This window comes from Ylistrum balloti, unplaced genomic scaffold (genome assembly GCF_031769215.1).
Source record: "Ylistrum balloti isolate Yb309-2 unplaced genomic scaffold, AGI_CSIRO_Ybal_v1 Utg371478, whole genome shotgun sequence".
In the NCBI taxonomy this organism is placed as follows: domain Eukaryota; kingdom Metazoa; phylum Mollusca; class Bivalvia; order Pectinida; family Pectinidae; genus Ylistrum; species Ylistrum balloti.
The window spans coordinates 319,076-391,164 of record NW_026782768.1 but is presented as its reverse complement, the minus strand read 5'-3'; the positions used below and the strand labels follow the sequence as shown (position 1 = coordinate 391,164).

At 36.2% G+C, this 72,089-nt stretch overlaps 4 protein-coding genes across 4 annotated transcripts in view; 3 read left to right on the top strand and 1 right to left on the bottom strand.

Annotated features, from left to right (window-relative positions):
* The window catches only part of LOC132562666 (mucin-2-like), a 2,334-nt gene extending 217 nt beyond the window's left edge, over positions 1-2,117 (top strand). Inside the window, exon 1 of the mRNA XM_060227420.1 lies at positions 1-2,117. This exon is cut by the window's left edge and continues 217 nt beyond it. Coding sequence (XP_060083403.1) covers positions 1-2,117 — 2,117 coding nt within the window.
* Positions 2,118-29,163: 27,046 nt separating this feature from the next.
* LOC132562673 (FMRFamide-activated amiloride-sensitive sodium channel-like) lies at positions 29,164-50,355 on the top strand. The gene is made up of 2 exons (XM_060227429.1): positions 29,164-29,240; positions 45,809-50,355. Exon 2 carries the CDS (start codon positions 45,828-45,830, stop codon positions 47,727-47,729), a length of 1,902 nt encoding a protein of 633 aa, XP_060083412.1. The 5' UTR covers positions 29,164-29,240; positions 45,809-45,827; the 3' UTR covers positions 47,730-50,355.
* Positions 50,356-60,364: 10,009 nt separating this feature from the next.
* Positions 60,365-66,001, bottom strand: LOC132562664 (integrator complex subunit 13-like). Its single transcript, XM_060227419.1, has 4 exons — positions 65,545-66,001; positions 63,454-63,519; positions 61,621-61,802; positions 60,365-60,449 (listed from the first exon to the last, which is right to left on the bottom strand). The coding sequence occupies exons 1-4, from the start codon at positions 65,764-65,766 to the stop codon at positions 60,365-60,367; spliced, it is 555 nt and encodes a 184-aa protein (XP_060083402.1). The 5' UTR covers positions 65,767-66,001.
* A 244-nt stretch (positions 66,002-66,245) lies between these two features.
* LOC132562676 (EF-hand calcium-binding domain-containing protein 10-like) lies at positions 66,246-68,697 on the top strand. Its single transcript, XM_060227431.1, has 4 exons — positions 66,246-66,363; positions 67,444-67,608; positions 67,962-68,052; positions 68,592-68,697. The coding sequence occupies exons 1-4, from the start codon at positions 66,246-66,248 to the stop codon at positions 68,635-68,637; spliced, it is 420 nt and encodes a 139-aa protein (XP_060083414.1). The 3' UTR covers positions 68,638-68,697.
* Positions 68,698-72,089: the final 3,392 nt, after the last annotated feature.

Sequence of the window (72,089 nt, the reverse complement as noted above, 5' to 3'; positions counted from 1 at the left end):
TTCAGTCAGGACTCCTTACAGTCCTCCAGTCAGGACACCTTACAGTCCTCCAGTCAGGACACCTTACAGTCCTTCAGTCAGGATTACATAGTCCTTCAGTCAGGACTCCTTACAGTCCTCCAGTCAGGACTCCTTACAGTCCTTCAGTCAGGACACCTTACAGTCCTCCAGTCAGGACACCTTACAGTCCTCCAGTCAGGACACCTTACAGTCCTCCAGTCAGGACTCCTTACAGTCCTCCAGTCAGGACTCCTTACAGTCCTTCAGTTAGGACTCCTTACAGTCCTCCAGTCAGGACACCTCACAGTCCTCCAGTCAGGACACCTTACAGTCCTCCAGTCAGGACTCCTTACAGACCTTCAGTCAGGACACCTCACAGTCTTTCAGTCAGGACTCCTTACAGTCCTCCAGTCAGGACACCTTACAGTCCTCCAGTCAGGACTCCTTACAGTCCTTCAGTCAGGACACCTTACCCTTCAGTCAGGACTCCTTACACAGGACACCTTACAGTCTCCTTCAGTCCTCCTTACAGTCCTTACAGTCCTCCAGTCAGGACTCCTTACAGTCCTCCAGTCAGGACTCCTCACAGTCCTCCAGTCAGGACTCCTCACAGTCCTTCAGTCAGGACTCCTTACAGTCCTTCAGTCAGGACACCTTACAGTTCTTCAGTCAGGACTCCTCACAGTCCTCCAGTCAGGACTCCTCACAGTCCTTCAGTCAGGACTCCTTACAGTCTTCCAGTCAGGACTCCTTACAGTCTTCCAGTCAGGACTCCTTACAGTCCTTCAGTCAGGACACCTTACAGTCCTCCAGTACAGTCCTTCAGTCAGGACTCCTCCAGTCAGGACTCCTTACAGTCCTCCAGTCAGGACTCCTTACAGTCCTCCAGTCAGGACTCCTTACAGTCCTTCAGTCAGGACTCCTTACAGTCCTTCAGTCAGGACTCCTTACAGTCCTCCAGTCAGGACTCCTTACAGTCCTTCAGTCAGGACACCTTACAGTCCTCCTTACAGTCCTCCAGTCAGGACTCCCCACAGTCCTCCAGTCAGGACTCCTTACAGTCCTTCAGTCAGGACTCCTTACAGTCCTCCAGTCAGGACTCCTTACAGTCCTTCAGTCAGGACACCTTACAGTCCTCCTTAGAGTCCTTCAGTCAGGACTCCTTACAGTCCTCCAGTCAGGACTCCTTACAGTCCTCCAGTCAGGACTCCTCACAGTCCTTCAGTCAGGACTCCTTACAGTCCTCCAGTCAGGACTCCTTACAGTCCTCCAGTCAGGACTCCTTACAGTCCTCCAGTCAGGACTCCTTACAGTCCTTCAGTCAGGACTCCTTACAGTCTTCCAGTCAGGACTCCTTACAGTCTTCCAGTCAGGACTCCTTACAGTCCTCCAGTCAGGACTCCTTACAGTCTTCCAGTCAGGACTCCTTACAGTCCTTCAGTCAGGACACCTTACAGTCCTCCAGTCAGGACTCCTTACAGTCCTCCAGTCAGGACTCCTTACAGTCTTTCAGTCAGGACTCCTTACAGTCTTCCAGTCAGGACTCCTTACAGTCCTTCAGTCAGGACTCCTTACAGTCCTCCAGTCAGGACTCCTTACAGTCCTCCAGTCAGGACTCCTCACAGTCCTCCAGTCAGGACTCCTTACAGTCCTCCAGTCAGGACTCCTCACAGTCTTCCAGTCAGGACTCCTCACAGTCCTCCAGTCAGGACACCTCACAGTCCTCCAGTCAGGACTCCTTACAGTCCTCCAGTCAGGACTCCTTACAGTCCTCCAGTCAGGACTCCTCACAGTCCTTCAGTCAGGACTCCTTACAGTCCTCCAGTCAGGACTCCTTACAGTCCTTCAGTCAGGACACCTTACAGTCCTCCAGTCAGGACACCTTACAGTCCTCCAGTCAGGACTCCTTACAGTCCTTCAGTCAGGACACCTTACAGTCCTCCAGTCAGGACTCCTTACAGTCCTCCAGTCAGGACACCTTACAGTCCTCCAGTCAGGACTCCTTACAGTCCTCCAGTCAGGACTCCTTACAGTCCTCCAGTCAGGACACCTTACAGTCCTTCAGTCAGGACATTTGTTTGTGTTATCTGCTTTCTCATCTTTTAAATCCAAAATGAAATGCTAACAAATGGTATTTCAGAATCCCACAACAAGGTCAACACAGTTTATTGTCGAGTATCTCTCCACCAAACAGTTCTGGTTTATACTAACTTGTACTAAACACTGCTGAGTATTCCCACGTAATTCAATGTAGCAGATGACATTACTGATGAATTGTGATGTCAGTGAACCTATCAGGATAATGACCAATCAGTGATGACGTAACATCATGTGTAGGCAGAGCAGTTCCAAGCTGGTAACTTCATTGACTTAATGCCTGCAGGCTATACAGGAAGCCAGAGTTAAGTTACAATTCAAATTAAATGAAAATTGACTCAGTACAATATTTTTCAAATTTAGTGCATAACAAATATGTTATATTCAAAATTAGCATGAAATGAAATTCAAGACTTCTCTCTTTATTGTTAACGTATTTCAACCTAATAGTACTTTCATTGAAAAGATAGAGGATCGGCTTTCCAGATCAATAACAGAAATGACCGTCTCACTATGTGGTCTGTCTCGAGCCTATTGTAATGGTCAGAGGTATTATGTGACCATCATTAGCTTAACAACTCAGTAATGCAGAAGCTGTAAATGAAATCTTCTCCTATAATCAGATTAATTCATTGCTAAAAGCTAAGATTCTGCTAAGTAAGAATAAAACACGATAAGTTAGGCATCAGCTGGAACCGAACATAGGATTTTACACCACAGAGAGTAAATTACTGCATGTATATAATGTATTTCTTATCTATAGAAATTAATTGTCTTCTATTTAATAAACTATCAGTTAAGCCTATATCAGTCAGTTTTTAAAAAGTTTAATTTTTTTTTTTTTTTTTAATGTGTTGTGAAAAAATTGTACACACATCCATTTGATCACAGACATTTGGGTGGTCTGGTGGCGCAATGGTATTACACACTCGCCTTTCACCTCGCTGTCGGGGGTTTGTTGCCCAGAATTGACGTGGAAAGGCACAGGGTCACCTGCCCGACCAGGTGGGTTTTCCCCGCGTACTCCAGTTTCCTCCCACAGTAAGACCCCTCACACACTTCCATCTGGGACAACAAGAGTGATTGATAAAAGTTGGAAAAAAACTTGTTCCACAATTGTTGTAAAATGAATGAAGTATATGATTATGATCACAGATTGTGTGGAAGAACAGGAGAATCCCTGACTAAATATGCTGAATTCATCTTTATACTTCCTTCATCCTTAAAGACCAAAGCAAACTCAACGGCTTTATGATGACCTGAGTCTTCACTGACCAGGGATGTAACAACTTTAAGGTCATACTGTATAGTTTCTAATAACAATACCTGACAATGTGATGTTACTAAAACTACCTACATTGTAGATCTAACACAACCAAAATTTAAGAACATAAGTCTTATTTCGTCATGAATATAATAACACTTACCACCTTGGAGGCCACATTAAAAAGGAAACTTTCTATGATTTTCATGACAGTATTAGTTTTAAAATTCTATTCCGACGTTTTAATCATTAATGAAATCTACGTTATAGAAAAATACCCTTTCTAAATTCTTTCTTTTAATTTTTTCCATGTGAATCACATAACATTATATGGAATCTGTAAATATCATACACATATTTCCAGTCACCATCATCATGGAGCCTCCACAACAACAGACAATGCACTTTCAAAGCAAACCAAACGTATTTGAATCATAAGACACAGCCAACAGCACAATGCTCTATAGTCTTTCAGAATTCCATTGAAGACTATTACACTGATATAAAATGGACATGAGCAAGTCTACCTTGAGTCGATTTGGCTATGGTTACAGCTGTGTATGTTTTAGTACCATGCAAAGGCTATCTGTCAGGAGCCACGCGATACGAAAAGCTACCGGATGTCTGTCTGAACAGGCCTATACAAAAGTGCACATCTGACAATATTGTGTGACAATAAAGGCATTATCAATCGGAACTCTCCTCTCTATTGTGGAGGTGAGAAATGAAGCAAGATTTGTGTGTTTTGTTTATAGTAAGGTATAAATGAAACAGCTAAGTCTTGGAATTCTCACAGTACTTGTGAACAATAACAATGAATATGTGCAGCATCCTTTACTTCTTGTCAAAGTTTACATCACTGTGTATTATGTACTACAACTGGAGTCAGGCAGTGCCAAAGAAGAGCAAAACATACATGCACAACATTCTTGGTTGAAAGAAAATAAAACACCAATATCTTTTTATTAACTGGTTAGTGCTTCAAGAAATAAAGAAAGACCCTCCCATTATTCTGACATTTTGTGTGATTGTGTATGTAGAAATTGTGATATCATGATATTGGTTGACATTATACCCCAGGTACTTTTGAATTATGCCGATTTCATTTGTGTAAAATCTTCTCTGTGGGTAGTAAAAATTGAAAGTAAGACTGACGAATTCAGGAAAGTGAAATTGTTGTTGTTGTAGTTTTGGCTCATATTAGCTACAGGTAAAGTGCAAAGCATCTATACTCCATGCCTTTCATTTCCAGATACTCCATGCCTTTCATTTCCAGATTCTCCATGCCTTTCATTTCCAGATTCTCCATGCCTTTCATTTCCAGATGCTACATGCCTTTCATTTCCAGATACCCCATGTCTTTCATTTCCAGATACATCATGCCTTTCATTTCTGGATACTCCATGCCTTTCATTTCCAGATTCTCCATGCCTTTCATTTCCAGATACCCCATGCCTTTCATTTCCAGATACATCATGCCTTTCATTTCTGGATACTCCATGCCTTTCATTTCCAGATTCTCCATGCCTTTCATTTCCAGATACTCCATGCCTTTCATTTCTGGATACTCCATGCCTTTCATTTCCGGATACTCCATGCCTTTCATTTCCGGATACTCCATGCCTTTCATTTCCGGATACTCCATGCCTTTCATTTCCAGATACTCCATGCCTTTCATTTCCGGATACTCCATGCCTTTCATTTCCAGATACTCCATGCCTTTCATTTCTGGATACTCCATGCCTTTCATTTCTGGATACTCCATGCCTTTCATTTCCAGATACTCCATGCCTTTCATTTCTGGATACTCCATGCCTTTCATTTCTGGATACTCCATGCCTTTCATTTCCAGATACTCCATGCCTTTCATTTCCAGATACCCCATGCCTTTCATTTCTGGATACTCCATGCCTTTCATTTCTGGATACTCCATGCCTTTCATTTCCAGATACCCCATGCCTTTCATTTCTGGATACTCCATGCCTTTCATTTCTTATCCCTTTCATTTCTGGATACTCCATGCCTTTCATTTCCAGATACTCCATGCCTTTCATTTCCAGATACTCCATGCCTTTCATTTCCGGATACTCCATGCCTTTCATTTCCGGATACTCCATGCCTTTCATTTCCAGATACTCCATGCCTTTCATTTCTGGATACTCCATGCCTTTCATTTCCAGATACTCCATGCCTTTCATTTCCAGATACTCCATGCCTTTCATTTCTGGATACTCCATGCCTTTCATTTCCAGATACTCCATGCCTTTCATTTCCAGATACTCCATGCCTTTCATTTCCAGATACTCCATGCCTTTCATTTCTGGATACTCCATGCCTTTCATTTCCAGATACTCCATGCCTTTCATTTCCAGATACTCCATGCCTTTCATTTCCAGATACTCCATGCCTTTCATTTCTGGATACTCCATGCCTTTCATTTCCAGATACTCCATGCCTTTCATTTCCAGATACTCCATGCCTTTCATTTCTGGATACTCCATGCCTTTCATTTCCAGATACTCCATGCCTTTCATTTCTGGATACTCCATGCCTTTCATTTCTGGATACTCCATGCCTTTCATTTCCAGATACTCCATGCCTTTCATTTCCAGATACTCCATGCCTTTCATTTCTGGATACTCCATGCCTTTCATTTCCAGATACTCCATGCCTTTCATTTCCAGATACTCCATGCCTTTCATTTCCAGATACTCCATGCCTTTCATTTCTGGATACTCCATGCCTTTCATTTCCAGATACTCCATGCCTTTCATTTCCAGATACTCCATGCCTTTCATTTCTGGATACTCCATGCCTTTCATTTCCAGATACTCCATGCCTTTCATTTCTGGATACTCCATGCCTTTCATTTCTGGATACTCCATGCCTTTCATTTCTGGATACTCCATGCCTTTCATTTCCAGATACTCCATGCCTTTCATTTCCAGATACTCCATGCCTTTCATTTCCAGATACTCCATGCCTTTCATTTCCAGATACTCCATGCCTTTCATTTCCAGATACTCCATGCCTTTCATTTCTGGATACTCCATGCCTTTCATTTCCAGATACTCCATGCCTTTCATTTCCAGATACTCCATGCCTTTCATTTCTGGATACTCCATGCCTTTCATTTCCAGATACTCCATGCCTTTCATTTCTGGATACTCCATGCCTTTCATTTCTGGATACTCCATGCCTTTCATTTCTGGATACTCCATGCCTTTCATTTCCAGATACTCCATGCCTTTCATTTCTGGATACTCCATGCCTTTCATTTCCAGATACTCCATGCCTTTCATTTCTGGATACTCCATGCCTTTCATTTCTGGATACTCCATGCCTTTCATTTCCAGATACTCCATGCCTTTCATTTCCAGATACTCCATGCCTTTCATTTCTGGATACTCCATGCCTTTCATTTCTGGATACTCCATGCCTTTCATTTCTGGATACTCCATGCCTTTCATTTCCAGATACTCCATGCCTTTCATTTCTGGATACTCCATGCCTTTCATTTCCAGATACTCCATGCCTTTCATTTCCAGATACTCCATGCCTTTCATTTCTGGATACTCCATGCCTTTCATTTCCAGATACTCCATGCCTTTCATTTCCAGATACTCCATGCCTTTCATTTCTGGATACTCCATGCCTTTCATTTCCAGATACTCCATGCCTTTCATTTCTGGATACTCCATGCCTTTCATTTCCAGATACTCCATGCCTTTCATTTCTGGATACTCCATGCCTTTCATTTCTGGATACTCCATGCCTTTCATTTCTGGATACTCCATGCCTTTCATTTCTGGATACTCCATGCCTTTCATTTCCAGATACTCCATGCCTTTCATTTCCAGATACCAGAGAGAATTTTTCTCAGATGGATTAAGTCCTAGGATCTTATCTTGTTTACAGCTTTGCTTGAGACCTTATTAAATGTACATCAGGTCTACAATGGCTTTTAGCCTGTTAAATTCTAAACTCTGGCCAATTTGATGAGTCATCCTTAAAAATAATTTTTATATCCTTAAATTTTTTTGTTTTGTTTTCCCAACCATCAACAGAATAAGAATCTTCTCAATATTCATTCTGCCGCTGGTTTTTTCCATTTCTAGATAATTAATGTGTGCTTTCTATATTAACACACACCTTTGTGCTCTAATGTACAAACAAGTTTAAAACTTTATCATTTTGCTATCATGAACCAGTTTTCGTTTGATGTTTCTGCCCAAGTATCATTTTATCAACAAGAAACAAAAGAGTGTTATTAAGGGCCCTATTAATGAATGCTGTAAATTGAAATAATGTGTTTTACTAACAACAGAGCAAACAGCATAATATCACCTAATACAAGGAGTTAATACCAGAGAAAATACCTCAATTTTCCTCAATATTAACCTTAGACAGGAACAATCTCTGACTGTGTGTTAATGGGCTGTACACTTTCTGACAGAATCAAATCTGAGATCCTACAGGGATCCTTACAAAATTTCAAGGATAAAACAAAACTGACAATAAAATTTGTTTATTTATTTTTTTTTTTATCCAACCAAAGAAACATTGGAAAAGAAAAGAAAAAAAATATAACTGTAACTATAAGGCACAGGATAGCCATTACTTTCTACTCCCAACACACATTACACATCAGGGTCATAGACACAGCTTCAGTATTATACTCCCAACACACATTACACATCAGGGTCATAGACACAGCTTCAGTATTATACTCCCAACACACATTACACATCAGGGTCATAGACACAGCTTCAGTATTATACTCCCAACACCCATTACACATCAGGGTCATAGACACAGCAGCTTTAGTATTATACTCCCAACACCCATTACACATCAGGGTCATAGACACAGCAGCTTTAGTATTATACTCCCAGTACAGTATAAAATACTCACCATCTATCCTGGATACTGACATAGCATTTATAATCTTTAGATCAATATGTTGGAATACCAAAGCTGTAAGAATTTACAAACCAATCTAAGACCAATGTGTTGGAATACCAAAGCTGTTAGAATTTACAAACCAATCTAAGACCAATGTGTTGGAATACCAAAGCTGTTAGAATTTACAAACCAATCTAAGACCAATGTGTTGGAATACCAAAGCTGTTAGAATTTACAAACCAATCTAAGACCAATGTGTTGGAATACCAAAGCTGTTAGAATTTACAAACCAATCTAAGACCAATGTGTTGGAATACCAAAGCTGTTAGAATTTACAAACCAATCTAAGACCAATGTGTTGGAATACCAAAGCTGTTAGAATTTACAAACCAATCTAAGACCAGTGTGTTGGAATACCAAAACTGTTAGAATTTACAAACCAATCTAAGACCAGTGTGTTGGAATACCAAAGTTGTTAGAATTTACAAACCAATCTAAGACCAATGTGTTGGAATACCAAAGCTGTTAGAATTTACAAACCAATCTAAGACCAATGTGTTGGAATACCAAAGCTGTTAGAATTTACAAACCAATCTAAGACCAATGTGTTGGAATACCAAAGCTGTTAGAATTTACAAACCAATCTAAGACCAATGTGTTGGAATACCAAAGCTGTTAGAATTTACAAACCAATCTAAGACCAATGTGTTGGAATACCAAAGCTGTTAGAATTTACAAACCAATCTAAGACCAATGTGTTGGAATACCAAAGCTGTTAGAATTTACAAACCAATCTAAGACCAATATGTTGGAATACCAAAGCTGTTAGAATTTACAAACCAATCTAAGACCAGTGTGTTGGAATACCAAAACTGTTAGAATTTACAAACCAATCTAAGACCAGTGTGTTGGAATACCAAAGCTGTTAGAATTTACAAACCAATCTAAGACCAATATGTTGGAATACCAAAGCTGTTAGAATTTACAAACCAATCTAAGACCAATATGTTGGAATACCAAAGCTGTTAGAATTTACAAACCAATCTAAGACCAATATGTTGGAATACCAAAGCTGGATGCCGAGGTTCATACATTACACTTAAATTCTCCATTACAATGAAATAAGAATTCCACAAAAAATATTCCTGATCCTGTTTTTAGGTATGTAGCGTTTAGTTGAACATATGGTTTAAGAGTATGCAAGCCAGAACTTTTATGCCATAGAGACAAATTTCTCAAATACAAGTAAACACACAAAAAATTATACAAGATAACTCTGTGCAATCACTTAACAACTTAATGGAAGATATTCAATAAATTTCAAAAACATGTTCCATTTCTCAAGCAGGCAATAAAATTTCCAATGTAAAACTACTTTTTTGGTGACTGAACATTACATCTAGAAGAACTACTTACAACAATACATAACAATCTCTAAGGTAACCGTCTGGAGAACATGGTAAACCAATCCAATTTTATTTTCTACCTATTCATTATTTTAATTGTTAATTATGTTTCACTTGAGGTGTACAAGCTTCTATACAAACAAACTCATCTACACTTAAACTGTAAATTACAAGAACAACTTTGCTATAGAATCTTATTGCTTTTACATGTATTTATAGATACTCAGAATGAACAATGTAAACTTAAAGAGGCAAGTGGCCTGTAATACTGTGATATCTACAGTAGTCCAGGCTTGTTGCTCTTTTCCTCCACTATAGCACATCTTCTCCAAAAAGTTCCACAATTATTAAGATTAATATGAATTATAAACAAAAGAAACAGTACAACTAATGGATGCTCCCCAAATAAACGACACTTTCAAAAGTGCTAATTTAGACAATATTTAACTATAAAAAATAACTAAGGCCAATAACTCCTAAATTGTGAAAAAGAGAGTTATGGTTCTTGTATACTGCACTTCTCCTTATAGAAATCTTTCTACTTTCGAAATTTCATGTTGATGCCTCTTATAATTTTTTGTGATATGCTCCGGACAAAATTATGATGGACGGGCAGACAAAGCGGCAACTATATTCTCTCCCTTCTGCAAATGTTTCAAGGGAGATAACACTTTCACATATATCAATCGCATTCAGATGCATTTCATTTCAAGATAAATGATATATATTGTATCTTACATATATACTGTAATTCTATAAGACCTGTCCATTCCATATCATTAAGCCATCATTTAAAGGGATCACCTTTTTACATATAATCACCAAACTCCAGAGTTCTACTTTTCCCCTTGTCAATTTTAATATGCCAACTTTATGCGATTCCAAGCAACAGGAAAAGCATTGATTTTTCTCATTTCTACAAAGTGATATTAGAATCCGATGATTTTTGAGATTATGAATAAATTGAGATTTGATGTACTGATGATTTATGACAATAACGAGGATTCTTTCTCTGAAATTGGAGCGTATGGCAATTTACGTGATAATCGTTCAATGATAGTACATGGTACAAACATTCGTAAATTCTTCATAAAAAACATTTGTTGTGTTTTAAACTGGCAATTTAATGACCCCCAAAGTGTTCTTAATGTTTGTTATTGTTTTCAAATGTTTTCAAAATCAGAACAGCTGTGGTTCTGTAAAAGTTCATATAGGGGTATATATATATATATATATAAGCTATTGAGGACATTTCAGTAAAGTTGATGGTAACAATTAATGTTAAACTTTCTTTTCCTTTCTTTCTTTTTTTTTTTTGTAAGATTTATAAACATGGACAGAAGGTACCTCAGACACATATGTTGGGAGTTGAATGTTTTCAGACAAAATTGCCTTAATTAGACCAGAGGAGCTAAAACAGAATCAACACCTAATGTTTTGAAGAAATAATAAATGAACACAGTAAAAAGTTTCATTAATTACAAACTCTAATTTGTCATGCAGCTCGTTAATCTTTGGTATTAGCGTCATCCGTGTTACATGGACAGATAACCACATTTCACAGCAGACAAACATGTCAAACATTTCATTTTTCCAAAAAGAAATGTTCTACAATTATGTCCTGAATTTCAAGCTCTACAGAGTATTTGTAGAAATAATGTTTTAGAATCATTTCCGCTGTAAATATTCTAGACCTTCACATTCAGAGAACTTTAGATGTCCTAGTTATGTTCTGTCTGGTTCAGATGTCTAGAATGATGTTATGCAGGGGTTGAGTCACTCTCCACCAACAGCTAGAACATAAAACCTTATACAGACGGCCAAAATCAACAACCACAATTTAAAAAGTAGTAATGGCGGAAGCAAGGACAGCCATGATTTAATAGAAACTATTAACTTCAGTTATTATGAATAACTTTTGGTTTAGCCGGGCAAAAGGCCTTGGACAACTCTAATCCGCCATAACGTTAAGACCTGTAGCTTTGAGCTTCAGTCAGATTTTCCAGCGTAATGGCCTTTTCAACCAAGTTGTAAACTCTTAAAAAATATATACATTATGAATAGTCCAATGGTTTAGGATACATCATGGTAATTTGTCTTAGAATATCATAACGTTTCATTTCTGTTGTGAATTTTAAGTTCCCTCAAGAGAGATACAAAATACTGTTCGTTGTAAATTGAGTTATTGATGATAAATAGCGATATACACAACAGATTACTTCTAATTATAAAACTGGTGTTAAACTCGCTTCGTTCATTTTCCCTTAAGGAAATATGTTACCTTCAAACTTATTGCTTTATTAAATTATCTCCCTTGCTGTTGTAAACAAAATGCCATTCAATCCATTCAACCTTTGATTTTTAAGAGTTATCACCCTTGGCTATTAAAATCTCATATGTCAATGTTGTACAAACTTCAAAGTGTGATGGTTTTGACTATCTCAAATTAAAGCAGAATATCCATTTTTCTTCAGTCTTTGGAAAATCTGTAACGATCTGGACTTTTATGATGTGCACACTAACAAATGAACGCAATGTACAGAACAGAAAAAACAAAATATGAAAAAGATATTATTTAAATATAAATACATTTTTTTTTTTTTTTATTGAGGCAGTAAATGCCCCTACCGTGAATGACTGGATCAATTCTAAGTCAAAATAATGAGTATTTATCAGCCACATAAGTATACAATAATGTGTTGTATGCAAATGTTGTGATAGATCTGTGACAATATTGTAACACTTTTACTGTGGCATGCAGACAGACCATAACCAGTGGATTCTTGATAATATATACTATACTTTATCAATCAGACTTACCAAAGACCACTATATAAACAAAACATACAGCTTTGAGACTGAAATATTTACAACTCCAAGCCTTCCTTATCATAGATAGATATATTTTTTCTTCATTGAAGTATGTATTTAGCAGTCAAAAACCCTTAGCTCTGTCTCAAGCTGATGTGATTTAAACATATTTTTTTTTCAAAAGTTAGTTGGCAGCAATTCAAAATTGAATAAAAGCATCACACTATACCCCTTAACGTCATTCTTTGATGTGTTGATATCAATATCTGCAACAATATCACATCAATATCTGGTCATTCCACTATCTACGCAACTAGAAACTCCTATTATACAACCAGGACAAATGGCCATAGCACACTACCAACACCACGCATATCTCAATCTGGATTGCGTGTGCTAAGATATAAAGCGATTTTCAGGAGATCGTGATTGTATAAAACATTAATTTTTTTCCAAAGCCAAAACTGCATCTCACTTTAAATGCATCTGCAAAGAAAAGCATTTGTCTGTTATCAGTAATTTATCTATTACTTCTGTCCAACTGCCCTGTAATCGCCCCACAATCATCTCAACTATCATCTCTACAATCATCTCCACAATTGCTCCACAAGGTAGTCAGATATTTATTCTGCAATGTAAGTCCTGGGTACAAACACATACTATAACTTCAGAAACAACAAGACATGTTTATGAAATACTATGCCTCCAGTTACAACAACATTAAAATCACAATGTCAAAACTTTGTACCACCAGAAATGTCTTGTCACAGGACTACACATACCAAATATGGAAGCTCTTATAGTTCAATAGTTATGGTTAAGGTTGAAGTTGACAACAGACAGACAGACAGACAGACAGAGACAGACAGAGACAGACAGAGACAGACAGACGGCACAAAAACAATAGGCCCTCCATTTTTTATCTGGGTACATAAAAATTTGACTTAGTATAACAAGAAAACGATACACAACATTTTGTACAGAATGATTCTTTGGTTCTATATTCCCGAGGCAAACCTCCCGACCCCTGTCCTTAACTCGTTACAGCTGGTGAGTTGTGGGCACCGGTCATGCATGTTATAATGTGATTAAATTGTGATTTCTTTTGTAATTTCATTTTTCTCAATTTGAGATATTTATTTCTGCTCTTTTTTCAAATAAGTCTTTCTGCTGAAGTACAATAATATGGGTAAGAGCTGATGTCAGCATGAATACTGTGGAATATGAGGTGTGCTTTTCTGACCTTTATAACACACAAAGAGCAGTCTACCAGTTAATTCCCAAAACAAATACTTACCGTTATTTAATTTTATTTTATGCCTGACTATCCAGACATTCTCAACTTACTCTAGTGTTTAGAAATGTTTCACATCTTGGGGACACTAACACAAACTGACTGTCTCATGAATCTCCTAACTCTTCTTCTGACCTTTTCTAATGTACAAATCATCACCTTCCCCAGACAAATACAGACTTATTAAGTTTCATTTAAAGTTTCCCGCCCCCAACCTCCCTATCCATCCTACATTCTTCACTATTTTAGGATCCTGCCCCCGACCTCCCAATCCATCCTACATTCTTCACTATTTTAGGGTTCCCGCCCCCGACCTCCCAATCCATCCTTCATTAGTCACTATTTTAGGGTTCCCGCCCCCAACCTCCCTATCCATCCTACATTCTTCACTATTTTAGGGTTCCCGCCCCCGACCTCCCAATCCATCCTACATTAGTCACTATTTTAGGGTTCCCGCCCCCGACCTCCCAATCCATCCTACATTAGTCACTATTTTAGGGTTTCCGCCCCCGACCTCCCAATCCATCCTACATTAGTCACTATTTTAGGGTTCCCGCCCCCGACCTCCCTATCCATCCTACATTCTTCACTATTTTAAGTGTATGTCTATTCTATTAACAATATATTTTAATCTCTTTTTTCTCTTCAAACTTTGATGAAATATACTTCCCTCATCATTCTTCTATCATTATTGGGGTTGCAGAGAATGTCTTTAATATGTTTTATTTATAAAACCAAATTATCAAGCTTCCTGATCTATCTTGATGAACAAATTAGGCAATTATCACTTGTATGAATAAAATCTTATCAATGAAAAATAGATAATAAAATTTCTAAGATAACAAAACCTTGTAAAATTATTTGTGCTCTTTGATGATATGAATGAAAAGAATCACCTCATCTCTGGTGCAATCATTTATGCTAAACATTTTGATGATGCGGTCAATCTGTTTTGAAATGCAGAGTTATCAGAATTGACAGATTAAAGACAAAATCTATAAATAGCATCACTTTTAACATAATTATAAAATGCTCTTCTCACCAGAAACATTTTATTTTGAAATTTCAGCAGTTTGATGTATCCTGTTCATATATCAATGTTACTATATCAGATTTCCTATTGATTTTAGGGAATATTTCCGACCTGTCTATCTGTATCATTCTGGAACACTCAGACTTTTAATTTTCTAATGCTCAGCATCATCTCTACAAGCTTTAAAACACTACATATATTTTAGAAATTTTTTTTTATAGTACAACCTTGCCATATTTGAACTACAAATCGGAACGTGAGTTAATGATACACCGGTAGAATGGAGTTGACTGCACACTTTTCTGAAATAGATAAACTGTATCATAGATACAGAGATAACCAACTGTACACATCCCATTGAGACATCGTTTACTAGTAGCTATAAGGGCCACACAACTTCTGCATTCAAATATTCAAGATCTCTAGGAAAATTTCTAAAATCTTTGAGATACTGTGTTAAGTTTCTTAACCTCTAGGGATATCATGTTGTATTTTCTAAAAAAATCTTTGGGATATCCATTTTATATTTCTGAACCTCTGGACGTATCATGTTATATATTTCAAATCTCTATGGATAGCGAATAAAATATCTGAAATCTTAGGGGATATCCTGTAATATATTTCAGTATCATTGTAAATATTTCAGATATATTTTTAAATCTTTGAGGATATCCATATAATCACAGTTTAGAAATTTTGAGGAATGTTAAGTTATATTTTTATGATATGTTTGTGGATTTTGACCTATTTTTATTATATGTTTGTGGATATCTATAGATTTCTAAAATCCTCTAGGGATTTCAAGTTGTACTTCAAAAATCCCTTGAGATATCAATTTACATTTTATAAATTTTTCAGGTTCACAGATGTAATAATATGCTACAGATTAAACTTTGTACACTAGCAATATTTTTTGCACTTAAGATGTACATAAATTTACATCAAAATAAAACATATAAATTTACACTTTTCCAATACTTATCAATGAAGATTTGTACCTTTTGAATGAGCACCAAGATTCATCCTCCTACCTCTGACATACTCTACCCCTAACAAGTAGGGCAAGATTCATCCTCGCACCTCTGACATACACTACCCCTAACAAGTAGGGCAAGATTCATCCTCGCACCTCTGACATACACTACCCCTAACAAGTAGGGCAAGATTCATCCTCACACCTCTGACATACACTACCCCTAACAAGTAGGGCAAGATTCATCCTCGCACCTCTGACATACTCTAACCCTAACAAGTAGGGCAAGATTCATCCTCGCACCTCTGACATACTCTACCCCTAACAAGTAGGGCAAGATTCATCCTCACACCTCTGACATACTCTACCCCTAACAAGTAGGGCAAGATTCATCCTCGCACCTCTGACATACACTAACATCCTCACACCTCTGACATACCGTAACCCTAACAAGTAGGGCAAGATTCATCCTCGCACCTCTGACATACACTACATACCTACCCCTAACAAGTAGGGCAAGATTCATCCTCGCACCTCTGACATACTCTACCCCTAACAAGTAGGGCAAGATTCATCCTCGCACCTCTGACATACTCTACCCCTAACAAGTAGGGCAAGATTCATCCTCGCACCTCTGACATACTCTAACCCTAACAAGTAGGGCAAGATTCATCCTCGCACCTCTGACATACACTACCCCTAACAAGTAGGGCAAGATTCATCCTCGCACCTCTGACATACACTACCCCTAACAAGTAGGGCAAGATTCATCCTCACACCTCTGACATACCGTAACCAAGATTCATCCTCACACCTCTGACATACCGTAACCCTAACAAGTAGGGCAAGATTCATCCTCGCACCTCTGACATACACTAACCCTAACAAGTAGGGCAAGATTCATCCTCGCAAGATTCATCCTCGCACCTCTGACATACCGTACCCCTAACAAGTAGGGCAAGATTCATCCTCGCACCTCTGACATACTCTAACCCTAACAAGTAGGGCAAGATTCATCCTCGCACCTCTGACATACTCTAACCCTAACAAGTAGGGCAAGATTCATCCTCGCACCTCTGACATACCGTAACCCTAACAAGTAGGGCAAGATTCATCCTCGCACCTCTGACATACCGTAACCCTAACAAGTAGGGCAAGATTCATCCTCGCACCTCTGACATACCGTAACCCTAACAAGTAGGGCAAGATTCATCCTCGCACCTCTGACATACACTACCCCTAACAAGTAGGGCAAGATTCATCCTCGCACCTCTGACATACTCTAACCCTAACAAGTAGGGCAAGATTCATCCTCACACCTCTGACATACTCTAACCCTAACAAGTAGGGCAAGATTCATCCTCGCACCTCTGACATACCGTACCCCTAACAAGTAGGGCAAGATTCATCCTCGTACCTCTGACATACACTACCCCTAACAAGTAGGGCAAGATTCATCCTCGCACCCCTGACATACCATAACCCTAACAAGTAGGGCAAGATTCATCCTCGCACCTCTGACATACTCTAACCCTAACAAGTAGGGCAAGATTCATCCTCGCACCTCTGACATACCGTAACCCTAACAAGTAGGGCAAGATTCATCCTCGCACCTCTGACATACCGTACCCCTAACAAGTAGGGCAAGATTCATCCTCACACCTCTGACATACCGTAACCCTAACAAGTAGAAGAATTATATGGGTAATTATTATTTGGATTCTGAAGATATATTTTGTGTACATGTCGTAAAGATAAAGATCAAATTTTTCAATCTTTCTATCCAGGTGTGGCATGAATATGAATGTAGCCATTAACTAAAAGCCAAGACCCATAACTCTTAAGTGAACAGAGATAAACACTCAAGTAGGCAAGTTAAATACATAATTAATATAGGGCTTAGCTTGTTTTTCCAATCCCCAGTAAGTTTAGGTTTTTCATTGTTTACTAAACAACACTTCTTAAAACATTCTTTAAATAATATCAACTTAAGGACAAAAGCATTTCTCATGTGATAAAGGATATAAAATAAGCGACATCTATATGTTATATACTTCTCTGATAAAACGATACGGGGACGGATTTATTCTTGTAATTGATTTTATTCCGTATAAAATCAACACATAACAAGATAATGCTATTCTCAAGTGTGATACACGATACATGCTTGTATCATCAGCGGTCCAGAAAAATTTATCTCTCAATAACTCAACCAATTTTACAAATATGATGAAGAGAAGTGTGATCACAGAACAATATATCTTTTATAGTGTCACTAACTTCCTGGAGTATTTCAGGCAACAGTTTCTGTCAAAGGCTCTTCATGAAATCCATCACTATTTATGTAAAACGTGCACACATGTGCCAAGTTGTCAATTTCAGTTGAGTAACTTTGTCATAACTTGGGTATTTTTACATATATGAAACTGTATCTTTGTATATTAATGTACAATAATCACATAAATAACAAATCGTTTAATGTCACAAACTTTATTTGGAATTTTAAGAAAAGGTTTGACGATGCGGCCCTTGAGTATGATACACAATGTGTTACAGCCACTGGCCATCAAGGAAAAAACAATTATCAACAACTTAACCAATTTTACAAATGTCAGCTAATTGGTACACAGGTGTATTGTGATCATATCTATAAGGTTGTTAGCTATATCAATTACTTCAGAAGATATTTTCTGAAGAGGCTGTAGGACTCTGTCCCTGATTATCACTTGTTGACAAACTTTAGATAGACTACTAAGAATAGATGTCAGCAATTCCAAAGTATTGTGCGCTATGCCAAATTGTCTCTACTTAGAGAATATACTTCAACATACAACAATGCTAGATCGTGATTAGTGCAAGCCCAATCAAGTGTCAGTGACAACTTGCCTGTCAGTTTTGGTATGTTTATAGAATTATACTAGCTTGTCTCATAGCTGTCCTACGCCTGCCACATTATGTATAGCTGTTAGATAACATGGTAAACTCACTTGAATATCTCCACCAATCAGAAGGTTGGAATTGGAAGTACCAGTTAGTTCAAATGGTGTGACAAACGACTGAAACTGTAACAGTGTTAAGTTTAACCTTAAAAAATTTCTGATTTATCATTTGATATAGTAAGATTAATTAAGATATTCACCACATCAACCTACGAATCGACAGGAAAATTGCTCATTATACTCTCAACTCTTCAATACATGAGAGGATTTATAGATTTTTTTTCCCCTTTTTAGGCTAAACGTACTCAGTACGCATAGCCTATTGCTTTCAAACAAAATTTACCGATCCGGCCTTCTCATTGGCTGAAATATCGAAAAGAGTTAGAGCCCTCTAGCGGCAATTTTCTGCGTAAATAATGCTGCGATTTTTCAAATCGCTATTTTAAAAGCATCCAAAATTAGTTTTTTTTTTTTTTTAATAACAATACAATAACCATATATTTAAAGAAAGAAGCACAGTGTGGATGAACTATTGATAAATTTTGAACAATATAAACGGAATTCTCGACATGACGTAAGCGTACAGAACACTGTACGTGCGAGTTGGCGCCATGATAAGAAGCTAGTCTGGGGGCTTGGTTTGAATTATTAACTAACAGCACTTATAAACAAACAAAACTTACAAACAGAACATCAATTTTGCTTTAATCCTAGTCATTGTGGCAAGATCGTCTTAATATATAACATCACTTTACCTCATTAGACGTCACAAAATTGGCTGCCATGACACTTTTTCAAGTTTTTGAAGATAAAAGGCAAGGTACAATTTTTGCTCATGATTTATGAATAATATATTTTTAATACTGTACTGATCATGATGTTGACTTTGTTATAACTTATATTTTTTGTCTTTTAGTTTTATTTGATGAAGGTTGATTGTGCTGATTTCTCAAGGTTAGTTAATGTGTATCAAAGTACCTTGAAATGAAAATATTCCTTCAAACAGAGCGCGTATAAAAAACCCCAAAATATTCATGTTTATAATTATCAATTAACTAAAACGAAATTTTTCCATAACATATTTATTCATTTAGCGTGTCATGGTGACATTATCTAATGCATTGAGGATCAGAAATAGTAGTAGCTATAGTGAAAATATTGTAAATTTTGTATATATATGGAAGTCTGGTTTAATCTCAAAGAACTATATCTTTATAGACATAATTACTGGAAGGAAAGTCTAACCATGATACTTCAAGGAAGATAGGCATGTAAATACATTTAATGTAATTACTTACACTTTTATCTATCTGAAATGCTGTGTATACCTTATCTACTTTCCTCAACTACAAATGTAATTATAATAAGTAAGGACTATTACTTTGCAATGCATTCAAAATAAAGAAGTGGGTATAAACTCCTTTCGATTTGTTTAAATCCTCATATTGATAGGATAGTAATTGCAACATCTTGGGTATTTCAAAGGTTTTATTTAGTCAACTTTATCATAGAGCTATTTGTCATTTGGCTTGTTGGCAATAAATATATGGTTGTGTGTATTTTGTTATTTTTTTTTTTTTTTTTACCTATTTTGATTTATTCACATTATTGTCGTCAAATTTGAAATAAGAATTAAAGAAGATATAAAATCGCTTAATGTTATGAAAAATAGCCCCTGGTTCTCTTATTTTAGTAATTTTTGCATTCCAAAGTGTAGGAGAATTGGGAAAGTTATATAGCTTTGCGGTTATTTGTGAACATTTTTCAATACATTTAGCCTCTCAGTACTTTCAGTACTTTGATTTTCTCTAAAATCCTACATGTCATAAGCCAGACATATTCTGTCAGGAAGGTACATACTTTAAATTTTTTAAAGTGGTGAAAATGCAAAGTTAACCTGCCCACACGAATCCATCACTGAATCAAAATCTATTGCATCACGTAAGCTTGATTTTTTTATTGTTACATTCACGATATCTACTCTAATGTCAAATGTAAGCTGAAAAGTGAAATATCATTCACTAAGTCGCCCTATACAGATCACACTACTGAGGATTATTTGTGGTTTCCACAGCAGACTTATGGATTTTATAAAACAACCACTTAATGCCATGCTTCAATTTTTACTTTGGATTTTTTTTTTTTTTTTTTTTCAAATTTTTCTTTTTATTATTTTTTCCCAATTTTGGGGTTTCCTTTTTATTTTGAAAGAGCATAGAGGTTTCTGACTGTACAAAGTAGACCAACATTGCTTAGTATTTTGGTCTATATTAGGCTTTCAAGATTTTGGTCATCCAGTTATACATCCAGTGAGAGAAAAGCAGAAATAGCAAAGCTAGTTTCAACATCTCTCATGGGTAAATTTTAATTTCATAAATATCAAGTTTTACATTTACATGAAATTCTGCACTCTCCCTAGTGAAAAATGTTCACAGATCAAAATTATAGTCTGACGTACATTCAGTCATACTATCTGCAATGCAGTGGGCAGGAATTTTTTTCCAGAATATTTTAACACGATTTTGGCTGTAATATCATAAAAAATTCAAAAGACTTCACACTCCACAATACTGCATTAGAGTTCAGATGTTGTTGTTCAAATAGGTGAAATTTCAAATAATCAAAAAAACAGTTTGGTTCCAGATCTTCTAGTCAACAAAAGACTTCACACTCCACAATAATACATGAGAGTTCAGAGGTCGTAGTTCAAACAGGTGAAATTTAAAATGAAAAAAAAAATGTCTGGTTCCAGATCTACTGGCCAACATATAGGTAAGGCCAAATGATCAGCATGACATACTCCTCATACAATATGTCACTAGCTTGTGTACGTTTTTGTGGAGCAATTTAAGAACACATCAAAGAAATGTATGAAAAAGATAACCAGCTTATGTATCTAATCACTAAATAAGGCAAAATGACTCTGTATAAAACTATTTTAGAGGCATGAATTGTTCATAGGTACCATTGAATGATTTCTACCTACTGAAGATTATCTAGTCTTCTGAGATGTTCAGATATCTACACAAGTAAGGTCTGCTGAGGTTTAAACAAAAAACAAGAGAATCGGACAGATGGACAGATGGCCAAGACAGATGGACAAAACAGACGGACGGATGGATGGAACCCATTTAAATATTCCCCACAAGCTATGTTGGGCAGAGATAATGAAATGTTACATTTACCAAATGAGGGTGAAAATTGTTGTTACCATTACAGAAACATTAAAATAATAACTGGCAAAAACAGTCAGCACTGCAGATAATACTAGCAGTACAAAACAGACATTAGCAGTTTGTAGAATGGTTTGTTCTCTGGATAAAATCATAAATTGCATGTTACTTTGGTTACTGTCCTATACACAATGGTAAAATACTCCCTGATTTATGTCTACTATGACATTTACTTACACCATTATCATGATTTCTTTTGAGGAAAAAAAAATCTATTGCTTTATAAATTCCCTAAAGAAACAGCTTTCAGTTTCTTGACCAGCTGACAATAATTAACATTAATGTATTAATTGATCAATCACTTTTATGACAAATTCTTCCAGGCATTGTGCAACATTCAGATTTTCAAATATTGTTATTTTCACAGCTGATAATGACTTTGAGATAATAAAAATGTAATAAAAATAAAGATAAATTTGAGATAGGATGGTGAATTCACACCTATCATTCTCAACATTCTATTGTACCTATATCCTTAAGGCTTACGGGAAAGAACTATGTTTTCATCTAAACCTTTCACTTATTATTCAAGTTCAAATATCAAAATGTTGAAATTTAGATCAAATTCAAAGTTTCGAAAAGCCAACAAACAAACTGTTTAAGAAATCATAAAGAAAAATAACAATTTATAACTGAGCAATTTACATATATCATTTCCTCTTGGTGGTGTCAAAATTATAAATCTTATACCAATATATCATGCTTCATTATTAATCTTTCAGATTGCCTATTTATAATAAGAATGTAGACCTTCTTTGTTTATATTGGATTACGAAATCTTACAAAAATAACCCTATACATGTAACTCAGGTAAAATGCTCGCTGCAATATACTGCTCTTCTCTTTAGCTTGATTGGTAGAATGTCAGACTAGTGAGCAAAACGTCCCAGGTTCAAATCCCAGAAATCCCAGCGGAGGCATTGAAATAAATAATGACCTCTGTTACAACATTTTCTTGCTGACTCGAATAGTTCTCCCACTATTTATAGAAGACCTGTAATATATCAAGTCTGTGTTAATGTTTATTTTCTTCCAATTTCTCTCGTCTTTCATCAAGTTTAAGTTTGAATAAAAATCTTGTTAAATCAAAACAAACTAGCGAGGCACTAACATAGATATATATCCACAACATTTTACTTCTGATCTTAATGTATTGATGGGATATTACATTAAGGACTTCACAAGATATCTAATATACAAGCTAATTATTTCAAAAAGGGAGTAGGGGGACCTTAGACCTTTAATCTTGACTGTTAAAAACCTGAGTGATAACTATATGACCCCCTCCCCCCACTTTCCCCCCACCCCTCTTCCTCCCTACCATTTACTTAGGTGAAAGATATAACAAGCTGATATCTTTTTAATGATTTTTCATCCAACATCAATAGGTTAGTTTTGACACATATCTAACTATGGATATACAGGGAGTAACGTTGAGAATTTTAACTATGGAAAATGTCTACCGTTTACAGCCTCAATAACTATCCCTTAGGGATAGATTTCATTTTTCAGCCACAGCAACATTTCTCCATACACGTGTACTTAAGATCAATCACTGTCAATTTTATTCCATTTTGAAAAGGTCAAGAATGAAATTGAATTTTTCTTGAAACTGCATGTAAATGTCAGGATGATTATCGAGAGGAATGTAGTTTTCTAGCTTCAGCTAGATATCGCATCTTTGCAACAATGTGAAATACATTTATTACTGAAAAAAAATTCACAAGACAAGATACAATAGCAAAAATTAACCACATATCAATTTTGAAACAGAAGAAATGTGCTGATACCACAGCTTGTTACAAATTACACTGCAACTATACACAGATATATTTAAGTGAGATAACAAAAAAATTTTCATTGTCATCATCACTTTCTACAGTACACATACTCTCTCCTAATCCTACAGTCTATATACTCTCTCCCAATAGTACAGTCTATATACTCTCTCCCAATACTACAGTCTATATACTCTCTCCCAATACTACAGTCTATATGTTCTCTCCTAATAGTACAGTCTTTATGCTCTCTCCCAATACTACAGTCTATATGCACTCTCCCAATAGTACAGTCAATATACTCTCTCCCAATACTACAGTCTATATACTCTCTCCCAATACTACAGTCTATATGCTCTCTCCCAATAGTACAGTCTATATGCTCTCTCCCAATACTACAGTCTATATGCACTCTCCCAATAGTACAGTCTTTATGCTCTCTCCCAATCCTACAGTCTATATGCTCTGTCTCAATAATACAGTCTATATGCTCTCTCCCAATCCTACAGTCTATATACTCTCTCCCAATACTACAGTCTATATACTCTCTCCCAATACTACAGTCTATATACTCTCTACCAATAGTTCAGTCTATATACTCTCTCCCAATAGTACAGTCTATATACTCTCTACCAATAGTTCAGTCTATATACTCTCTCCCAATAGTACAGTCTATATACTCTCTACCAATAGTACAGTCTATATACTCTCTCCAAATACTACAGTCTATATACTCTCTCCCAATACTACAGTCTATATACTCTCTCCCAATAGTACAGTCTATATACTCTCTACCAATAGTACAGTCTATATGTTCTCTCCCAATAGTTCAGTCTATATACTCTCTCCCAATCCTACAGTCTATATACTCTCTCCCAATACTACAGTCTATATACTCTCTCCCAATACTACAGTCTATATACTCTCTCCCAATACTAAAGTCTATATACTCTCTCCCAATACTAAAGTCTATATACTCTCTCCCAATACTACAGTCTATATACTCTCTCCCAGTAGTACAGTCTATATACTCTCTCCCAGTACTACAGTCTATATACTCTCTCCCAATACTACAGTCTATATACTCTCTCCCAATACTACAGTCTATATACTCTCTCCCAATACTACAGTCTATATATTCTCTCCCAATACTACAGTCTATATGCACTCTCCCAGTGGTACAGTCTATATACTCTCTCCCAATACTACAGTCTATATGCACTCTCCCAGTAGTACAGTCTATATACTCTCTCCCAATAGTACAATCTATATACTCTCTCCCAATAGTACAGTCTATATACTCTCTACCAATAGTTCAGTCTATATGCACTCTCCCAGTAGTACAGTCTATATACTCTCTCCCAATACTACAGTCTATATACTCTCTCCCAATAGTACAGTCTATATACTCTCTCCCAGTAGTACAGTCTATATACTCTCTCCCAATACTACAGTCTATATACTCTCTCCCAATAGTACAGTCTATATACTCTCTCCCAATAGTACAGTCTATATACTCTCTCCCAATAGTACAGTCTATATACTCTCTCCCAGTAGTACAGTCTATATACTCTATCCCAATACTACAGTCTATATACTCTCTCCCAATACTACAGTCTATATATTCTCTCCCAATACTACAGTCTATATGCACTCTCCCAGTAGTACAGTCTATATACTCTCTCCCAATACTACAGTCTATATGCACTCTCCCAGTAGTACAGTCTATATACTCTCTCCCAATAGTACAGTCTATATACTCTCTCCCAGTAGTACAGTCTATATACTCTCTCCCAATACTACAGTCTATATACTCTCTCCCAGTACTACAGTCTATATACTCTCTCCCAGTACTACAGTCTATATACTCTCTCCCAGTACTACAGTCTATATACTCTCTCCCAGTAGTACAGTCTATATACTCTCTCCCAATAGTACAGTCTATATACTCTCTCCCAATACTACAGTCTATATACTCTCTCCCAATACTACAGTCTATATACTCTCTCCCAATACTACAGTCTATATACTCTCTCCCAATACTACAGTCTATATACTCTCTCCCAATACTACAGTCTATATACTCTCTCCCAATACTACAGTCTATATACTCTCTCCCAATACTACAGTCAATATACTCTTAATACTGGTCTATATTATTCGTTTCTATAAATTCCCAATCAAACAGACTTTTTAGAATCCTAAAACTCTTCCTCAATAGTCCTTTATCTGTATTATGCTTTTTCAAACCTTGGCTCACACCTTTCTATAATGGGTAGCAACCACAGGTAAAAATACATGGTAATTGGTTAAAACTCAACCAACATCAGATTTGTGTTTTTTATAAAGCTCAGATGAAGGGTCAGCCTGTGCTGTTGTAGTGTAGTCATAGTTAAAGATACCTAATTGGTTCCTGATAGCATCTGACGATACCTCTGTATGATTTTCAGTAAAGTAGCCACCAGCTCCTCATACAACGGTACCCTGTCTCAGGCTATTCATGCTCGAGTTGATAAACCTAGCAGATGAACATACTGTGTATTGAGCTCCGTTCTGTCTATTTTACCTATAACAGTATATAAGTCCCCTCCTGTCTATTTTACCTATGACAGTATTTAAGTCCCTTCCTGTCTATTTTGCCTATGACAGTATTTAAGTCCCCTCCTGTCTATTTTGCCTATAACAGAATATAAGACCCCTCCTAGTTAAGCCCCCTGTCTATTTTGCCTACAACAGTATATAACCCTGCTGTCTATTTTGTCTATAACAGTATATAACCCTCCTGTCTATTTTGCCTATAACAGTATATAACCCTCCTGTCTATTTTGCCTATAACAGTATATAACCCTCCTGTCTATTTTGCCTATAACAGTATATAACCCTATTGTCTATTTTGCCTATAACAGTATAACCCTCCTGTCTATTTTGCCTATAACAGTATATAACCCTCCTGTCTATTTTGCCTATAACAGTATATAACCCTATTGTCTATTTTGCCTATAACAGTATATAACCCTCCTGTCTATTTTGCCAGTCTAAATCCCACACCTTTATAAACCTTGCATAAGACCCTTTCTGTCTAGTTTGTCAGTCATTACCCCAGACCTATCCTATTGTAAGAGCTCAATCCAGATTCTGCCTGTCCAAATCCATCACTTGATACACAAAGCTAGCAGCAGGAATCAATTGGCTACAATAAAAACTTTTGTTTAACCATGTGGAATAATAACTACCGCCTCACAAGTAATATGTCTTTAGATCATGTACACTATTGGTTACTGACTCCATCCTAAAGCCAGCAGCAGTCTGAGGTTTTACATGTAAAGGAGGAGCACCTGAGTACGATGTTCGACCCTCCCACTGATAATGTGACCCATTCCTGTACTAGTATGGTTTCCTACCTACTCTCTCCACTGGAGATGTACATATCAATTAGAGCTGATGTAAAAACTTACCATCTTGTGTCAGCTTTCTGTACTACTAACAGTATGCCAGCATTCTCTACAGTACCAGTGTGCCTTCTCAATATACCTGTACTTAATCAATTGTTATAGAAATGGGCAGTCTTCTAGGGTAATACTGACCATCTACCTGGACTTTTTATATCAGTGGTCAGTCATTCTTCCAGGATTATACTGACCATCTACCTGGACTTTTTATACCGGTGGTCAATCATTCTTCTAGGATTATACTGACCATCTATCTGTACTGGTATGTTGGTAGTTTAGGATTATACTGACCGTCTACCTGGACTTTTTATACCAGTGGTCAATCATTCTTCCAGGATTATACTGACCGTCTACCTGTACTGGTATGTTAGTGGTTTAGGATTTTACTGACCGTCTACCTGTACTGGTGTGTTAGTGGTTAAGGATTATACTGACCGTCTACCTGTACTGGTGTGTTAGTGGTTTAGGATTTTACTGACCGTCTACCTGTACTGGTGTGTTAGTGGTTTAGGATTTTACTGACCGTCTACCTGTACTGGTGTGTTAGTGGTTTAGGATTATACTGACCGTCTACCTGTACTGGTGTGTTAGTGGTTTAGGATTATACTGACCGTCTACCTGTACTGGTGTGTTAGTGGTTTAGGATTATACTGACCGTCTACCTGTACTGGTGTGTTAGTGGTTTAGGATTATACTGACCGTCTACCTGTACTGGTGTGTTAGTGGTTTAGGATTTTACTGACCGTCTACCTGTACTGGTGTGTTAGTGGTTTAGGATTATACTGACCGTCTACCTGTACTGGTGTGTTAGTGGTTTAGGATTATACTGACCATCTACCTGTACTGGTGTGTTAGTGGTTTAGGATTTTACTGACCGTCTACCTGTACTGGTGTGTTAGTGGATGCCTTTCTTGGATTACTGAATGTCAATGTAGGATTAACACCAAACTTCATTGACAAATTAAGCCAAGTGTTTACACATAACGAAGGATATATTCCATGGAATTCCTAATCTATTGATAAAAACTTGATGGCAGAGTGCTTACTGTACCTGGAATATATTTCAAAGAGCTCATTCTATCATGGCACAACTTGAATAGAGCTTGTTTAATTATCTAATATGTTACTGGAGCTTATGCCAGTTGATTGAGGCTCTCTTAGAGCTTACTGATGGAGCTTACTGATGGATATGACCTTGTGCCTATAAGTATTGAGTTTTAATCGTAGAAAATGAAAGGCATATATCTACAAAAATTTACTGATTTAGGTAATACAAAAATCTTAAGTTGACAATATTTGGAAAAATGACAAAGAAAAATCAGATATAGTGACTGAATAACATACAAATTCTTTTGAAAGGTGATGAAGATCATGAATAATGCTGATAAATATAAGAAAACGTTAGTTTGTAATATTACAACACTTTATACACCAGCACCCAGGAAAAAGGAAAATTGATTAAATATTGAGAATACTTTCTGGGTCATTGATATTTAGGTGATTCAATGTTTAAAAAGTATATATATATATTATATATATATTAGATATCAAACATTTAGCATTCATAAAAGTGAGTTAAGTCTTCCACTAACAGACACTATGTGTATCAAAAAAAAAAATGGTTATTTTTCCACAGAAAAAAAATCTAAACAAAAGGCATAACTACACACTGAAGATTTCAAAACAATAATTTCATTTTAGGTTTTATTTTTTGCTAACAACACAAAAAAAATGTTTGAGTTTAATAAGCCAGTGATCACACCAGCCTAATCCTGGTGAAGAGTAGATCTATGACATAGGTATTGCCACATCTGATTTCACTGTGCCTTTTATAAGCTACTGATGTGATACAGTGATGGTGTCTTTGATAGTTTCCAATCTGCTTCTAAAGCAGTGGTCATTTTAATCAATAATTGACCGCCTGACCACAGGAGTTGTACTTCACACCAATAACTGGTCATCCCATGTAAGGGAGTGACTTTTGGGAATACATAACATCTGTTACGGACCGGAAGTAAGGAGACCTGGATCCATTACTATCCAAAGGAAGGAGACCAGGTCTGTTTTTACGTTTAGTATACACAGCATGTTACTCTAGGATTCATATTTACAAAATTCTTCTCCACTGGAATTTACCATTGGTTGAAATTTACAAATTTTTCATTGTCTGTGCCAGGTAAGACTTTTAACAAATGCAACTTTTTCACTTTTCTTTTTTCATTTGACAGAGAAAAATATCTAATATTTGAAATTAGATAAGTTGATACATGAATGTTGATCAATGTTTTTATTTAAATTACATTTAGTAACATCTCTTACCATATCAAACATTTCGGTTTCTTTTTTTCTTTTATCCTAATGCTGGCTAGGTTTCAAAATTTTCACTCAATGATTCAAAACTGTTTTTCTATCATGCAACACTCAAATTTGCAAGTGTTAAAAGAATCTTGTATAAATAAGTTGGCTAGAACTGTAATATAGAGGTGCTATTTCACTTGTCAAAATAAAAGCACTTTTACAGGTAGCAGTAAAGATTAAAAGGTGGGAGGGGGGGGCATATTTTGATGAGAGGTGACAAGATGGTATTTGGAAAGATTTTAAATGTGATCATTGTTAAAAAAACATTATTGCAATTTGAACCCTAATCTATAATGAACATAAATATTTCAGTAGTGCAGTTTCAGCTTTTGTAATCTAAACATTTGTCAGACTGCGTAGGTGTGTGTGTGTGTTTGTGTGTGAGCATCAGGCAAAATCAATAACAATTGAGCATGTTGTTTTAAATCTTTTAAGACACAGATCAACAATAAAAGCCACAAGTCAAAGAAATTAAGAGTTTAATTAACATGAAAATGATTCAAGATCTGTAGCTAGAATTAACAAAAATGTTACGCCGGCTGGATTTATTTTTCCTTGAAGTATGAAACATCAAAACAAAATTATGAGCTTGAATTATAAAAAGTTAAGAAGCATGCAATAGTAAAATGATATTGAACTACAATAAGCATATTTCTTAATAAACATGGAAATGTGATCAGTACAATCATATATACCAATTCTTGTAGAAGTTTGAATCATGACTTAAAAAAATTGGGGCAGTGATGGTAGGATTCAACCAGTGGAAAGATCAACAATAAAATTATTGGAATTTTTATAGAATTTTTTTTTTTTTCGAATTTGACTTTTGGAAAATAAAATTCTGTTTAATAACTGTTCTATCTCAGAGTACACTAGATACAACATAAAAATTTCACACACTGTGTCATTGTTATGTGGCTAAAAATCGTGATCATTTCAGGACTGACGCGATGAAAGCGTTCCTTATCCATCATGTTGTATACACAATACTAACTAATTGTACAGACAGGAACCCCTAACATGTTTGCCTACATATATACATGTTCTGGTTTCTCTCATAGCTCTCAGCTCCTCTGTACAATTATCCCCTCCTGCCAGTCTGCAGTTAACAATGATTTATCTATATAACCCAACATAGCAACAACCAATGGCTTTTTCTTGTAATATTTTGAATCATTCTCTTGCCTTTTTTCTAAATTCTGTAAAAATATGCCTTTTCTAATCTAATGTGTGAGATTTATTGGTAGTAACTGATGAAACCGTAGAATTCTTGATCAATGTATAAAGTTTACTGACACAACAGAGACTGGCTACACATGTATAGTCAGGACAAACACAACATCACTTCTGTCTTTTTCCCATCCCCCTACTATACCTTTCCCCATCTCAAAACCAAATCCTACCTTTTCAATCCAAAATAAAATGGAATAAAGTCAAAAAGTTTCATCCAGGATCTCCTTCACCTGACCCATTCAACTGTTCAGGTTAATCTCAAGCCTTTCACTTTAACCTTTCAGCTGTTCAGGTTAACCGCCAGCCTTTCACTTTAACCCTTCAGCTGTTCAGGTTAACCTCCAGCCTTTCACTTTAACTCTTCAGCTTTTCAGGTTAACTCCAGTCTTTCACTTTAACCCTTCAGCTGTTGAGGTTAACATTCAGCCTTTCACTTTAACCCTTCAGCTGTTGAGGTTAACCTCAAGCCTTTCACTTTAACCCTTCAACTGTTCAGGTTAACCTCAAGCCTTTCACTTTAACCCTTCAGCTGTTCAGGTTAACCGCCAGCCTTTCACTTTAACCCTTCAGCTGTCCAGTTTAACCTCCAGCCTTTCACTTTAACCCTTCAGCTGTCCAGTTTAACCTCCAGCCTTTCAACCTTCACCCTTCACTTTAACCCTTCAGCTGTCCAGTTTAACCTCCAGCCTTTCAACCTTCACCCTTCACTTTAACCCTTCAGCTGTTCAGGTTAACCGCCAGCCTTTCACTTTAACCCTTCAGCTGTCCAGTTTAACCTCCAGCCTTTCAACCTTCACCCTTCACTTTAACCCTTCAGCTGTCCAGTTTAACCTCCAGCCTTTCAACCTTCACCCTTCACTTTAACCCTTCAGCTGTCCAGTTTAACCTCCAGCCTTTCAACCTTCACCCTTCACTTTAACCCTTCAGCTGTTCAGTTTAACCTCCAGCCTTTCAACCTTCACCCTTCACTTTAACCCTTCAGCTGTCCAGTTTAACCTCCAGCCTTTCAACCTTCACCCTTCACTTTAACCCTTCAGCTGTCCAGTTTAACCTCCAGCCTTTCAACCTTCACCCTTCACTTTAACCCTTCAGCTGTCCAGTTTAACCTCCAGCCTTTCAACCTTCACCCTTCACTTTAACCCTTCAGCTGTAATGCTTGCTGATTGACCTAATGAAATATATGGTTAATGTATAATAAAAATAAATAAGCTGTTATCTTATTTTGGCAATTTTCACACTGAAAATATTGGACTAAAGTATGAATACATTGATGGTGGTTTCTGTATGTTGTTTGTATACAATGTTTAAATTATCATTATATTTATCATTGTGCCATTTTGTTTAAAACAAACTGATTGTGCCTAAACTACTATGTTTATATTATCCATTTTTTTTAGAAAATATCAAAAGTGACAAATCCAGAGCAGGTTTTAAGCACTTTCTTCTGCAATACGTACTTTTATCTTTTTTATTAAATATGCGAAGATGATTCATTAAAAAATGTTTTTAAACAGCTAAATTATGATTTATTCATAATGGAAATTCTGTCCTAAAACCAGACTGTGCAGGTCTCACTTGACATAAAAATTACGCAAACTGCAATAAGTTTTCCACAGCAGTAGTGACATTATCCCAAATTAAACTCTGGTATTTCAACCAGGAGTATATCTCCACTTTGCCACAACATAAATAAGCTAATTACTAATTAGTGAAAAGGTTCAGTTAAATGCCCAAGGCTAACGTGGTTTTGATGAAGTCACACAACATTTAGTAAAATGTTTATCAAATCAAAATGACATGTAATTCCAAACATACAAACTGCATAAGATTCATGGAGGTCCACAACACGGCAATCAAATCCCTAAAAAACCGCTTGGGCATTATCTCTAATTCAGACCTGATGAAGTCACGTTTTACTTGACAGAATCAGTTTTAACGATTACTTTCGCACACAATTACGGAACACACCGACATACTTGTCCCTCTAAATAACCTTGACCAAGGTCAACTTAGCTGAAACCATTCTATTTAGAAGCGAGTCATAATGTAGATATATTGAAGTTCTGCTCTTTCCTCATAAATGTCAGAGCTCATGAGCCCCAGTAAAATCTTTAAATGTTCTCCAAGAATTGTTGATCTATCACAAAATATCTCATCTGTTAAAATGGTTAAAATGATATTCTTATGTCATATGACTTTTCTCTTACAAAATTGACATATCTCTGAATGTGGAGTTCTTTTAGAAAGGAGGTAGATAACAACAGAGATAGGAGACTCCTTAATTAAACTTACAGTATATAGGAATCAAGCGGTTATGATTGTCAAGAAATACCTACTTTACCAGCCCAGTGGGCTAAGTATCAGGAACAATACAGGACAGTGGGGCTAAGTATCGGGAACAATACAGGACAGTGGGCTAAGTTTTGGGAACAATACAGGACAGTGGGGCTAAGTATTGAGAACAATACAGGACAGTGAGGCTAAGTATCAGGAACAATACAGGACAGTGGGCTAAGTATCGGGAACAATACAGGACAGTGGGCTAAGTATTGAGAACAATACAGGACAGTGGGGCTAAGTATTGAGAACAATACAGGACAGTGGGGCTAAGTATCAGGAACAATACAGGACAGTGGGCTAAGTATCGGGAACAATACAGGACAGTGGGCTAAGTATTGAGAACAATACAGGACAGTGGGGCTAAGTATTGAGAACAATACAGGACAGTGGGGCTAAGTATCTGGAACAATACAGGACAGTGGGCTAAGTATTGGGAACAATACAGGGCAGTGGGGCTAAGTATCAGGAGCAATACAGGACAGTGGGCTAAGTATTGGTAACAATACAGGACAGTGGGCAAAGTATTGAGAACAATACAGGACAGTGGGCTAAGTATTGGGAACAATACAGGACAGTGGGCTAAGTATCGGGAACAATACAGGACAGTGGGCTAAGTTTTGGGAACAATACAGGACAGTGGGCTAAGTATTGGGAACAATACAGGACAGTGGGCTAAGTATCGGGAACAATACAGGACAGTGGGCTAAGTTTTGGGAACAATACAGGACAGTGGGGCTAAGTATCGAGAACAATACAGGACAGTGGGCTAAGTATCGGGAACAATACAGGACAGTGGGGCTAAGTATCGAGAACAATACAGGACAGTGGGGCTAAGTATCGAGAACAATACAGGACAGTGGGCTAAGTATCGAGAACAATACAGGACAGTGGGCTAAGTATCGAGAACAATACAGGACAGTGGAGCTAAGTATCGAGAACAATACAGGACAGTGGGGCTAAGTATCGAGAACAATACAGGACAGTGGGCTAAGTATCGGGAACAATACAGGACAGTGGGGCTAAGTATTGAGAACAATACGGGACAGTGGGGCTAAGTATCAGGAACAATACAGGACAGTGGGCTAAGTATTGAGAACAATACAGGACAGTGGGCTAAGTACTGAGAACAATGCAGGACAGTGGGCTAAGTATTGAGAACAATACAGGACTGTGGGCTAAGTATCGGGAACAATACAGGACAGTGGGCTAAGTATCAAGAACAATACAGGACAGTGGGGCTAAGTATCGGGAACAATACAGGACAGTGGGGCTAAGTATCAGGAACAATACAGGACAGTGGGGCTAGCTCCCTTGAGCAATACAGGACAGTGGGGCTAAGTATCAGAAACAATACAGGACAGTGGGGCTAGCTTCCTGGAGCAATACAGGACAGTGGGGCTAGCTCCCTGCAGCAGTACAGGACAGTGGGGCTAGCTCCCTGCAGCAGTACAGGACAGTGGGGCTAGCTCCCTGCAGCAGTACAGGACAGTGGGGTAGCTCCTTGCAGCAGTACAGGACAGTGGGGCTAGCTCCCTGCAGCAGTACAGGACAGTGGGGCTAGCTCCCTGCAGCAGTACAAGACAGTGGGGTAGCTCCCTGCAGCAGTACAGGACAGTGGGGCTAGTTCCCTGCAGCAGTACAGGACAGTGGGTCTAGCTCCCTGCAGCAGTACAGGACAGTGGGGCTAGCTCCCTGCAGCAGTACAGGACAGTGGGGCTAGCTCCCTGCAGCAGTACAGGACAGTGGGGTAGCTCCCTGCAGCAGTACAGGACAGTGGGATAGCTCCCTGCAGCAGTACAGGACAGTGGGTCTAACTACCAGGAAAACTGTGGTAAAGTAATGTTGGGGTGGTGAAATCTCCCTTAATCTCAACAATCTATCAACATGACAAGGACATAACACTATTATTGTTAGATATAAGCTGGGAAAAGGCCTATCCCTCTCTTCCTTTATCCAATTTCACATCCTAATTTTAGACATGAATTATCATCAGAACATTGTAATTAATAATTTGTTACCCTGATTAATTCAACCCAGCTTACCAAGTGTACAGTATAAAATTAATTCAAACCAGTTTACCAAGTGTACAGTATAAATGTATTGGTTTTTTTCTGCTTAACTTCTCTAAAGAATGTCATCTTATCAGAAATTCTAGAAGGTTTGCGAGGATGACACTAATCCCTTTAATCTGTGTGAAACTAATTTGTTCATCATCTAACACTCCACTTCTGATCCCCATCCCTCCACCAACTCATTTCACTAAATTCCTTACACCCATACTCCACTGACCCCCATCTCTCCACCAACTCATTTCACTAAATTCCTTACACCCATACTCCACTGACCCCCATCTCTCCACCAACTCATTTCACTAAATTCCTTACACCCATACTCCACTGCCCCCCATCCCTCCACTAACTCATTTCACTAAATTCCTTACACCCACAATCCAATGACCCCCATCCCTCCACCAACTCATTTCACTGAATTTCTTACACCCACACTCCACTGACCCCCATCCCTTCACCAACTTATCTCTGAATTCCTTTCTCGTTTGGCCCTTACATTGTTTATAAAAATTACAATACTTTAAATATCTTAGCTGCCTAATGATGATGTCAGGATATTGAAAATAAAAAAAGTAAAGAAGTTCTAAATCTGTATTTAAGATTTATCCTGAACTTTGTTATAAGTAACTCGGTAGGAACAGAATGTTACTACTCATTCAAATCTAGCATGGAAGACATTTGTTTAAGGTAACTAATGTTACACTGATATTTACCACCATCCCCATCTGTAGGTCTAAACATTGCTCTGCTGGAGCACAATAATCACTAATAGATTACTAATTGAGATAGAAAGAGATCTATTCACAAGTAGTGAGTGGGCTCCACAGTCCAGACTGGATGCACCGCTGTCTGCCCCATCGCACCAAGTCTGTAAGACAGGACTTTATTAGGAAATCAATATGTACAAACTTAACAAGAGATATCCTAGTTTGTAGGCTTACAGGTTTTAATTCACACTTAAAAGGATAGTCCAGTCCTTAGATATGAGAATTACTGGGGAATGACATTGAGGGTATATCTTTTATATCAACTTCATAATCTCTTTTCTCTGGAATTCTTTTAAATCAAATAAGTCAAAAATAAATATAACCACAAAAATTAATGATTTCAAAGTATTTCAACTTAGCATCTGAGTTTTAATGTGACTTTTTTGGTAGTGTGGCAATTTACAAAAACAGAAAAAATACCAGACAAATCTTTGATACTAAGTATTCTACAAAGTTGTCTTGATGCTGAAGATCAAACATGTAAAAAACTTAGACTACAGATCAAACATACAAAAGATTAAAACTACTGATCAAACATATAAACGACTAAGATAGCAGATAAAACATAGAAAACACAGACGATACAGATCAAACATATAAAAGACTTAGACTACAGATCAAACTTTTAAAAGACTTGGACTACTGAAGTATACAACAGTTCCATGTAAAACTATCAATAGCTTGACCTCTATTAAATATAGTCATAGTGTTCACAGAAGACAGAATGCTTAAAACCATTCATACAAAGTCTAAAACCACACTAGGCTGATATAGCCTGGGCAAAAAGAATCTTAGAAAATGGATGAGGCATGCCTGCCTTCTTGCCTTCTTAAAATCTATACCTGTCTCAAGTACTCCAAAATCTCACAATGTTTAAAGCGCTCTATTTTAATGATCTAAGAAATGTTCTGATTCTCTCAACTTTATCATAATACTCCGTCAACAACAGTACACCACCTAAACATTTACACCATCCTATACCCAGTGAACATCAATCTTCCTAAAGAATTCCTGCCCACCGTTTATTTCATGATGGAAAATAATTTCACGATCATCCTTTTCTATTGGAGTCATTTGAAACATAACTGTACTTTAATGTCTTTATATTTATGTCCTATTGAGATATGACATCAAATATTACCTCTATTCCCAAAATAGGTGCAAAAGTCAACAGGATGAAACAACCTTTCAGAAATCGTAATCAACATTTTTTCTTTTTTTTTTTCCTTCTCCACCCTTTATGTTATGTATCATATCACATATGAAAATTGTAAGGTGACAAAATAAACACTGTATTCAAATTTTTTTTTAATATTTTTTTTTCATTTTTTCTCTTTTCCTTTTTTTGATGAATCAAAGCACAAATGATAATTATAAAGTGACAAAAGAAACACTGTAAACGACAGGAAATGTTCATATATGACTTTTTCATGCATTTTTAGCATAGATACATAACATTAGCAGCTGTGTATGCAAGTGAATTAATTATTTAGCTCTACTGTATCTGATTCTAAAAATGTATTGAAAGTTGCTATAAATTTGAACTGTGGCTTGAGTACAATCCTTTAAATAATAGATATTTTGTTTCCTACAAAACGTTGGTTGACTTAAAATAGTGTTGGCACAAAATTTGTTTAATATCTGGATATAGGCACAAAGATAGACATAAGCTAGTCAAAAATTTATAGAAATCACAAAGTCATGTTCCTTAAACTTTGTAGTTTTTATTGATTTTAGAAACACAAAGTACAATGTTACTCCCAGACCACACGCCATCATTTAAATCTGAATACTTACACCAATTAATCTAAAGAGAACCCACAAAAGATGATATCATTTTTATCACAGCTATTTATCTCTATTTTAATGACTGTAAGCATAAAATCCTAGATTTCCGCCTATGGAAAGAGAAACTTGTACTCTTCAAGTACAAATAATAATCAATAACAAAAATCTGTAATACACGAAATACGTAAAAATCTAAAGACTTCTCAAAATTAGGAAAATATCTGGGCAAATACGAAAACGAAAAAATCAAAACCTTCAATACTATATAAAAAAAAACAGATGAGTTTATAGAAATACCACAAGCCAGATATTTGCAATGTCTCAGCCCGAATCTAACAATTGGTAATGATTCCCAGGTGTACCGAATCAAATCCTGACAGATAAAGGGAAAAGATCCCTTTTACAAAACAAATAAAACATAAATTAAACATATTGCCTCCAGTTGATATGGTGAAAGCTATTTAATTGTAATTTATTGACAAGCGAGCTTCCTTTAGATAATCATCCTCACGTCATAAGGTAACTGGCTGAGGGCCTCCCTCTCTCTACTGTCTTAAATCTATAACCCTTTCTCCCTGCTGTCTTTAATCCACAGAATCAAAGTAAAGCAATATTTGCATCATGCTACATCAACAGAAGCACTGTGAAGGAATCCAGTCTATCAAACACACCAGTAACAGCTGATCATAGCATGCATACTAAAACATACAATAATTTCTTCACTAATATCCAATCCCTGATAAAGTCATTTGACAACAACTGACATATGTATTACAACAATGGAAGATACGTTGAGTTTTAACAGTATCAATTGAAAACATATTATGGCAGTCAACCCTTTCAGATGTTCATTGGATAAAACTTTATTGAATAACTTTGAGTTTGATGGTAGATATACTTACACCACAATAAAAACAAAAACCACATATTTCACCACATCGTTTTTTACTACCAGTGTCACATATACATACATACTAATGCAGAACTCATCCAGATTCTGACAATTATGAAAAATTAAACATTTTGTTCAGTTAAATCAATCAAAAAACATTATAAATATATACATATTGTATAAATACCATTGAAATGCATAATATAATGCATAGCTGTTCAGCTCTCGGTTACCGTGGGACTTTAGAGCAATACAGACATTTCTACTTGTCAATGTGTCTGTTTCACAGTATTGTAATACAATAACAACTTAGCATTAATTTACACCACTTGATGTTACAACAGTAAAAATTCTCTTCAAAAAGAAAAACCTGGCCTAACACAATATTTTGTTACAAATACTTCAATCCATTTTACAAGTTCTATTTAGAATTTGACATAAATACTTAACTTAACAAAAAAGAAAAGAACATGGCTTTGTATTTTTTTTCTTTTTTCAATTTTGAGTGTTTACATTCTGCATCACTGCAGGTAATCATGACTATACATAATGAGGTATGAAGTTTATCCTATGATATCTGTGTTTATACCTCTGCTGAACAACCATCGTGTTTTTCTAAACTTATTTAATATACTGAGATTATTAAATGTACTTTCTTTACAAAATTTCAAACCATTACACCCTAGGCTTTGTGTTGTAATTAGCGAACACACTCCAAAACACCAAGATAAAATGTAAAATCTAAAACCAAATATATACAGTGTGTTGTGTGTAACAAACACACTCCAAAACACCAAGGTTAAATGTAAACTCAAAAACCAGATATATACAGTGTGTTATTTGTAACAAGCACACTCCAAAACACCATGTTGAAATGTAAACTCCAAAACCAGATATTAGACAGAGCGGTATGTGAAACAAAATAGATTATTGGGCTTTAGAAAGAGTGACATCAAAGAAGTGTCAGCTGTAATAAAACATAACACAAAACAAACCATTTGATTCATTTGAAAGTTTATATATATTTACACAACATGAAATAACTTGCATCATACTTGCCAATCCTCCCTATTTAGGTGGGAGGCTCCCGATTTTTGGTGTCAGAATCCTCCCTATTTAGGAGGGAGGCTCCCGATTTTTGGTGTCAGAATCCTCCCTATTTAGGAGGGAGGCTCCAGATTTTTGGTGTCAGAATCCTCCCTATTTAGGAGGCAGGCTCCCGATTTTTGGTGTCAGAATCCTCCCTGTTTAGGAGGGAGGCTCCCGATTTTTGGTGTCAGAATCATCCCTATTTAGGAGGGAGGCTTCCAATTTTTGTTCCCCGAATTTTGCTATTTTCAACTAGCACTAATAATTTAACTTTCATGAATAACCCAAATGATTGACAAGTGTTCTTTCTGTACTGGAGGGTATACAAACACATTTTATTTATGCTTTCATTGTTGAATACATAAAATCTCCAATATGAAAATTTTAAAAAGTTGACCAATATGTGACATTATTATAAAGGTCAACTCAATGGCATGAGGAATGAATAAAGAAGAAATGTCTGTCTGCTGGACTGATATTTAGGCAAGACTAAGCAGTACTTCAGAGTAAATTTGAACGAAATGTTTGCTGGTCTAATACAATGTAAAAATTAATCAAATTTTTCATCCCCTTGAAGGTGAGATAGTTGGAACTCATCCCAAGGGTCAAGATTATTAAGTTAGTTAACACGAGGCTTGTCAAGTGTTTGCAACTTAAACATCTTTTCCCCGAGGGTTGAGATCACCCTATCTCATAAACAAAGAAGTGAATGATTATTTGTGTCACCTTGCTGGCTTTATTAAGTACTTACATGTGTGTTTGTTGTTCTGTGGCTTGGCATGGATGACGTCATTGTTGACGCAGAGTCAGTTAGTTGTTTCTGTGACGTCATATCATTGTCCTGACAGGGGAATCCCCCCACCCACCAACATTGTCCTGATAGGGGAATCCCCCACCCACCCAAAAATCCCCCCACCCACCCACATTGTCCTGACAGGGGTATCCCCCACCCACCCACATTGTCCTGACAGGGGTATCCCCCCACCCACCCACATTGTCCTGACAGGGGTATCCCCCCACCTACCCACATTGTCCTGACAGGGGTATCCCCCCACCTACCCACATTGTCCTGACAGGGGTATCCCCCCACCTACCCACATTGTCCTGACAGGGGTATCCCCCCACCTACCCACATTGTCCTGACAGGGGTATCCCCCCACCTACCCACATTGTCCTGACAGGGGTATCCCCCCACCTACCCACATTGTCCTGACAGGGGTATCCCCCCACCCACCCACATTGTCCTGACAGGGGTATCCCCCCACCTACCCACATTGTCCTGACAGGGGTATCCCCCCACCCACCCACATTGTCCTGACAGGGGTATCCCCCCACCCACCCACATTGTCCTGACAGGAGAATCCCCCACCCACCAAAAACCCACACCTCTAGGCTGAGACAAAGAAGTCTGCCACCAGTAGAAAGTTTGGATTTATCTGCCCAGTGTAAGAGAAAAATGGGATCGTGCAACCTAAGACATTATAAACATCAATAACACAATAATGCTGATGAAAAAAATCTTGGTGACAGGTTCAAGTGATGGCAGGACCAGTCCTCTTCACACCGGAAGAGTTCAATAATGATAATCACATCATCCCTTTTTTTTTTACTCTGTGATGTTTATTTCCAGTCTGAGGACAAGTAATGAAGGAGCGTGTTTCTTGATGTATATACTCCTCAGTACTTACATCCAGTACATAAGTTGCTGTAATGACTCTATCTAATCATTATGTGACAGAAAAGCACTGACGTACACTGTATAATTCTGATAGGTACTCATGGCTAAATGCCCAAGAGGAAATTGCCCTAGATACTTTTTTCCCCGAGAACAAGTGGAGAAAAATTGTATATTTGCCCTAGATTGTATGTCTCAAGAACTAAATATCAGCCATTTCTCATATACCTCCTCCAGATCTCAACAAAACCAAATATTGCTTCAGAATATATTTGATTTGAAATTAAAACTTTCCTAATTCCTGCAAGGATTATGTCCTTTCAGGATGCTGGTTCTACTCGTTTTGACAAAATAAATTCTTGATCAAAGTTAATGTTCAATCAAATCTTCAGATTTCTCATGAATTCTCATTCCTTAAATCAAAATAGTAATTTTTGTGAAAGGCAGATAATTTCTAAGAACCATGATCTCAATAAATGTGTGAAGATTTAATTACAAGTGGGAGTGGGTCACTAATTAACATCTGGCTATGTCCAGGCCACATGGCATCCCACTTAACTTTCATCTAAATTACAGACTAATGGTCTCTAGCATTTGTTGCCATTTATAAACTGCAATTAATTCTTAGGCAGGGACTTATTATCAGACAATTACGGTATTACATGTCTGAAACGGTGAAATCCAGTTTTTTCATTTTACATGATGGAACATAGCACAACTGGTTGTGATACATTCTATATAAGAGAATCCATTTGCAAGTTTTCACCAACTTTACAAAAAATGTATCCTATCATAACAGAAAAAAGGTCATCAAATGAATTTCAAAACAGCAAAAATTATCTTTGTATTGAAAAATTCCCTAAGGCATTTCCTTGACTGAAAAATATATTATTCAAATTTTAATTGAAAAAATCCATTATTTAAATTTTGCAGGAAAAAAATATATTAGAACTGATATCATTTGAAAATTTTGACAAAAATGTGTGATGTTTAATCATGACTTTTAATTGGCATGCAGAAATAAATCTGTTTTTTTTTAATTGTTATCAGTCCCAGAAATATTCACAAGCAATATAAATGTTTAAAGATTAGACTTTGATACTGTTAACCATTTCACATCTCCATCATTAAAAAGGATATATTTGAAAACGAAATTCAACATGTAACAAATGAAAAGCTAAACATGCTTTTCCTAAAAGTGATGATAAAACTACCTAAATTGAACAAGGAGAGAAAATTTCATTTCAATTAAGTTTACTAAATAACTTTTTATCCTTTGTGTTGGTAATGCCCAATATTCTAAATCCAATGAAGATGATTTAGCAGTACTAAGCCAAACATTAGATTACTAGCTTCTCCCTACAGAGCATCACCCTACCAGACATTCTGTCAGCGCTGCCAGATTCCATTATAGTACTCACACAGAATACACTCAGTCTCCTCACAAATTTTGGTTGGGCACTCTCACAGTTTCTGCACACAACTGTGTTGGATTCAGCCTTTTCTATAAAGCTCAAATCTTTACTTGTCTGATGGCACTTAATCAATTCCTAACTCATCTACCATTCTCTTATCCTTCAACCTCTCCTCCAAGGTTCCCCTACCTCTTCTACCCCTCATCTACATTTCTCTTATTCTTTGCCCTTTCCTCCAAAGTTCCCCTACCCCTTCTACCCTTCATCTACAGTTCTCTTATCCTTCGACCTTTCCTCCGAGGTTCCCCTACCCCTTTCACATCTCCTCTGCACTTCTCCTATCCTTCGACTTTTCTTCAAAAGATTCCTTACCCTTCAATTTCTTTCCCAATGTTCCCTTTTCCTGTCAATACTTTCCCAAGGTTCCAATTCCAATGCCCTTCAATCTCTTCAAGCCTTTCTCCAAGGTTCCCCTACCTTTCTATCCTCTTCTTCAAGCAAGGTCCCCTACCTATTCATTCTCTCCTCCAAGATTTCAAGACCTCTTCATTGCCTCTCCAAGGCTCCCCAATCCTCTCTCCACTGATCTGCTGTCTCTCCAACCCTTCCCTTTGATTCCAATACCCTTCAACCCCTTCTCTAAGGTTCTCCTTTCCTTTCAACCATTCCTTCATGGGTCATCTACCCTTCAATACCTTTTCCAAGGTTTCCCTACCACTTCAACCCTTCCTCTGAGGTTTCTCAAAACCTCAAACTTTTTTTTATCAACAATATCTCTGATAAACTCTGCCTTTTGTGATCTTCTTCCCTGAAGAAATTTTAAGCTTCAAATTAATTCAATACAATCAGTTTCCTGTCAACATTTGAGAATTTTAATACATGTTTTAATTTAAATATAAACTTTATAACACAGCAACAATGAAATGAATACACAAAGGTAATTTACTGACAGAAACATTTCTCATTTCAAATGTAAATGTCATACAATATTGTCATCAAGTTAAGTTGCCATGACAACAATAGTCAACTGGAAAATACATTTTAAAGTTGTTTGACTGCCTTGCCATGGCAACACATTGGAAATAATGAAAACCAAGAAATGCATTAACCCTATCTAGACATCTGATCTAAAGATGCTTGATCACCATAGAGACAGACATCTCTAAAAAAGGAATTTTTAATTCAACGTAAGATAAAATAATGTATACTGTCAGAGACAATGTGATTCGAAGGCTGACAGGACTAAATAAAATCCACTGTTATCTTTCTGTCAACATCTGGGGAAATCACTACAGAGATAGCAGATGGAGTCAAATTAGATGCGTTCAGACACCTTTAATACATTCCAATGCTGCAGTAGAATTGACAGTGTAAAACAAGGTCTCTTTTGACTACAAAAATCTAAAACATCAGGAAGAAAAATGGATTAACTCCAACAAAAACTTCTAAAGGGAAATTGGTTTTTATATGATACAATATGAAACAAGCAGCTTTCTTGTCAACTACTGTCAAAATGATATTTATCTTATCAGTTTTGACTCCAAAGGCTCTGAATTCAAGCCCTCCACTATTTTTCTAAGTCTTAGGACAATGAATGTTAGATGAAAAAAGTTTTGTTTTATTTTATTATTTTTTTTTCAAAATTCAATTTCCACTGATCAAAATTTATAACATTCACCAGCCAACCCTGTAATTCACTGTAATATGTACCAGCAAAACCCCTGTAATTTACCATAATATTAACTAACAAACCCCCTGTAATTCACCGTAATATTCTCTTGCGAAACCCCTGTAATTTAATGTAATATTCACTATCAAACCCCCTGTAATTTACCGTAATATTCACTAGCAAACCCACTGTAATTTACCGTAATATTTACTAGCAACCTCCCTGTAATTTACCGTAATATTCACTATCAAACCCCTTGTAGTTTACACTGACCTTCACCAAACCAACAACAATGATAACCTTATAAAGCAACTGTTAAAAATCCTATACTGTATTTCATTTCCTGCATTTTTACCACACAGGCTCTATATGTGGAATCCACTCCACCAAGCTCACTTCAAACTCAATTTGTTCTTTTTGAGAAATTGTGCCAACTGGACGTAATGCTAGTGGGCATCAGGACTGTTAAACAAGATCAATAGATTACTAACAAAAAAAAACTTTGTTTTCCTGGTTGACATCTCCGAGAGGCGAAATATTACCAAACTATAAATTTAATACCAGAAAACTGATCTAACTAAAGAGGAGTCTGAACAGTAATCTGCCATGGTATGATGACTCTTTAGAAGATAATTATACCTATTGTACTAACATTACACTACTACAATACTACTTTATTGCTACATCAAACCAACTAGAAACATTGATGAATACCCTTGTCTATACGTATCCATTAGTGATTTGTGTAACTGTTCCTATTGATTTTTGCTTTTTACATTTTACAAATTGTGTTTTAGTCTCTGATACTGACCTGTGCCCTGCTAATTCAACAATATGCCTGTTACTGATCATAGGCCTACCTTTTTAAATTTAAGTTCTGACGTCATTCAATTGTCTTGTGATAAGCCCATTCCCTGAATTTGAATAAGTTTTGTGCTGGGCTCCTGTATTTCTTGTACAAATCAAATACTGTTAAATCATTAATTTTTGTTGGAGATTTATTTTCAATGACTTCACTGGTATTATCAATCAAAAAATGTATATGTCAACGAAGTGTAAAAATCAATATAAGCTCACTTATTGCGCTATATTTATCCAGAAAAATTGAGTGTCTTTTCAAAAACCACAAAAATAGCGCCCCACAAAAATATTTGATTTTGCAGTATGTTAAAGAGCAACATATTTAGAGATTCAGGATTGACATCTTATACTATTCATGCTAACACTATTCAGTTTTTTCCAAACAGAAAGAATTCTTACTGCTATGTCTCTGTTGTTTTACATTTATTCCAAAGGTTATGAGTCTTAAAATGTTGATGTTATCTTTACAGGGGCACTAAGCCGGAGCATATGAAGTTTTCAGCATTTGGAAAGCTTGGAAGATTCCAGGACCAACTTAGAATGGTGAACCACTCTGGACGTCGGAAAAACAATAGTGCACTGGCTATCATTGCAGAACTCGGATCTGAAAGCAATGCTCATGGGCTGGCAAAAATAGCAACATCAACAAAAACAAAGAGAAAAGTCATGTGGGCTTTACTTGTAATTGTGGGATTTACGGCGGCCACTCTTCAACTATCCTTACTTGTACGGAAATATCTTTTGTTCAACGTTGTGGAAGTATCAGAAATGAAGGATGGAATGCCGGTTGAATTTCCATCAGTGACAATATGTAACACACATGCAATGTCTTTGACAAAATTGAAAGAACGATTTGGAAAAATTCAAGATTACGGAGATTGGTTTTCATTTATCGATAGAGTGTCGTTTGGTGAGCAACAAACACGCGTAGAATCAACACAAGGTTTCTACGAGAACATGATGTCCGAGGCAACCATTATTGGGCATGACATTAATGAAATCCTTGTTCACTGTCAATTCAATCAGAAGAACTGTTCCGCAGCAAATTTCACGAAACATTTTGATGGGAAAAATTATTTCAATTGTTACACTTTCAACAGTGCTCAAGACCAGGATCCCAACAATAAAATACTTATGCATGCAACTGGGCCACAAAATGGTCTTTCAATGGTTATTTCCCTTGATAATGATGACCCGCCACTAGGTGCCTTCGGTCTGTACAATATTCATGACAACATTGCCCACAGTGCTGGTATACGGGTCCAAGTCCATGCCCCAAACACCATGCCAAGTCCGGTTGACCACGGATTTGATGTCCCACCTGGATTTTCATCTTCGGTTGGATTAAAAGCTGTTATGCATTCGCGTCTTTCATCGCCGCATGGAAACTGTACCATGGACATGTTAAAGGGGATCAAAAGCTACAGAAATACAATCTTTTCCTGTCTCTTGCTGTGCAAACAACAAATTGTGATCAAGACATGCAATTGTAAATCGTCCGGTCTCCCTGATACACAGGATGGGCTGAATTATACATACTGTGGTACGATTCACAACTGGCAAGGACGTTACCAGAACCTTAGTCAGTTACCTCTACATGAAAAGGTAAATTATAACTTGGAAATGTTGAAATGCGAGGAAGAAACTTTAAACAAACTGGCAAATGATAGATCTTATGAACGAGGATGCAAGTGTTATCAACCATGTTCGGAAACCTCTTATCAAAAGTCACTGTCACTTTCTTATTGGCCTCTGGAGTTTTACCAGTTGGATGCATTGGAGAAATTCTATAATGACCGAATCAATAAAACATTTATGCACGAAGCATATGAATATCTGCAGGAACATATTGAAAAATATTTTAGTCTGTTTCAAAATATGACAGAAGAGAATCGAAATAAATTAGTAAATACAGATATATCACTGGAAGAACGTCAAAAAATTCTCCGGGCCACAGAATTGATACACCAGAATCTGCTCCGTCTTAACATCTATCTTGAGGATCTTAGTGTGGTAGAATTCAAACAGATGCCCGCGTATGAACTCGCCGATTTATTTGCGGATATTGGCGGAACACTGGGTCTGTGGATGGGAATTTCTGTACTGACTATCATGGAACTCATGGAACTAGTAGTAAGACTGATTATGCTCTTGTTCAATGCTGAAAACAAGATGCCAGATCATATGGATCCAGTGACCAATGGTATGTTAGATCACACGGACAACTACCCTGATGCTTATCAAAAGACCGACTTCGATGGATTTGACAGAAATGAATATGGCCAGTCGGAAGGGTTTGAGAGAAGTGATTACAGAAGTCGATCAGAAGGTTTTGAGCGAAATGATTACGGGCGGCCAATGCGGGACAACTCACATGATCTACCTATATGATGGACACAGGTTTTATCTTGTGTTGTTATTTCCTCAGCAGGTAATGACCAATTGTAACTGATTGGTCAGTCAGCTGAAGCAAGCGGCAGTGCCTCATCCAATCAAGATTGATTGTACTGATAGCACAGTTGGACACAAGAGTGGCCCATGTCTGTGATAATACTTGGTATTTGACATGGCATATTTCCCATTCAATGGAATGTGCACCTGCCAGTCCAACTTGTCTGCTAGCATGACAGTGTTAGAACATAAAAGTACCATCATGTTTACAGGCAGTGGACACCACTGATCAAAACAACGCCTTACCATGTTGTTCTGTCAAAGTCAACGAAACTAAAAGTCAAATGGATCATCTATGGCAATAACTACAGAAACAACAAACATATAATCATACTCGTTAATCAACTTTCTGTGGATTTACTTGTGTATTTTACTCCCATCATATTGCTTCATTTGGTAAAGAAAATGGTAACCATACCTTAGTCACACATTTGAAACATCACAGTATACATAAATTGATTATCATTATAATAGTGTAAAGCAGATGTCACCATGGTTATATACAAAATGTTTGTCATGATGACAGTGCTGAATAATTGTCGTCTTGGATATAAAAAATGGATAACCATGGCAACAGTGCAAAACAGTTGTCACCATGGATATACAAAATGGAATACCATGGCAACAGTGCAAAACAGTTGTCACCATGGATATACAAAATGGATTACCATGGCAACAGTGCAAAACAGTTGTCACCATGGATATACAAAATGGATTACCATGGCAACAGTGTAAAATAAAATTGTCATTTGGGATATATAACATGGTTTACAATGGGAAAAGTGTAAAATAGTTGTCACCTGGGATATACAAGTACATATATATATATATTATGGTTTAGGGTATCCAGAGTGTTCAATACTTGTTACCTAGGATGTGATAAATTTCTATGGTAAGGGGCAACTATCATCTTGGCTATGATAGTAACAGTCACACAGTTGTCACCAAATGGATGCATACTTTGCTCTGTATCATTGTCGTCTTAAATATATTTAAGATGAATTTGAAGTGTCATACAATATCTCAGGCTTTATCTAAAACAACAACAATGACAAATATGTCATTATTTTTTCATTCATTTGGATTTACAAAAATTGATTCCATGGCAACAGAGTAACCAAAGTGCTATATCCACTATATAATATTTTGTCAACAGACTATTACCGAAACAAGTGGTAGTGAGGATTAACTTTTTCTTGACAAATGATTAAACAGATTTCAGATATAGACATACACCAACTAGCAATCTTATAAACATTACCAAAGTCATTGTGTATATGAAGAATAGTATCATTTTGAGTGAATGGTGTGATTTAGAATTTTAGTTATTGTGTTGAAATGTGAGATACTCTTTTGCAGAATAATTCTCTTTGTCTTTCATATCACTTCATCATGAATTCATTCTGAGCTTTAAACACATTACTTCCTTCACATGTGACATCAGAGATATGGCATAGTAAAAAAAAGATATAAGATAACATTTATGTCCAGTAACACGAGATGTCTGACCAACATCATCATAAAAATCTAGTAAGATGTAAGCTGTCAGAACTACATCATCATTAAGATAAAAAAAGGACATAAGATATCTGATCTACATCATCATTAACACCAATTAAGATGTGAGAAATCAGACATATGCCATTAATAGAATAAAGTAAGAGATATTACAAATAATATCTAAGGATGAAAATTTCATCCATCAATTCACACCTACAGTGTTTGTTACATCTAGCTGGTCATAAGATACATAGATATCAGTGTTTATGATATCACAACATATACATGACTTTTAACCTCAAGTCAGTCTTTTTAATTATAATGAAACTTAATATAACAGACTGACCTTGACCTCTCGTCACTCAGACTGACCTTTGACCTCTCGTCACTCAGACTGACCATTGACATTTAAACTTACCTTTGACTTTCAGTCAATTGAATACAAGTGCTATTGTTACAGACTGACCTTTAACTGATCTCCAGTGGCTTAGATTGACCTTTGACCTTCAGTCAATTAGAATGAACTTTGACCCTCAGACACTTAAATACACCTTTGACCTTCAGTCAATGAAATCTAAATGCTTACTGTTGCAGACTGACCTTTAACCTCTAGTTGCTCATACTGGAATTTATCTTCCAGTCATTCAGACAGAAAAAAAATATTCAGTCATTTGAATGCTTCTTTTGCTGACTGACTTCATTTATATTTTAAGATAAAAACAAAAAAGTGAATTTTGACCAGTATGGTGAAAGGTTTGACAGCAATTCACTAAAGGAATGGAATTCAAACCATTTCTTAAAACTTAGTTAAGGTCACAAACAACATAATCAATGACTCTATTGGAAAACATGAGCTATCAAATATATAGTTAAAATTATTCAAGCTTTCACTTTACCAATTGAAATGTTGGCTCAAAATAAGTTTTTCTTAAGCTGTAATATGGAAACGAAACTTTGGAATATTTGTTGAAACTGGAAAAATTTAGATCAAAGTTCATCGCTATTTACATTTATACAATGTGATTCTATAGACTTGTAGGTGTCATTAAAGAGATTGAAGAATGGAGTCATGTGTTCAAATATTGTCTCTTCACATCAAAAATTTTAATTGCTGTGAGTAAAGAAGAAAAAAAACACATAAATCTCAGGAAACAATTATTCTGTACTCAGAATGAATATTTCTTCAAACAAAAACTTGAACAAGTCATTTTTGTATATTGATACACTTGATTCAAAGTTTCAGTCAAAATTACTTGACAAATAAAGAACAGCGAAAAAGATCCCTTGAACCTTTTAACGCTTATCTCACAGCAAATACTGCCATTTTCCATTGCAAAAAACCTCCCAAGGAATTTACTTGGATGTTCAGCATATAAGACAATGTTTCCACAGAATACTCAACTAAGTTTGTTGCTAGGTACATTTCAATTACTGAAAATCAATACCATGCATTTATCTGTGTTAAACTAGGTAGACTGTAATTCTGTGTAACTGCTAAATAACATTCATACATAGAATTTTCTTTATCAACAATCACAGAATATTTCCAAATTTAAATTAATCAGTTGTAGTTTGGTTTCGCTGTAGTGTTAGGGTGTCTACCGAATTCACGATTGAGTGGAAATATTTGAAATAAATGGTCATTAAGTACAGCACAATATATGATTATATGATTTGTTCATCAAAAACAGAATGGATCATTAAACACACATTACCACATACACCATTGGCATTCAAAGTGGGCACATCCAATCAGTTTTAACCAATTGCCACAACAAAGAGCTTCTAAACAGTGATGATCTGGATTATAGGTTAATGTCTTATTTTTTTTCTAGAAATTTGTCGGGCTTTGAGTTTATCAGAAATTTTGGTTTACAAAAGAAATCTTTTCTACAGGTTTTGACAATTTGACCTCTGAGACTTTGAATCTTTTCATTTCTTCTTGCAAAACTTGTCAGGCTTCTTTCCGGAAACTTATCAGTCAAATACCACACTTCTGGGCCTTTTGGTTAGTCAGATGGAGTTGTTGAAATGTTTTAACAAATTTGACCCCTGTGACCTTGATTAAGGGTAAGTCATATCTGGCCCTTTGGTGAACTAATAGATTTATAGTGATTTACATTAAAGGATTAGAAATTATATATCAGGACAGGCCCACAGACATGTATTGATTGAGTACAGTGTGCATTTCCTTTGCATCGCGTCACTCGCACCGAAACCAATAGAGCACTGGCTGATATTCACACAAGATAAAAATATGGAAATCGGACAAAGTTCACAGATTACAGAAGCTGAAAATTCCATGATGTCATCAGGAGAAGGACAACTACTACCTTACCTCTATAACTAATACTAGGACTGACTGACTCGCATTTAATCCTTAAACCTATGTTGAATTTCTTGACATCAATGATTTAAATATTTGATCCTCAAACCAATATGTCACATACAAGTGATGACATGTTTCACATACTTGGTTGCATCATTAACGACATGCCTTCTCTTCAGACAAGTTTGGGTATAAAGGTGTATTCATAGGGATCCTTCAGCTGATTAGAATCTTAAAATTTTCATCATTTTTATTTGTAATTGTTATATAACACAAATGCAACATCTATATAAAAAAGTTTTCTCGTGCGTTCAATTCTTGTCATCCTTTGCAAGTACTACACATCTAAGTCTCAAGCAATGACATTTTTTAATTTCCTGCTTTAAGATCGCATTGTCTAACGATGGCATTGTTAAAATGTCCAGTAACTTGCTTGTCAAGCTACTGGATCCGATTACCTGAATTAGAAGTTTCAAATAGAAAATCTCTAAATTACATGAGTGTCACAGCTCCTATGCAAACCAGAATGTGATGAGGTATAGGACTTGAGGTTATGATACTATGTAACAGATCAGATGAGAGGTTGGGATTAGGACAAGACCTGAGTAGAAATGATGTCAAGGACAAATAGGATCTGTTACCTGTATGTGTTTGACATTGACTTACCACACACTGTAACAAAATCTCGTTTAAGACGAAGCCTTATGTATATTCTAATGGCATATTCCTATGCTTTAACAGTTTATGTGAACATCTTCAGTGTGAACTCTGGAGATGTTACAAGATGTCGTCACAAGACTGAGATAAATAGATACATAATTTGTTTATGTGAACATCTTCAGTGTGAACTCTGGAGATGTTACAAGATGTCGTCACAAGACTGAGATAAATAGATACATAATTTGTTTCATTTCAAATTTTTTTTCATTCTGACAGATAACCTCCCTTTAGGTTTATACTACAGAATGACAAATAAATATGTAGGCATTATGACATCACATGGTGTGAAATATGACATTATGATATCAGACAGATCAGACAGCACTGAAAAATCTAAACATGGATAGCATGTGAGATATTTCCCTGTCTCATTAACAAGATATAAGAACAGGGACACACAATTCTATATAGATTTGAATGTGGCTAGAACATGAACACACAACTCCATATAGATTTGAATCTCATTAGAACAAGGACACACAACTCTATATAGATTTGAATGTGCCTATAACAGGGACACACAACTCTATATACATTTGAATCTTGTTAGAACAAGGACACAAAACTCTATATACATTTGAATCTTGTTAGAACAGGGACACAACTCCATATAGATCTGAATAATGTTAGACACACAACTCTATGAAGATTTTAATCTTGTTTAAATAAGGAAACATAACTCCACATAGATTTTAATCTTGTTAGAATAAGGACAGACAACTCTATATCAATTTTAACCTGGTTAGAACAAAGGCATACAAATCAATATAGATTGGATCTGGTCAGAACAAAGGTGTACAAATCTATATAGATTGGATCTGGTCAGAACAAAGGTGTACAAATCTATATAGATTGGATCTGGTTAGAACAAAGAAACCAGGTCCATGACCCCACCAACCAATAGTTGTTTAGTTACGGTAAAAACCTGCATAATGTACACAGTACTTTCTGGCAATATTGCACTTGCATAATGTAAGCACCCAGAAGGCAAGAAACTGATCTCAGAATGTTCAGCTAACATGTCAGACCAACCATATAAAGTCCAAAACATGAAATTATTCAATTCACACATTGTTTTCATCTCATTTACTGACTTTTAATAACCTTCTGTATAATTACAGCCTAATGTTTGTGCATTTTCTTGTCTGTTTTCTTTGACATCAGACATGTCTCGATGTCATTAACTGACCTGTCCAATTATCCCTTATTTATCTTACGTACACAAGCACTTGTCTTACCACTAGCCTTAAACAACAGTGTTGAAACTACAGGTACAAGTCATCACCTGATATCTACCTAATCATGACCAAACCAGGTAAATATGATCTCCGCCAGTCAACTTTTCTTTCATGACTAGCTGTCACATCGAGCATGCACCGGCTGACATATTTTGAGGCCCCAACTCTGTATATGTAAGCAAGTGGTGTAAAGAGCACGGAATGGAATCACACAGAATGTTCTTTAGACGTGCATATGTGTATTGTCAAAAGAAGATCAGCGTTAAATTACACGCTTTGGTAGGATAATCATGCAAAGACTTTTCCCCCTTTATCATTAGACGGTATACGCTTTGTAAGCATCAATAAGATCAATATTAAAATAAATAATTAATCTAATCCACAGTCCAATAATAAGTCTCAATCCACACTCCACATACTAATATGTCAATACTAACGCACACAAATCACATGAAAACAGACACCTGCTCATAGCTTCTGCTTCATCATGATATCCGACATGAGGGAAAATAAAATGAAACCTTACAATTTCTTAACAGTTGAACATGTAAGTGTTTCAAATATAAACCAATCATAACTGATATATTTTTATTGTGCCAAACAGGCCACTGTGTAGCCCATTGTTAGTTTTCTGTCTTCCTAGTTGCTATCACGTTTTCAAAGACTTCGTCCAGGTTTTGCATGATACTGACTCTAATAGTTTGCATTAATACATACAGTAATCATCTTATTCACTATCTTAGATCATAAATAAATTGTCAAATCCTTTTTGTGTCAGTTTTAAGTACCAGATAATCCTGCCAAACAATGATGATGACTTCACACAATCTCTGATTCTTCCATGAAAACAAATCCTTTGGACATTAATTTTCTCAAAGCGCACATTACGTAGGTTGTTTTGGTACCTCACTGAACAAGATACAGGAGGTCAAACACATTCTATCAAAGGAATTTGAATTAAGTGTCTTGCTGAAGGACACAAGAAGGATAACAAATTTACCTGAGGTCATAAAGTCTGATGATTTACCAACTGAAACGTCATGGCCCCCTGGATCTACCTTGAGCAAGAAACATTGGATATCACTGTAGAACACATCTAGGAGAATGTATACCTTTAATGAGTGTGGTCAGATGGCCAAGTGGTAATGCACAGATTTTCCTCGGTGTTCCTCTCACAGTACGACCCCTCACACACTTACATCCAGGCCAACAAGAGTGATTAATATATATGATGGAAAAACTTGTTGCAAAATAAATAAAGTTTAATTAATATTTTTAATATTCAACCATCAAACCTGTAAGTATACTTTTATGTGAAATCTCACAACAAAATATAAAACATATATAAGACCAGAATATCTTCCATACCTATACAAACGAGATTCTGATCAGGTGTAAACTTGATGTTATTATATATACCAAGTGATTAAAAAGCCAGCAATGGAATATTTTATCTGAATTATATCTGTTTTCTTGCCTGATTTCAACAGCACCATAAATATCACAATTCTCAGTTACAGAGCCACAATTTCATATTGGAAAAGAACCATTTATTATTAATGTTGTTACACATTTTGACATGCTGGTCTAGAGTATGCAAAATGGACGCTGCTGAGTAAAGGAAGACAACTCTAATAAAAACAGAGGAGAATGGACTGTTGTATTCAGGAAGACCATAGTCCCCAGGACACTGACATTCTTTGGTGAGACAACTAGAAATAGGAAGAATCTAGGAGATGGAAAGCCTATAACCAACCAACCAACAATCAAGAAGACCAAATTAGGGCTTTTTTCTGGCACAAAGAGTACTTAATATAATCCTAAGGATCTTAAAGTGATTAACAAACTACTACAGGTTAAAAAAGTAAGGTGAACATTTTCTCTAGACAGTTGATCAATTTATGATACACTAACATGTTTGTCTGTGATCAGTATATGTCCATTGAAAACAATTGGTTATTTCACTTTTAATAGACCTGACATGTAAAATTCTGTGTAATATTTTGTGTATACCTCCGCATTTCAATATGACAACTTAAAGAACACCCCTCGTCAAAGAGTACGACACTTAAAGTACACCTCTTTTCAAGGAGTACAGCACGTAAAGTACACCTCTTGTCAAGGAGTAAAGCACATGAAGTACATCTCTCATCAAGGAGTATGACACATAAAGTACACCTCTTTTCAAGGAGTACAGCACGTAAAGTACACCTCTTGTCAAGGAGTAAAGCACATGAAGTACATCTCTCATCAAGGAGTATGACACATAAAGTACACCTCTTTTCAAGGAGTACAGCACGTAAAGTACACCTCTTGTCAAGGAGTACGACACATAAAGTACACCTCTTATCAAGGAGTATGACACATAAAGTACACCTCTCATCAAGGAGTACGACATGTAAAGTACACCTCTCGTCAAGGAGTACGACACATAAAGTACACCTCTTATCAAGGATTATGACACATAAAGTACACCTCTCATCAAGGAGTACGACACATAAAGTACACCTCTCATCAAGGAGTATGACACATAAAGTACACCTCTCATCAAGGAGTACGACACATAAAGTACACCTCTCATCAAGGAGTATGACACATAAAGTACACCTCTTATCAAGGAGTACGACATGTAAAGTACACCTCTCATCAAGGAGTACGACATGTAAAGTACACCTCTCATCAAGGAGTACGACATGTAAAGTACACCTCTCGTCAAGGAGTACGACACATAAAGTACACCTCTCATCAAGGAGTACGACACGTAAAGTACATCTCTCATCAAGGAGTATGACACATAAAGTACACCTCTCATCAAGGAGTACGACACATAAAGTACACCTCTCATCAAGGAGTCCGACACATAAAGTACACCTCTCATCAAGGAGTATGACACATAAAGTACACCTCTCATCAAGGAGTACGACACGTAAAGTACACCTCTCATCAAGGAGTATGACACATAAACCTCTCATCAAGGAGTACGACACATAAAGTACACCTCTCATCAAGGAGTCCGACACATAAAGTACACCTCTCATCAAGGAGTATGACACATAAAGTACACCTCTCATCAAGGAGTACGACACATAAAGTACACCTCTTGTCAAGGAGTAAAGCACATAAAGTACATCTCTCGTCAACGAGTACGACACATAAAGTACACCTCTCATCAAGGAGTATGACATGTAAAGTACACCTCTCATCAAGGAGTCCGACACATAAAGTACACCTCTCATCAAGGAGTACGACACATAAAGTACACCTCTCATCAAGGAGTACGACACATAAAGTACACCTCTCATCAAGGAGTATGACACATAAAGTACACCTCTCATCAAGGAGTACGACATGTAAAGTACACCTCTCATCAAGGAGTATGACACATAAAGTACACCTCTCCTCAAGGAGTACGACATGTAAAGTATACCTCTCATCAAGGAGCACAACACATAAAGTACACCTCTCGTCAAGGAGTACGACATGTAAAGTATACCTCTCATCAAGGAGTACGACACATAAAGTACACCTCTCGTCAAGGAGTATGACACATAAAGTACACCTCTCATCAATAAAGTACACCTCTCATCAAGGAGTATGACACATAAAGTACACCTCTCATCAAGGAGTATGACACATAAAGTACACCTCTCATCAAGGAGCACAACACATAAAGTACACCTCTCGTCAAGGAGTACGACACATAAAGTACACCTCTCATCAAGGAGTACGACATGTAAAGTACACCTCTCATCAAGGAGTATGACACATAAAGTACACCTCTCTACAAGGACAATGACACATAAAGTACACCTCTCATCAAGGAGTACGACACGTAAAGTACACCTCTCTACAAGGAGTACAGCACATAAAGTACACCTCTCTACAAGGAGTACAGCACATAAAGTACACCTCTCTACAAGGAGTATGACACATAAAGTACACCTCTCTACAAGGAGTATGACACATAAAGTACACCTCTCATCAAGGAGTATGACACATAAAGTACACCTCTGATCAAGGAGTACGACACATAAAGTACACCTCTCATCAAGGAGTATGACACATAAAGTACACCTCTCATCAAGGAGCACAACACATAAAGTACACCTCTCATCAAGGAGTATGACATGTAAAGTACACCTCTCATCAAGGAGTACGACATGTAAAGTACACCTCTCGTCAAGGAGTATGACACATAAAGTACACCTCTCATCAAGGAGCACAACACATAAAGTACACCTCTCATCAAGGAGTACGACATGTAAAGTACACCTCTCATCAAGGAGTACGACATGTAAAGTACACCTCTCATCAAGGAGTACGACATGTAAAGTACACCTCTAGTCAAGGAGTACGACACATAAAGTACACCTCTCGTCAAGGAGTATGACATGTAAAGTACACCTCTCATCAAGGAGTACGACACATAAAGTACACCTCTCATCAAGGAGTACGACATGTAAAGTACACCTCTCATCAAGGAGTATGACACATAAAGTACACCTCTACAAGGACAATGACACATAAAGTACACCTCTCATCAAGGAGTACGAAGGACACCTCTCTACGACACATAAAGTACACCTCTCATCAAGGAGTATGACACATAAAGTACACCTCTTGTCGAGGAGTATGACACATAAAGTACACCTCTCGTCAAGGAGTATGACACATAAAGTACACCTCTCATCAAGGAGTATGACACATAAAGTACACCTCTCATCAAGGAGTACACATAAGTACACCTCTCATCAAGGAGTACACACTATGACACATAAAGTACACCTCTCATCAAGGAGTATGACACATAAAGTACACCTCTCATCAAGGAGTATGACACATAAAGTACACCTCTCATCAAGGAGTATGACACATAAAGTACACCTCTCATCAAGGAGTACGACACATAAAGTACACCTCTCATCAATCAAGGAGTACGACATGTAAAGTACACCTCTCATCAAGGAGTACGACATGTAAAGTACACCTCTCATCAATAAAGTACACCTCTCATCAAGGAGTATGACACATAAAGTACACCTCTCATCAAGGAGTACGACATGTAAAGTACACCTCTCATCAAGGAGTACGACATGTAAAGTACACCTCTCATCAAGGAGTACGACACATAAAGTACACCTCTCGTCAAGGAGTACGACACATAAAGTACACCTCTTATCAAGGAGTACGACACATAAAGTACACCTCTCATCAAGGAAAGTACACCTCTCATCAAGGAGTACGACACATAAAGTACACCTCTTATCAAGGAGTACGACACATAAAGTACACCTCTCATCAAGGAGTACGACACATAAAGTACACCTCTCGTCAAGGAGTACGACACATAAAGTACACCTCTTATCAAGGAGCACAACACATAAAGTACAACTCTCATCAAGGAGTCAAGGAGTATGACACATAAAGTACACCTCTCATCAAGGAGTACGACATGTAAAGTACACCTCTCATCAAGGAGTACGACACATAAAGTACACCTCTCATCAAGGAGTACGACACATAAAGTACACCTCTCATCAAGGAGTATGACACATAAAGTACACCTCTCATCAAGGAGTACGACACATAAAGTACACCTCTCATCAAGGAGTAAGACACATAAAGTACACCTCTCATCAAGGAGTACGACACATAAAGTACACCTCTCATCAAGGAGTATGACACATAAAGTACACCTCTCATCAAGGAGTATGACACATAAAGTACACCTCTCATCAAGGAGTACGACACATAAAGTATACCTCTCATCAAGGAGTACGACATGTAAAGTACACCTCTCATCAAGGAGTATGACACATAAAGTACACCTCTCATCATGGAGTATGACACATAAAGTACACCTCTTATCAAGGAGTACGACATGTAAAGTACACCTCTTATCAAGGAGTACGACATGTAAAGTACACCTCTCATCAAGGAGTACGACATGTAAAGTACACCTCTCATCAAGGAGTACGACATGTAAAGTACACCTCTCATCAAGGAGTATGACATGTAAAGTACACCTCTCATCAAGGAGTACAGCACATAAAGTACACCTCTCATCAAGGAGTATAACATGTAAAGTACACCTCTCATCAAGGAGTATAACATGTAAAGTACACCTCTCATCAAGGAGTACGACATGTAAAGTACACCTCTCATCAAGGAGTACGACACATAAAGTACACCTCTCCTCAAGGAGTATGACACACAAAGTACACCTCTCATCAAGGAGTACGACATGTAAAGTACACCTCTCATCAAGGAGTATGACACACAAAGTACACCTCTCATCAAGGAGTATGACACACAAAGTACACCTCTTATCAAGGAGTACGACACGTAAAGTACACCTCTTAATATAAACACTCACAGTATGCCTCTCATCAAATTGAACGACCACTTAATGTACATTTCAAATCAAGGGTAATTTCATTTCATTGAACTAGAAAAAAATCTTATCAGACGAATGCAATGTATGAAAGGGTCCACATATTTCTTGTTCAGTAGAATGCTTTCTCACGGTCTATATCAATAGTAAATGGCAGCCTGAACTGTATAGACAACAATATGGATGCATTGCTCTGAGAATAAACTAAATAGGTTAATGATACGGATCACTGGATTGCTATGTTGGTTTTTTTCAGTGACAAAGAGCCAGTATATTAACAAATCAATGGCCTCATGACCACAGTAAAACAACAAAATATGCTTCAATATCTAAAAAATACTCACACTAAACACTAATATGTTTGATGTTTGAGGAAAAGTGATTAAAACAGGTCCTACCTGTCTGAAGCTGCAGCCAACTTGTTGTGTTGATTCAGGGCATCAGTTACACATTCCTCCAACATCCTTATCTGCGCCTCACTGTACACAATTTGCAAAAAAAAAAAAAAAGGAATTAGTAAACAAGATACTATTTTGTATTGCATCACATTACATCCTTGTGTATCATATCAACTTATTTACTGAAAAAGTACTTCAATATTCAATCAATTTTTATCAAGCTCTGAAAATCTGAAAAATGAAAAACTTTGTAATCATTTAGCAATGACTCCCCAATCAATAATATCCAGAAAGTATCAGAAATTATACAAAAAGATATTTTGATACTCTTTTTGAAATATATGGCTTCACTGAATAACATCATGCACTCAAATGATATTATTATTATTATTATTAATATCATTACATTCTTAATGGCCCGTCAACACATAAAAGGTCATTAGGGCCATCAAACAGTAAAACACACAGCAATCCAAAAGGAAATAACATTAAAGAAACTAAAAAGGTAAAAGACAAATGTAAGAAAATCTTAAATGTGTATGTTAACACAAAAGATTAAAATGGTACGTCATAGTCTATTATATAGACCAATATCTTTCAGGTAATGTAGAATTTTACAAATCTCAACAGTTTCAAAAAGGGATTTCAGACATGTAATGTTACGATAAAAACATTCTCGAGAAGACAGAAGGTCAATGCAGTCCAATAAAAAATGTTGAAATTGAATTTTTAAGCATATCAAAGTGTTAGCATCATACCGCAATATGTATTGTATCGTGAGTTATATGCATCTTTGCAGCCCTAATCTGAATGGAAATCACCTTGGCAACAATGTCAAAACAACTTAATATTTAATTACATACCTTGTACACGTACTTGGTCAGAAGAAAAGTAAAGTCTACCTTATATCTAAGAAACACTTAAAATACAACTTAATTGGCAACATGTCACTTGTCTCAATTTAAATCAGATTTAATCAGTAAACTTCACTTAAATACCTACGTAACTTCAAACTAAAACTTGACTGCTAATTTATTGGCCTGTAGTAAGCCCTGCTGCCCCGTCCCCTCCCTCCTAATACCAACCCTCCACTTCCTAACCCCCACTATAATCCAGAGTTGACATGCAGTATTGAAATATTATCCTTTTTATTGTAGTTCATGGTCTTTTGACACATCAAGGTATCTAATGTATAATAACAAAGGTCCGTAACCTTTTATCATCTGCTTAAGTAAACTTTTAGTCTACATACCTTTTGACGGACGTTAGACAGATGATGCGTCCCCTGTTCTGGATCACATCCATATCTTCGGCCTGAATCTCTGTTGGTTCACACATGATCTCGATGGCATGTGACAGACCATGCATCATACTGTAATCATCCTCTTTACTTCTGGGGTTGGGAGGTCCAATTTGACCCAAGCCCAGCATCACCTGGTGACCAAAATTTACATATATCACTCAAAATAAAAACAGTATTTTAAACTCTTTTATAACCTGATGTGTTTCTTATTCTTTAAACCTGATGTGAAATGAAATGACTGATCGTTTACAGAAAGATTAAAGAATAAAACACAAAATATTCTTTATCGATTTTAAGATATTATATAATATTAAACATAGCATAAAAAAGTAAAGGTAAACAGATTTCTCCTTCTCCCCTAGGTTTTTCAACCTACCCAGATATTGGTTTTACCTCTTATCAAACACAGTAAATGGATTTAAACCTATCGTCTTCTCCATGGTACCATGCTCTATATGAGTTATCTCCCCTTACTTATTTTAAAATCTGATTAGCTGTAAATATTTAATGGTATTTATTGTAAGTTTATGGATTTAGTATTTGCTTCATCAGGACAGAAAATTGCTATAAATATGAAAGTTCATTGTGACAACACTACAGTTCCTAATTAGCTTTGAAGTTGTATACAGAGTGTTATAAAGTTTCCAGTGTATATCTTGTTCACTTTTGAAACAGTTAATAACATCACATGTTCTGGTAAGTTATTTCACACCTTCACAGGTCTTAGTAGAAAACTAGTTTTTTTCTACATTGCCTTACACTGCTGAGAATATATTATCAAAGAAAATTCCTTGTTTCTGAATAGATTTGACATATATGGAATACCTATATGTATATACTACAACCCTACATAGGTTAAATATTGATAAGATGAGTATATTCCTTCTCCATACATTTTGAATGGACCTGTAATACAAGTAATAAAAAAGGTACTTAATGTTTAGGATTCAGACTAATTAATGACCATCTTCATCAAGAAAACAATAAGCTAGAACTCAATTCAACAGAACAATCACCACCTCCGCAGAAAATTATTCAAATTAAGAAATAAACAGAATTCTTAATATTTCAATGCCAAAAATCAGAGTGGTTGGTCTTCAATTTAGTGAAAACTGAAACTTCTCATTTTTTTAAAAAAAATTTATCTTGAAATCATTACATCACATCACCAGCTTGGAAATTATGAAAACAGGATTGTTTGATAATTTGTCACACAATCCCTGTACTACTAAGAGATACACCAATTTATACCATATTCATTGGTTACTGGCTAGTGTTATGGTATGCAGTCCAACTTTTCTCCCCATATTTTTTAAAAATAAAGAATCAATAAAAGAAAAGTTTGGTAACAGGTATGGAACATAATAAACTTACTTTAAGATATTTTACAAGAAAATTGAAGTCTAGGCAATACAAGAAGGGAGATAACCCCTATATAAAAGTATGAGTAGAAATATTTCATTTTTTTCCAGAGCCATTCGAGCTTTAGAAAATGGGGCTTTGATTTCTTTGAAATAAATGCACAACCATCTGCACTCAGGGCTGACTGTCAACAAATGGTACATTGGACAATGACATAAACATCAACATATTTTTTACATTTTGTTAAAACTACTATTTTTGGGTGCATCCTAATGCTTCAATTGGGGAAAATATTATGGTATTAATAATGGGCAGACCTCTGTTTTCCATCCCAAGTCTTGTAAAACAGAAACCAAAATAACAAGAAATTAAAACAAAAGAAATATATTTGAGAATTAACCAATATACTCCATTACATACATGTTGGATGTTCTGATCCTTCTGTGTCCAACCATTCAGTGACTGTGATCCTGTCACAACTCGTATCTAAACAAAAAAAAACATATATACCTGTATTACATAAATAAATATTTTTGGCTACTGCAGCACAGACTTTTTCAGGGTCATACAAATTATCAACTAGATGAGGAAAAAACCTAAAAAGGTACATATTCAACTATCCATTAGAGTATACTAAAAGTCTAGCAGATTTGTAAGTGTGATAGCTTTGTTATATCAATGAATAATCAATGGCTGAACATTAAACAGTAGTCACCCACTGTGATATGATCTTTTCAGTGGGTGTACCTGATGAGAGTCCTGAGAGGAATGAGTGTCCTGAGACAATTTTTGTGCCCAGCAGTTCATTCACTGAGATTTTTAAATAGTTCTTTTTGTATTCTATACTTGACACTCGTGTGTAACAGCATGCAAAAAAAATTCTAATTAATCAACTACAAAGTAATGAAATGCACCACTGAAGTAAACGCAGTGTGCACACTAATACTATATAGGACTATCACATTTAAGTAAGTGTCCTGCATGATTTTTGCTTGCATTTAAATTGGTTAATGAAGATTCAGTACTTACATGAATGATGTTTTTGCATGTTTGACATGACTTTCAAGTGTACAATAATTTTTTTTTAAATCTTTATTAACAAAATAATAGGTATGCAAAAACCTTGCAGGACACTGATCACTTCTCCTTGGTAACCCTATATAATGTGTTACATTTTTAAATTCCATGTTAACATCAGCTGTATATTTATTATTATTATTATTATTATTATGTTTATTCAGGCAAAGGCATAATAAAATTACACATTACAAATATTACATAAGCAATTCCATAACAATTAAAATCAGTAATAAATTGTTGTGGATTTCTTAAAATTATTAATTATAAGATATAAAATATCACAGAAGAATTTCACATACCTTAAAATATCACAATTTAAACTAGTATCGCAGAAATTAAATTACACTGTGCTTGCAAATCTTCTAAGTAAAATAGTTGAAAATTTTAGAAATATCAATAAAAAAGAGAGAAATTTGATAAAACCAGATGAAAATGCCTTTGGCCTTTGATTACCCATAAAGCCTATAAAATAGGCTTATTTGCGATGGGGTCCATTTAAGGTGTAATCATTCCGGTTGAGATGTAAAGCCATGGAAAATGAGATTGAATTAATTTTCGCAGCATTAACTATAAATGAAACAGAGCACTACATTTGAATGAAAATTACATAGAAGATATGAAAAACAAATACTGAAAGTGAATAAAATGTTTTGGCACATTTCAGGGCATTTATGAAAAAGGATGGGATTTGAAGAGATATTACATAATAATATAATATGAACAATAATATAACATAATATGAACAATAATATAACATCACTACCCGTTCAACCAGACGCAAAGAAGTGGAGGTTGAGCTCAATAGTAGACGAAGGGGTTGTCAAATTCGCCTTTTGATTGTAGCATCAGAAATTGTTTTACTTTGTTTTTAAAATAATATTCATTTTTAGAATTTTTAATATTTTCTGGAAGGGAATTCCAATCTTTTGTGGCTGAAGTAGAAAAGGACGAACTTTCTATGCTTTTAACGTTTTTTATCGAGAAGTTCATCGTTCCAGATCTAGTACCACAACAGTTTTTTTTTTAGAGAGAAAAGTTCATATAATATTGTGGACATTTACCATTATAGATGTTAAAAGTATGGTTGAGGCGAAGTTGACGGACCCTTCGTTCTACATTTAGCATGCCTAGTTTTTCTAATTCAGTGACAGTGATCCTTGATTTCAATACTTTGTAGTCAATCATTCAGAACACAGACTTTGAACATATTCTAAGATTGTGATCAGAATGATTTGTACCTGTTGTTTGACATGGGTGTCAAGTGTATTATACAAAAACAATTATTGAAATATTTCAAATAATGAACTGCTTGGCGAAAAAATTGTCCTGGGACAACAATTCCTCTCAGAACACTCCAAGGCGACAAAACATTATGCGTACAAAAAAATAAAGTATGCAACACAAGGTGACAGTCAACACAATTAAACTTACCAGTTTTTTAGAAGGAAATATATCGTAAACAATACGCATATATTCTGCCATAACTTCTACGTTACATGTCCACAGCGATTTCATGATCGGTGCTGCTGGTATAATCCCAGGGGTTCTCGTTTTCGACATAACATCGTACTCTATGCTTTGATTACAAGATGAAGCAAACAATGGACTTCGGTCCAGAACAAAAACTGTTTTGTGGTCTACTGGGAAAGTCATGTTTTCTTTTTTCACTTTCTTCTGTTTAACTCCTAATTGAAATAATCGCACACAAAAAAGTCGTCTGCTATAAAACCGGCATAAACATTGTTAAAGTAAACACTTAAACAAAGCAGCGGTTTATCAGCATGCAATCATTTCTAGAAAGAAATTCAGTTCACAATATATTCATGAAAACGACAAACACGGTGTCATGTTCTAGTAACACACTTATTTCAGTATTTAGTAATCGTGATTACCACAATGTAATTTCGCGCACTTGTTTTGTGGGGGCTTCCATCTTGAAAATGCCCGGATACAACAATAACCACAATGTAGAAAAAATATTGTGTAATCGTTTTGAAATATTTATTATGTGTATTTTGAAATTAAAATGATTAAACACTTCAAATTATTTAACCACGTAAAACATTGAATAATTCAACGTATATTTTTAAAATCCACTTCCGGTCAGTTTCCAAAGCAACAACAAAGCCAAGATGTCTACCGCAGGAGATGTAAATTCACGGGATGGAGAAGCAAGGCAATATCTTGAAAGCCATCGAGTATTGGAATTATTTAACAACTTGACATCACAGCTCATTTACAACAGGCCAGGTGAAAATCAATTTTTATCAGTTTTCTTCATAATCGTTATTTTTCAAAGCCAAATTTGCTGAAGTAAAAAATGTAGCCATTTCGTCCCATTCATAATTATATGTCCGAACTGTCTGAAATACACACGCTTAAATACAAATTGCATGCCTTTATATCATATTGACTATGGAAGTTATATTCTCCAATGTCGTTTTAACTACGGACTAACCCATTGTTTTTCATTTTGTTTACATTATAACTTCATATTTCCAAATTTTAAGAGTAGCAGTTATGATTGAACAGGGATGACCCCTCCTTCCTGAAAATGTACAAAGAAAAGTCACGAAAAGAAAATAACTGAAAAAAGGAAATAAATACACACATACATGAAAAATCACAACCATATTTACATATCATAAATTTTACTCTATAATAGGATAATATAGAATAGTCCTTCTTACACTATAAAAAAACTTAACTTGCTCCAAAACTTTAACGAAACTCCAGAGATGTACAACACTGTATTATCATACATCTTTGGTATCACTCACTAAAATTTTTAACAAAATCTAAACAACTCTTTTTTGGCCCCATTAATGTTTCAAATATTGTTTGGCATATTTACAATACTATTTGGCAATCAACAGCTTCTTGATGGTGCTTATACAGTTATGTGAGGGGAAGAAACCTAAAAGTTCTCAAAAAGTAAACATAAGATTTGCTCCCAAATTTTCAAAGAATGCTTTTACTTCAGATCATAGTAAAAATCCAGTGCTGCTTAAAAATATATCCAAAAACGTTTTGATATGGGAAGTTGATACTGTTGACCACATGGTAACTATATAAGTCCCTGATTCTTTCACTAGCTATTAAGAACTTTTTGTGAAAATACCTTTATACTTCTTAACAGAAACAAGACTAAGATGTTATTCATTTTAACATAAAATGTCACATGGGAAGAGAGAGAAAAAACTATGGTTCGAGGATTAGAATACAGAACTAAAATCCATACTCTGTAACGGACATCTCAACTTGTTCTACTAAATACACTTTCAGGTTCTGTGCAGTTGAATTGATAAAGCACTTCTGTTTTTTTTCCAGAGGAGCCAAAAAATTTTATGATAGATGTTTTAGAAAAGCTTCAAAAGGCCAAAATGACAAAAATGGATTTTCCTTGTCTGTTTGATGATACAAACATCCAGTCTGTTTTTGGCATGTTAGACCCAACCAATCGCGGTTGCATCACCGCTCAGCAGTATTCAGCAGGTAATCTTTCAGATATCAGTTTTTTTTTTCATATCTCAAAAGGAAATTGGAAAAACTAGTATTGAAAAATCAGCCATTTATCTAAACAGTTATAAATTCTGTCTCTGAATCTGTTTAATTGCTTTCTACTTAAATTATTCAGGACTACACTGATGATCATACTTATAAAGACAGAGGACATGTTATCTCTAATGAGGGTTTTTATTTTCACAGCTTTTAATATATTATTCATATTGTTAAATTAACTGTTTCAAGAACTGCATGAAATACATGTACATGCTAGCCTAAAGGATGTACATTAGTTTATGTTTTGCTGATTGTTAGTGGTTTCATACATGATTTTGTATTTTTAGCTCTGACGACGCTGGGTGTGAAAAATTTCGACGAAAGTCCAGAAGGATCTTCAGATGATAGAATAACATTTGAAACATTCCTGAAAGAAGCGTATGTCTTTTTAATTTTGAAATATATATCTATATGTGTGTATCTCAATAAGCAAATTAAACAAAACTGTGACTACAATGTAGTTTGAATACTGTAACTGTAGAAATTTTCGTGGGGGGTAAATTTCATGATTTCTACTGGTAAACTATATGCATGGGGGTTATTTTCGTGACAAATTTTCATTTGATTTCATTGTTAAAATTTAAGCACATCACATAATACTACCTGCAGGGGAAATTTCCCCCGATCTAGCAACCTTCCTGTAATTGAAATTTCCATGTTTATAACATCAATAATTTGTGATTTAAACATGAAATTTTTAAGCTGAAATTAAACAAATTTTAATGCTGCAGAATACAAATTCTACATGATCACAGACTGCTGCAAACATGCCAAATATCTGCTGATTATTTTTCATGTGTATTGTTTGCATGGCTACGGCAAAATCAGGAACAAATTTCAGTTTTCTATTAACAAGTAGTATCAACTGTTGTTAATATCTTGTAAGTAGTTATAATCAAAATATTTTTGGTTTTCAGACGGAAAGGACTATCCGAAGCATCGGCTACGTTTGAGAACAGTTAAAGACAACAGACAATATGAAAATCATTGTAAATATTCACAGTGACGGAACATTGATTACAGTTCATCGACATTCATATCTCAACATGTTATAAATATTAAATGTAATTTATATCTTAAATATGTTGTACTTCTCATTGATCTACGTTTCATTTATCTTTTTTTGACATGTTGAAATTGTATGTAATATGGCATGTCAGCTACACTGTATTTATTTTAGAATCAAAGTCTATGGTGTGTGTTTCATATTAAATCTGAATTGGTATAGGTTCCTTATATAATGTATATAAGTAATTGAAGTAGTTTACATGCTTTTTTTGTATACCCTGAAAAACATTTTCAGTATGACATTGCTGGCATGCCATATACTAAACTAGGGTGATTTTTAGTCCAAATTATTCTGTCTTCCCATCAAGACTTAAGAACTTAAGAATTTAACTCCAAACTAATATAAATATGCAATAGAATGGCAGAATTATTTGGACTAGGTATTTCTATATACAAGGAACATTGTTTTTATTATTATTCCATAGATAAAGTGCAATTTCTTGTATTAAGGAACTTCACACACACATATATATATATATATGCATGTTGGTTTCTGTAAACATAAAAAATACAAATGATATGGTGAATCGTTTTAGCTATTAAAAGCTTAGTGAAATATGTTTTTACTTGATTAGTTAGAGAGAAAGAGGCCGACCTCACATATGGGTAATAGATTTGTATTTGGGGGATAGTTCCTACTGATGAACACTTGGGTGGAAAGTACTGTGACGAGATGGTAAAAATATTACCGGACATTTCAACAAAAGTACAGTCTTATTAGATGGAAAGAAGTGTGTCTTGTGATCTTCATGTGTCTTGTGATTGCGATCTAAAAAACAGTGAAACTAAGTTCAATGCGACTGGTGTTAAGTCTATAGAATTGGACTCATGCTGAACTGAATTATGTACTGGAGAGATTGAGCAGAAGATAATCAGTTGCCTCCACTATACACTAGTAGATATATCTAGATCTTTTTGTTGAAGTGTTGCCAACTCACTAGACACCTATGGAAATATCTAGATCTTTAGCCCACCATCATCATATTCGATTTTGGGTTTGATGAAAAAAACAAAATGGCCGAAAGGCGACAATCTTGGATTTTGAATTTGAAAGCTTGTTATCACTATTTCTTGAGAATTACTCTATAGATCTTCCTCATATTTCATGTATCGGTACCTTTTGATCCCTAGTTGTGCCTGTTTGAGTTTGGGACATCTTGGAATTTGCCTGGTAAAGATTGTTATTACTATTTCTTAAGAAGTACTGAATAGATATCTCTCAAATTGCATACGTATGTCCATGTACTTGTTTGCTTTTTAGGACTGATCAGAAAAAAAAATGGCTTCCAGGTAGCCACTTTGGATTTGGCAGGTAAAGACTATCATGGCTATATCTACAAAGGAATGTTCAATTGTCTTATCATTAAGAGCAAAACATAGAAAGAGAAAAGAAAGGAAAATATCCAACATTTAAAGAACAAATAAAGGACGATGAATGATGGGTGCCAAGATCCCACTGGGATATAATTCTGTTGTAGTGTCACCAATTCATTAGACACCTGTGGAGATATCTAGGTCTTTCTGTTGTAGTGTCTCCAGCTCATTAGACACCTGTGGAGATATCTAGGTCTTTCTGTTGTAGTCTCTCCAGCTCATTAGACACCTGTGGGCATATCTAGGTCTTTCTGTTGTAGTGTCGCCAGCTCATTAGGCACATGTGGAGATATCTAGATCTTTCTGTTGTAGTGTCGCCAGCTCATTAGACACCTGTGGAGATATCTTGATCTTTCTGTGGTAGTGTCACCAATTCATTAGACACCTGTGGAGATATCTAGGTCTTTCTGTTGTAGTGTCGCCTGCTCATTAGACACCTGTGGACATATCTAGATCTTTCTGTTGTAGTGTCACCAATTCATTAGACACCTGTGGAGATATCTAGGTCTTTCTGTTGTAGTGTCTCCAGCTCATTAGACACCTGTGGAGATATCTAGGTCTTTCTGTTGTAGTGTCTCCAGCTCATTAGACACATGTGGAGATATCTAGGTCTTTTTGTTGTAGTGTTGCCTGCTCATTAGACACCTGTAGACATATCTAGATCTTTCTGTTGTAGTGTCACCAATTCATTAGACACCTGTGGAGATATCTAGGTCTTTCTGTTGTAGTGTCGCCTGCTCATTAGACACCTGTGGACATATCTAGATCTTTCTGTTGTAGTGTCACCAATTCATTAGACACCTGTGGAGATATCTAGGTCTTTCTGTTGTAGTGTCTCCAGCTCATTAGACACCTGTGGAGATATCTAGGTCTTTCTGTTGTAGTGTCTCCAGCTCATTAGACACCTGTGGAGATATCTAGGTCTTTTTGTTGTAGTGTTGCCTGCTCATTAGACACCTGTGGAGATATCTAGGTCTTTCTGTTGTAGTGTCTCCAGCTCATTAGACACATGTGGATATATCTTGATCTTTCTGTTGTAGTGTCTCCAGCTCATTAGACACCTGTGGAGATATCTAGGTCTTTCTGTTGTAGTGTCTCCAGCTCATTAGACACATGTGGAGATATCTAGGTCTTTTTGTTGTAGTGTTGCCTGCTCATTAGACACCTGTGGAGATATCTAGGTCTTTCTGTTGTAGTGTCTCCAGCTCATTAGACACATGTGGAGATATCTTGATCTTTCTGTTGTAGTGTCTCCAGCTCATTAGACACCTGTGGAGATATCTAGGTCTTTCTGTTGTAGTGTCTCCAGCTCATTAGACACCTGTGGAGATATCTAGGTCTTTCTGTTGTAGTGTCTCCAGCTCATTAGACACCTGTGGACATATCTAGATCTTTCTGTTGTAGTGTCGCCAGCTCATTAGACACATGTGGAGATATCTAGGTCTTTCTGTTATAGTGTCTCCAGCTCATTAGACACCTGTGGAGATATCTAGATCTTTCTGTTGTAGTGTCGCCTGCTCATTAGACACCTGTGGAGATATCTAGATCTTTCTGTTGTAGCGTCGCCAGTTGCAACTCTTATGATTTCGTTAGGTCAACCTGATATTGGCACTCATGAACTACTGAAATATTGAAATATGCTAGAATCACCTGGTATTTCATAAGTTTTGATCAGTATCTACAAGTTTCTAATTCAATTTTTTAATCTTATATTCACACAAATTTCACTTATTGAAAATCATCTTAACGCATACAGATGTGATAACTGTACAAAACAATTGATCATGTGGTCTTTTTACCCGATAACCCTATGAAACACCTTGTCACCCTTGGTCGTAAAGGGCCAGATATTTTTGGACAAGAGGATGGCGAGACTGCTATCGATAACATACTTAATAGAAATATACTGCTCGGACTCGGATGTTTTTGCAGTTTACAGAATGAGATATCAATTATATGAGAAATATGTAAAC

Excerpts from the sequence above, each read along its gene's own strand:
- LOC132562673 (XM_060227429.1), top strand. The coding sequence starts at position 45,828 with ATGAAGTTTTCAGCATTTGGAAAGCTTGGAAGATTCCAGGACCAACTT.
- LOC132562664 (XM_060227419.1), bottom strand. The coding sequence starts at position 65,766 with ATGACTTTCCCAGTAGACCACAAAACAGTTTTTGTTCTGGACCGAAGT. Across the intron at positions 63,520-65,544 it reads TATTTCCTTCTAAAAAACTG|ATACGAGTTGTGACAGGATC; the intron begins GTAAGTTTAATT and ends TTTTTTGTTTAG. Across the intron at positions 61,803-63,453 it reads AGGATCAGAACATCCAACAT|GTGATGCTGGGCTTGGGTCA; the intron begins GTATGTAATGGA and ends TTTGGTCACCAG.
- LOC132562676 (XM_060227431.1), top strand. The coding sequence starts at position 66,246 with ATGTCTACCGCAGGAGATGTAAATTCACGGGATGGAGAAGCAAGGCAA. Across the intron at positions 66,364-67,443 it reads GCTCATTTACAACAGGCCAG|AGGAGCCAAAAAATTTTATG; the intron begins GTGAAAATCAAT and ends TTTTTTTTCCAG. Across the intron at positions 67,609-67,961 it reads CGCTCAGCAGTATTCAGCAG|CTCTGACGACGCTGGGTGTG; the intron begins GTAATCTTTCAG and ends TTGTATTTTTAG.